We start from the raw sequence: 72,089 nt of genomic DNA, 5'->3' as shown, positions 1-72,089 counted from the left end.
AATTTTCTAACCTTCAGATACCAGAGACAAAACTAAGAACTTAAAACCTCAAGACCTTAAAAGATAAATAAAAAACCACTCTAAATTATTACTTTTATCTTCTCCCATGGGTCTGACTCATATTTGAAGACTGATACTACTGCGATGACTTGAAGGACAAAAAAAACAAAGACAATATCCAGTGTAGCTTTTGCAAGAAAAGAACTGTACAGTTCCACAATTCCACTGAGTAACTCCCAGCTACATCATGGCTCTAAAAGACTCAAATTCCTGTCTTATATGTAGAAAGAAAAATCTTGTGGGGGTTTTTAAATTATTTTTATAAGTAAAAACCAAACAAACCCACCCTCCGGTGGCAAAGCTTTGCAGGAGTCATATTTGATGAGCGTAACTGGCAAAACAAAAGCCTGAACGTCAGTTTTCGGGCTGGTGTGGGCCAGGGATGGACAGACATACATGAAGAGCTGAAATGGGTCTGAAGAAATACTCATTATAAAGCCCTATTAAAGATTCTTCTGGTTACAACTCATTGACCTTGAAGTAATTAGTATTAAATATCACTTAGGGATATTGCTAATCTGTGGTATCTGACACAGTGGAAGATTAAAAGAGGAGCTCACTCTGACTCATGTAGCTTTGAACTTTCCTCTCTAAATATCACACAGCTTTCCAATCTAGCAGCAAGTAACCCAAGAGGTGGCCTCTAGCCTGCAGGATAATGGGATGAGGAACTGGGCTCCTGCCTTCTTAGCAAATGGGCTTATAAAAAGCTGTCACTGTGCGTAATCATTTCTCTCATTCCAGTTTGGATGAATGGCACTGCTCTCATAGAATCATAGAATCATAGAATCATAGAATCATAGAATCGATTGGGTTGGAAAAGAACTCCGAGATCATCGAGTCCAACCCTTGGTCCAAATCCAGTCCATTTACTAGATCATGGCACTCAGTGCCACGTCCAATCTGCGTTTAAAAATCTCCAGGGATGGTGAATCCACCACCTTTCTGGGCAGCCCATTCCAATGCCTGATTACTCTCTCTGTAAAGAATTTTCTCCTGATATCCAACTTAAATCTCCTACCTGGAATTCTGAGCAATTTAAGTTGCGGCTTCCGAGAATTCAAAAGCCCAAGACCATGTGTTCCAAACTGGCAGGTGGAGCAGCAGTGGATGCTGAGAAAGCAGCCAGAAGAGGCTGGCTTTGAGAAACAGGCACTATCTCCATCACTGGGTGCATTACAACGTTCACGCCCCTCACCCCAATGATTTGTGACATGTTACATGGACTCCAGGACAGCACAGAAGACCTCACCTCACCCGTTAAAGTCAGCACCTCAGACGTGACAAATGGGCATCAGAAAGAAAGCTTGCAACCTTATATTTGTAAAAGTTATATAGTAAACACACGTATTTTGGCTGCAGAAGAAGAAGGTTGACTTTGAATGAGCCAACAATTACTGAAATTAGTTCCGGAGCGATTTTTCCCTGCAGGTTGGTTTGTTTTCATGGTAGCAGCACTAGTGCTGTACCACACTCACAAATGACAATTTGCTGGAGATGTAAGCTGTTGTGTTTGTTTCTAAAACACTAAAACCCCACTGTTGCCTCTGTGTAAGCATGGCAATACTTCTGCCTGGTGACACTTTTGTCAATATTGCATCACACAGGAAATTCCATTTTATCCTCGAATCACTGAAGTTAAAATCTACTAGAGTGCAATTCCTACATATTATCACAAATAGGTTTCAACAGACTGCTTTACAGCCTCAGCAACAACAGAAACCGAAACAAGCTTACTCTTTTTTTTTGAGCCACAGGGTCCAACAAAAAAAGCATCTGGTCTATAAAACAGACAATAACAGTAAAATAGACAGTTCTTTAGAATGTTAAAAAATTGATTTCTACCAGAAAAGGCTCACATGATTTACCACTACCTTGTGTGACTTTATACTCAGAGAACTTTTCAAAGCTTGTTTTGTTTTGTTTTGTTTTGTTTTGTTTTTTTTAATGTTTTCTTTTCAAGCCAGTTGCATTCCCACCCTTAGGGTGTCTCCTGTCTTGTTACTTTAGGTATTACTGACAAGCAAATGAACCTGTGCTTTACAACCCTACCTCTCCCTAACACCAACACCATTTACTGGGAGATGTTTTCCTTGCTGCTTGGCTGGAATCCATTCCTCAATTCGTGGCACTTTTTTTGAGCTCTGTATTAAAATTTTTTCTTGTTGAAAAAGTGTGAAAAGGAGAATATTTGTAGCTTTATTTGTATAAGGGTCTGCAATCAGGCTACTAAAATATATCTGTGGACATTACAACAATCTCTTGAAGGCAGAGCCTTATGGTGGCATTGTTGGGTGCATTTTTTTGAGATTTCTTACCTTTTTTTAGTGGTATCACTGTAATTCCAAAGTATCTCTTCACAAGTCAATGAAATCATCTAACGAAAAAACACATACACACATGGAATAAAAGGCTCTGAGTCACTGGGATACATCTATGGCTGTTTGACCAAGCTTCAACTAACAAGTGTGTAATGAAAATATTCTTTCGTGTGAAACTGGATCTGTTAGAGCTTTTCTTTCCCAAATCCCATATAACATGAATAGATAGCTTTTACCCTTCTGTGATACATTTTATTCTTGGCTCTGTTTGAATTTTTGGATGCTAGAACTCCTTTGTAAAGTCTGAGGACAATTCAGACACAGAACTAGTCAAAGATTTTTGTACTCTCAGTACAATAGATCTTTTGTTGTTACAGGAATGTTGGCTGGAGGTTTTCCTGAGATTACTTTTTGTGTGGGATACACTGATGTGTGTGTCTGTCTATATTCTAGTATTTGTAAGCTGCTCACCTCTATGATGATACTAAACAAAATTTGTTGTTTAATCACCTTCTTTTCATACATTGATTATTTTTTAGAAAAGTTTAGCTATTTTAGACTATTCTGCTACAATGTATCATAATCCACTGGTTAAAATAAAATAGTCAGGTGTAATGTATTTTTATTGGAAGACTGGGGTCAGAAAGGAGGTTGCTGAAATTCACTTTTTACACCTGTAGATGATGTTGCTTGGCTGTTTTGACATTTGCCATGTTGCAAATGCACCCCCTCCCTCAGCTGTGCTTGTCTTTTTATTTCTCATTTTTGCTCAGAAGATATGAATGCACACCAGAGAAATATCATCTTTATAATACCCCTGAAACCTCAAATGAGAGTTTCCAGACATATTTTGAAAGGAGAAGTTTGCCAAGTTGCCCAGTCTGGCTCTTTTGACCAAAAAAGCCGACCTTTTAAAATACCTAAATGTGATTCAACAAAGATCCAAAAATTACTCATTTTAGAAAAAGGAGTGCCTTTGCTTCATAGTCAGTTGAATGTGTGAATTTTCCCTATATTACTACCTTGCTTTCAAGTTTTCTTATGCATTTGTTTCATTGTCACATGGCTTTTGTTTCATTTTTACATGCCTTTTCCTATATTGTGTTTTCTGGAAGGAGAATTCAGTCTCTTTAATTTATCCCCACTGTGACTTAACGATGATCAGTTATCAGATTACAAAACAGGAATTCAAAATGGACAGTTCATTTGGGTTTGACAAACAACAGATGGAATACTTCATGTAATTTTCTAGAGAAAAAAAAACAAACAAAGAAAAGAAAAAACAAGCACTCCTGACTCTGAAGAAAGCTCTTCCCAACTCCCAGCTTTTGAAAATTTTACAGGTTAAATATTACCTAAGCATACCATATGAAAAATACTCTATTTGAATAAATTATATTTGGCATACTTCTGTGAATGCTCTAAAATATTGAAACCATCAAATTTCAGTTTAGAAAAAGAAATATTTTTGTTGTTGGTTTTGTGTTGTGGTTTTTGTTTTGGGTTTTTTTGTAGCTATATGAATCTTATTACAGTATGGGCTACACTTTGTTTTTCTCAAAAATATTGGCAAAATTTGTTTCTAACCTCATTATGAAAGTCAATTGAGTTTCTGGTTAGGCTGAACTCTTCATTGCAGAGTTTTGTCATGGCTGGGGGAAACCCAGAGTAATCTGACAAAGTTTTCTGGTTGGGTTTTGTTGTTTTTTCCTGATAAATAAAACGAAGTGTTATAGCTCTCCTCTGGTCTTGTGGAACTGTGGAAGCTCTTCAGCCTATTTTAAAAGGACTTTCCAGCACTAAATTTTTCTGCTCTGGAATTACCTAGTGTTCCATTTCTTGCTATTGTCAGAAAAAAACACATGCCCTTTCCATTCACATTTTTATGCTTATCTTCAGGCTACACACTACTTAGTCTTTTTTGGCCAGGCATAAAATTTACAGCCAGCCTTAATGAGACCTGTTTATATTCAAGAGAATCTGTCATGTTTCAGCCATACATCTTTTGAGTTCTGCAATTGGTTGACCCATAATTTGTCAACATGTAATTTGTCCTGGGCTTGAGTGATGTCATGGGAAAAATATGAGGACTGAAAAGTGTAATAGGTTGTGTCAAAATGTTGTTCTGCGCCCTCTTGCAGTGAAAATGCATTTCAGGTGCACAGCTCACCTGCTTTTGGCCACATGTTCACCTGTGCAGGTGCAGAAATAGAGGTGTAAATTCCTGGACCATCACAATGATGCCCTTCTGCTAATTCTGTATTTTTTGTCATTGTATTTATTAGGGTCTGGCTGATGGCGCATGAATGTGGGATTCCCAGCATCTGAAAGGATGTAAGATTTACTCAGTACCATTTTTATTTATGTCTTTTTGTTCTGTTTTATTAAAACAGCTATTTTATTATGCCATTTGTTGTCAGGCCTTTCTTACTGAGATGTAGGAAGAACCCTGCACCTTCTGTCAACCTCTCCTTCCCCATCTCTCAGTGCAGAACAGAAACCAAATTTAAGGGTAAGTTTTGAGGAAAGGAGTTGGCTTTTTTCCTCCTTTTCATTCTTTTCACCAGAGTAAGAAACCCACTGTTAGCTTTCAAATTGTTATGCTAAATGGTTTTACACTGAATGCAGCAAAACAGCTGCATGTGGACAATTGCTTTCATATCCTTCTGTCTTCATCCACTATTTCAAACCTTTGGGGGGCTTCACTTTGGGAGTTTCTGTGCAATACTTTCAAACTGACTTTTTACCAAATAATTCTCTCTGTTCTCAACGAAAAGTCTGGGATTATTGGCAGCACAGAGCTTCCTACACACCACAGCATTGTGCTAATTAAGCTTTACAGCCTGGTCACCTAATCGACTTGAAGTCTATGACACAGTTGTTGCCTAAGTGCTTCATTTAAGTCCTCAAAAGGCTTTACAAAAGTTAGGTGAGCGTTAAATGATCCACTTTCATAATATTTTTTCAAGTAATTTAGAAACTGATTTACATCACAACTATGGTATCTCAACAAAATTACAATGTTGCACGGCCTAAATGATATAATTTTTAATATTGGGGAAGATTTGTGATAATGGCATTCCAAAATGTCTTAAATCATTGGTTACTTTGAACATCTGAATCACTGGTTACTTTGAACATCTGTATTTAAATGATTTAATTAAGCCTAATATAAAAAGAGCCTGCAAAATTAATCTCTTTTTGGATGCCAAAATTGAATGTTTTAGCAATAATATTTTTAAATACAGATAATTATGCTTAAAACAAAGTAATCTCACAGTTCATTCATTGTAAAGACCTTTAAATCATTCCATTCTCGAATCTAATTTTAAACTTCCAAGCATTCCCTTCCAATTCAGAATATTCTTTGATTTTTAAAGTGACTTGAAGTGTTTAATGCAATACCTATGGGATGGTAATGTTTATAACTTCCCCTGGGCTAAGCTGAAAACAAATGGGGTTTTGCAATTTGTGCCCATAAGAACAGTACCTTCTCCTAATAACTGAGAATGAGATAAGCCTCAGAGGACTGTTTTTACTTTTGTTAAAGCATTTCTGAAACTCATGAGCTTCTAAACAAAATCAGTCTCACTCTGATACCACATTTCCCTATCAGTATTTATATGAAACACAGTGACATTCTTCCAATGATCTTAAGAACTTCAAAGGAAATGGCATAAGCCAAAGAAGAATCAGCTAGACCAGCCTTTGAGAGGTTGCCTATGCACATCCATGTTCTCAAGGTTCAGGAAAACCTTATCAAAAACTATTCCACAGCCATAATATCACAGTTTTTCAAGACGGTTGTTTTATTTTCAGCTGTTAATTAATCTTTAATCCCCGTGATTAAAAGGGATGAGTGTTTGATAACAAGAAAATCTTCAACCCTAAATCATCGCTAAGTTTAAGGCTGATAACCAACTACGCTAAGCTGTTGTTCATGTTTCTGTTTTGAGATATCTTGTTCAGTGATCATAATGTACAAATTTCACATGAATATATATTTTCACCCTCCAACCACTACTTAAAAGTATCTGTGATCACAGCTGTAAATGAAATAATAACTGTCTGATCCACTGAACAATACTTGTAACTATCTGATATTATTGACCATCACCCAGGTAGGATTTTCTAACAGAGACAAGCAAGCTCTTGCTGTCACTGTACCATGGCACCATCCTAAAACACCTGCTACAGCCCACACCTTGCTATAGGAAGGAAGATGCACAGCAGCCTGGGAAGCACCTGCGGCCACCCTTTCTTTTTACTCCACTCACTACATTCCTTGAGTAGATGTTTACTCATGCTATGGTTACAGAACAGGGATGCTTGCCAAATTATTCCTTGCTCCAAGCAAGAAAGCAGGGAAAAGAGGCAGGAATGAACTTGGACTAGGCAAGAAGAGATCTTACACTTGTCCTGTTCATCTCAAGCCAGGCACATAAATGGACATGGGGAGAGATAACAGGCTGCCTGAGCACTACCACCTGTCCCAGCCTCGTTGTTCTTTCCAGGAGACTGTGGGCCAGTGGAGGACACAGTTCTATGTCAAATCTCATTTTCTGTTCTACTTTTGTAGTCACCTGAATTACGCAAATACAGCAAAGAATACAATGACAATATATCTGTACCCCTTTTCAATAGGACCTGTCTTTGGTAGTTCTTTGCAAAATAAAAAAGCTCTCAAAATTCTCTCTCAGTCTGTCCCTGTATTGGAATGTCACCAATGTGAGAATGAGGGAGCAACCTCCAGATTTTTAGCCTTTTTAACATTGAAATGGAAAGAACTAGGTTAGTAAAAGAGCTTTAGACAAAACCTTCTAGTAGTGTTAACTTCCTTTCTTAATCTTTGTTATATACATCTGCATAAAGTATTTAGGCTTAATTTTACTTTTGAAATAGCACTATTTTATATAACTAAATTAACAAAATATGTTTCCCCTCCCTCCACCCCCATCCCCAAATCATTATAAAACACCTAGAATCTAAACATTTACCTGTAATCACAGACTGCACAGTGTTGTAAAATAAATTGCTTCTGATCTGGACCTAATATGTAACCTAGACCTATCTTCATTCTTGTCATATTTCCTGTGGACATGAATTACTCCTATTTCACTTGCAGCCTTCAATTTAATATAACAATAACATCTAGAAGCAATCTCTAGTACTTATCTTACTGTGGGTTGTAGATAATCTCCTGCAACTATATTAGAAGGTACAGTATTTTAATTTTTGAGAAAAACAATTTCTTCTTGTGGATGAAAATTATTTTCTAATCTCTCTTCTCTCCAGCAGCATGCCAGATTTGGCTGGGGTTTAAAACTGAACACTTCTATTATTGTTTTTCCTTTCATTACATCTTTCAAGAGGAATTTGAGTGAGGCCAAAGAATTATACAACTTCACTGGGAAAGTTATAGCTGAGGGGAAGCATTATGAAGCAAACCTGGTGGAGTGTAGTTTGCTGTTTAGTTTTGTGATTCCTACTGAGAAAAACCACTGCACTCCTGCTATAAGAGGATAAGATTCAGCCTCTGCTGCCTCATCACTTGCCAACAACAAAGGGAGCCCAGGAGAGGCAGAGCTTAAGCAGGAGTCACATTATAACTGTTTTAAGTGCTTGTGAGACCATTAGTATCAATGTTTTAGCTCTACTACCCATTTTGCTTTCAGAGTTGAGAACTCCGTGATGTCTGGGGTTGGAAAGTGTATAAAAATTCATGGTTTTCAGCTAAAACTAGGATTATGCTCGAGAACTTTCAGAGGACTAAGCCTCTGAGCACTGAGTCTACCTGATATGAATATTGTCTTGACAAAAGAATTATCTTCTGTCAAAGGCTCAAAGATTTATTTATTTTCCTCCCTCCTCTCCTCTCCCCCTCGTTTTTAGCTGTTCCTGGTCTTTGGAAGGTGCTCATTTGCTTCAACACTTCTTTTCTCTGGCCTGACCTCTATGTGACTGCCCATTGCTGGACTTCGATGCAGGATATTGTTGAGTGAAGGTTCAGCCACTCTCTGTTGGGATTTAGCCCTTCTGCAACAAAAACTGGAATCTAGGCAGAACACCCTCCCAGGATTCATCATCTCTTTTATACAGTTTGACCCTTAAACGTGCCTCTCAAGGTTTTCTTTAATATCAATAATGTAATGTATAAATGACCAAAATATTAAGCACAGCTAACTCGATAATCCAGATTTATTTATCATGACTGTTGTACTAACCTAGACAAATCTGCTTTCTCCTGCTGGGTTCTGTCTTGTTTTCACATTTCTTTACAGTTTCTTTTGGAAACATCACTCTTTACAAAGCTATCCAATGATGTTAGGCCACACTTTTGTACTAAGTTTTCTGAAATATTTATCATTAGAAAGTTATTACTTAGTAATGGGACCTAAAGAGTCTGTTAACTTGCAATTTGAAAATGTAAAAAGTTACTTTTTTTTTGTTACAGGCTTAAAATAACTGAATTACTTGTTAAGTTTTTCGCAGACTTTCAAATCAATTCATTGCTATTAATATATTACTAAAAGTGAATTGCTTCATTACAATGAAGTTAAAAAGAAATGTTTAGTCAAGTCCTCCCTAAGGGGATGTGGCTTCCTACTATGTAGATCTGTTACCCACATTAATTCTGCAGAATCTGCTGCAGCAAACCCCTCTTTCCTGGCCTTGTGTATGTCTTAAACTCTGCAGAGAATGTTAATAATCAGTTTAACACAGCTCATGGAACCACAAGCTTTTCACCACAGAAATTAAGAATTTGTGTTTTGGAAAGCTCTGTGCTCTTAAGAAAATCCACTCTCATGAACGCTGGTGGAAAAATGGCTTTCTGTAAGTTTGCTCTGAGTGAGCCACAGCCTATATAAAGCACTCTGGTTATAAATTATTAATGCAATAAACCAGAAGGCTTAAGAAGAAAAGCCCTGAGTTCCCCCTTCCAGGAGAAGGAAAGAGGCAGTGTGGAAAGGCTTCATTTACATAAATTATTATCCAACACCAGTGCATTTTTCACTCAGCATTTTGCTGTGGCAAGTCTGTATTCTGAGCCTCAGTAAGTCTGTACACTGAGGAGTGCTGAGTGATGCTTATGAAGATACAGAAGGAGGAAAAGACTGGGGAAGACACAGCCTGGGGAAAATGGTTGCCTTGAGCAAACCCTTAGGTGGGGAAATCAAAGGCAATCAGCAGATCATCTGATGGGCTCCTTCCAGAAGTCCTGTTTTGTTCAGAGATGTCAAACACTCCACAAAGCCGATGCTGCAGGACGAGATGTGCAGTGGCAGCTTTGAATGGAATCTGGTGGCAGAGATTTGTCTGAACATGAGCAGGGGCAACAAGCAAAACCAGCCTTGAGGGGATCTTGACTGCTTGAATTTGTGGAAGGGGATTTAAAAAAGTGGTGCTGAGAATCTCAGGAATGAGGAGCTGTGTTTCAGAAAGCCAAACAACTTGTAACTGGAGAAATGTAACATCAGCCATATCTCTGTCAAATTCTTTGAACTGTAGTTATCTTCATTCAAATAAAAATTAGACCTTTTTCCACTACCATGAAATCAGTTGCAACTACCCATTCAAAAGAATTACTGAGAGACTGCCAGTTGCTAGGGAGAGGTCAGGACAGAGGAATCAAAACCTAGATTCAAAAAATGTATTAACTTTCCAACTGGAAATGGAGCTGCAGTTGCATCTTTATCTCACACTATGTCTTCCTTACTCTGTTTTTGAAAGTATACTCACGTCAACATCTGGCAGCAGAAAGGATGCATGTTAACCTGCATTTATTCATGCAGTTCTAGACATATAATGAATGAGAAGACATTACTACAGTTCTAACCTAGTTTTCACTTGCTTTCAGTGTCCTGGAGTTTTTGGTGACATATGGTTGTCAATGATTTCTTCTTTGCTAAGCCATTCCTGGGTGCTCCCAAAATTTGCTGTGTGTTTATTCCATATTTTATCAGGGTCCGAAATGAGAGTTTCATCCTCTATATAAATCTGAGTCTTTCCTAATGCTCAAATGCAAGCATGGCATTGTCAGCTCTGTAGATTACATTACAGTTTTTTAGATTTTTTTTTAAGTCAACATTACTTTGCATGAAAAACAAGAGATTAATTTTAAAATTTTCCAGTTGTTTCTGTTTCCAGTATGTAAATCTGAGTATTTGTAGAATTCATTATACTTCCCTAAAGGTTCTGCAAATGTTAAACTAGCATTATTCAATTATGTAAAGCAGCAGGAAAGCTTTTCTTCTTTGTGTCTTGATATACATAATAACATAAGTCAATATTCATGCTAATATTAATTGGAAAATGAATACCATTTTATTATTGTTATCAGAAACAATAAATATAAAGCCCTGATTAAATAGATAGACAACACTCCAGTTTCTCCACAAGATCATTTTCAGTATTTGTTTAGACTGCAACTAGTCACGGGTCAAAACCAACTGTGCCAGGCCACCTGTATTTAAAGGCTGGGCTAACATTTGGTCTCCTCTTACCCCAAGATGAAAGTACAGTGGGTTCCTCTTCATGTGCAGAACTCCACTTGCATTTTAAAGAACCTCTCCTTCCCATGCCTCAGTGGCTTTTATGATAGACATCCTAACTGCCATTAAAATATATAGACTGTATCCAAGATATTTCCTGGAGGCTTTGTGCTTTCTTATAATTATATTTCAAATGAACACCCTTATATCACTCAGACTCTTGTCCAAATTAGATATAGTCAAAATGAATATAAATACAAGCATAAATCTGAGAACACCAAGGGAACATCACAGACAAAATTTAGGCTCTTGAAGTCTAAACTAACTAAGTTCTAACTCATTAAAATTAGTTTGAACTATGTAACTTTAGAGAAGTAGTAAATAATGAATAGACATATCCACAGCTCTCTCCATTCTGATTTTAAGCACAAGCATGTTCTGTTTAAGCCTCAAATTATAGCATGTAAGCTAGGGATAGCTGGCTCTCCACTAGGGAGCTGAGGGTCTGCCTTGCCATTACCCTGACAGAATTTCACTGACCTGCATGATGTTCCTGATTTTCATTATTAAAAGCAGAACTCAAGACCAAGGAATGAGATGAAAGTTACACCTTGGAAAAGAGTGTTAAATGGTGACATCTTGCTTCTTGATATGGATCTTCATTTTTAGCCTTCCTTTTTTTTTTTTTTTTAATAACAGAATTCATAAGGACTCTAAAAAAACATAAATGAGATAAAAGCAGATTTACTTCATATTGCTGCAATTCTGTGGTTACAACAAAGGATTATTCAGAAGGCAGTTCCCTCAAAACAAAACATCATGAAATACATCAGTGTGCATAAGCTCTTTTTCTCTTTCTTTCCTTTGATATTTGCTGCACATGTATAATGTTAATTTTGCCCAGTATCTTGGTAACTTCAAATTGCAGCATGACAGGTAGACCTTTAATATTTCTCATAAGAAGGTCCAAAATAGATGCAGGTGGAATATTTTACAGAAAATGCAGCTGGCTATCATAAAAAATTTTGTGCTAAATAATTTAGTAACTGGTCACATAAAAGTTGTGTGTGACAAGTAATACAGACCTAATAAAGAATGGTAACAAGAAATGGTAATACAGAATAGGAAATACAGATCCAATACAGACCTAATAAGGAATGCCCATCAGTAGGCATGGTGAGATTTGAGAAATTTTCCTTCTCTTAAGCTCCAGTACTGAGGTGCTGTGTGCTCTTGGAAAGCTCTTTTCAGTACTCATGGTTTTGCTTTGTTTCCCACTTTCTGATCATTCCTTCTGTATAAAACACATTCTCCTGTTGGACCACCCCTCTGCATGCAATGGCAGAGCACTCGATACTGATGTCCGATCTCTCAGAACCCTCAAATATTATTTTAGTATCAGGGGTTTGGATTTTTGTTTGAGAGAGATTTTTTGTTTCATTTTGTTTTTCTCCCTATTTATCGAACTGAAAATGACAAAAAACGTTCAGGGTACTAGAAATTGGTATCCATGATTCCCATGTGCTATTACTTCTCCTCTGAAGGTCACCCACAGGATAAGCAGGATTTTGTAAGACACAGCATGGTTAAGAAAGACATCTTTTATAAAGATTAAAATCCAGCAGGAGGCTCTGGCAGAAAAAAAATCCACTGAGAAGATGTCTGTCCAGACTTTGTAAAGGTCTGCAATAATGCACTTCTATATTATTGTAAAGCTCTGTGCTAAACAAATTAAGCATTATTCAAGACTCATCTTTGGATGCACTTGCCTAACTCCAGTTAAGCTCTAACAGCAAAGAATCACACAGGCCCTTTTAAATGAGATGCAAAGTTTACAATACATTTTAGTCCAAGGTAGCCAAGATTTTAATGCTTCACTACTGAGGTTGCAGAAGCTCCAGGAAGCTGTTATTTATTAACGAGTATAAGGAAAGTTACCCTCTGTAATTAACAAGCCTCATCCAAGACTGTTTTCTTCATCACCATGGATTGTGAGAGAACATTGCACAAAAGCAAATGTCAGCTCTTTGTGACTCAGAACCCATTAATATTTCCAAAGCCTTTAATAAATCACTGAGTTAAAACAGGAATCTTATCTTTCTTGTTGCTGCCTTAGAAGGAAAGTAAACTAAATAAGAAATCCACATGGCTTTATTAATTAATTAGTGAAAGAACTAAACCTTCTATCCCTGCCTGTATCCTTTCACTGCATCATAACATGTCAGGGCCTAAATCCATGCCTCAATGAAGTTAAGAAAAACAACCCCATGTAGATTTCCTTAATGTCAATTTGTAGTCATCATAAAGAGTGAAATATGCAATTTTTTTCTGGGAATAGTCAAGAGGCTGAATGAGCAGCACCATTTTTAATGGGACAGCAAAAGAAAACAAAATTCTAGATAGCGTTCTAATGCCAGCAAGAGCCCCACACACGGCCCCAGGTCCTGTTGTTAGGTATGCAATGCCTCTCCCACAAGACTATTTACAAAAAAAGAATTTCTCTGTAAGAGTCTGATACAACCTTCACTTTATTTCATTGAAAAGCCACAAACCAAAGTATTTTAAGTCCCAGAAAAGCTTGGGCTGCAGGAAGAACACAGCTGCATTCCACTGGGAATGACTAGCTTTGAGCAATATGAATAAAAGCCACTGCACTATCTGACCTGGAGATAGGAGAAGAGTGGGTAGGGATGAGATATAAAAGGGTTTTTTTAATAAACTTTTTGTTTTTATATAATTTTTTATATTTATTTTCTATATTTGTTTTTTATGTGCTATTACTTTTAAATATCTGCAGTTATTATTTATATAAACATACTCATTCTAGTGAGCAAATTTCTGGAGGAAGGTGTGCACTTTTTGGTTTGGAACTGCTCCTCACATGTCCCAGGGTAACAGGCACTTGCTCTGGAATATTCACTTCTAAATCAGGGACAACTTTCTGAAGTAAAACAATGCACTAAAAGAACCAAAAATTGTAAATAAGGGATGTGTCAGGGGGAAAACTAATCCCTCACACACTTTTTTATTCAAAGGTACAATGAAATCTAACAGAAGCTTATGGGCAAGTTTAATGGCCTGCAGTTTCCAGGAGGGATTAATAGAGTGTTAAGGAAGTATGTTCTGGTATGGAAAAGGGACCTTGGCTTCCCAGAAAAACAAGGTCATAAGCATTTCAAAGAAATGTTTTAAGCTTGGTGCCTGAACTTCCAGAAGCAGAAAAAAAACTGAAAACAGGTCAAAAGACAGCAAAAGGTGGAAGAACATAGCGAAGGTGGATAAACTTAGAAGTCAACATAGATAAGCAAGAAATTCTTCTGGGAAAAAAGATGAAGTAACTTTGGAAATGCACACTTTAAACTGGATTAGCCTCCCTCTAGACTTTATCTTGAGTCAATCACTTACTACTGTGTGAGTCAAACCCCTACATATCAGTTAAAAATTTGATTAAGTGAGAGTAAGCCTTCTTAATGCTCATGCCAAGGGAATTACAGGGAGAGGAGAAAAGCTACAGAGGTTTCTGTAAAAGTCTATTATAATACATAAATTAAATAGGTCAACCACCACTCTGACCTTCCTTCATTTCTTGCACATCTCATCCACTGGGTTAATATTTGTTTGCATTCATTTTCTCATGCCAAACTGAACACACTAGTGGGTGAGGGAGCCTGAGCCTGGGTACGTCGATCTCTGTTTTTCTCACACTGGCCTCAGGATTGCCAGAGACACTGAGAGACCTGCTGGAGTGAACAAAGCCCTTTCACATCAGAGAAGATGAAGTGAACTTCATTTTTGAAGAAGAGGGGTCAACTCAGTGGTTAGCAAGTTTAAAACCTATGGATTTCTCCTGCCTCGTACAAAGAGGCGTTTTGCATGTTTGCACTTTTGCATGTTTGCATTTTTTTGCTTTTTCAACAAGTTAAAAAAAGGTCAAGGAAGTGACACAGTTTATTGAAGGGCCTAATTGCAGGAATAGAGGGAACAAGAAGTCTCAAAAGTGTTTTAGTGAACAGGACTGAGGAGGGCCAAGAGGCCCGTGGAAAAAGGAAGTTCCATGGTAAGGGATTTATAAGAGGAAAGTTTGCATGTTTTTACAAGAGGAAGCTACTGGATTAAGAGGAAAACTGAACACAGATGTGTGGAAACTAATGTTGGATTCAAAAAGAAAGAGAAACCAATAGTTTATTCATAGATGTGCTTCCAAGGGCTGGGCAGACTTGAACAGTAATAAGAAAAAATGAGATAACTGACTGGAATTTATCAGAAACTTTGATAAGCCTGTCATTTTTTCTATTTTTATCTAATACCAGGCCTATACACAAGGCAGGAACTGTCAAAATGCAGCCCAGAAGATTAGTGAGACAACTCACTAAAGTGGGGTGGAGGGACAATAGGTTTAAACCAGAAATCTGGTTTCAGTTCTCGTCTCTACTGTGTGAAATCCAACAAAACTTTCTCCCAGGTTTTGTAAAACAGTACTTTTTCAGTGCTATTTTTGTGATCCTCTCTGTTGTCAGCCGAGAGCACTCTGTCCAAATAGATGGCCTATTGGCTAAACCAACACCATCTCGTTCAGGAAGAATTCAGAACAGATTTCCTACCAAAAATTCAGCTCAAAAACATCATCTGCATGTGCAGTTCAGCCTGAAAGCTGCTGGTAATGGTGAGAAAAGGAAGATGAGGAGAGGAGGCCATTACAGGGAATGGGTATGCAATAATGTTTTCCAGAAAAAAATCCAGCCCTCAACTCCACATACGAGGAAAAAAACCAGCCTTCAGGTGGCACCACCCTTTCCCTGTACAATCCAAAGCCTCATCTCGACCTGCTCCTCCTGTTTAACACAGCACTAGTTACTAACTGAGGCTGATTTTTCCTGTCATCATAACTGGATATTTGGGTAGACAAAGATGTCTGTCTGATGAGTGGAGAAGAAGGAAGATGAACTCAGGGGAAGGTTACACACCCTGGATCCAGGTGCTGTGTTACATTCAACTGTTTTCAGGCAACATTTTCAAGAGGTTTGCTCCAGAAAACCCAGTGTCTCTGGGTGGCACGGATGAATTGTGAATTATTACCTCATCTTCTGGAATTAACCAGACCAAACTTCTGCACTTTTTCAATATTCATCCATTATTGCTTCCACCAAGACACTTTGTAATGGACATGTTAAATGGCAGGAAGCTGCTTCTGATTTCAGTGCATGGAATAATGTGTTCTCACTTCCACACAGACAAGGAAATTAACAATCGGAAATGAGACTACTTATAATATGTATTTCTCATGAATCACTGACAAAATATTTTATGACCTCCTGTGAGATAAGAGGCAAGACAAAGGGGATATTAGTAGATTTGTTAAGAAGGGGGATAGCTTTGGCAGAATATAATTTTCCCTGTTTCAGAAGTACCTATGGAGAAAGAGTTTCCCTAGAAAAGAGATGGTGCAATTCAGGCAAGACTCTTATGCAGTGTAAGGTCATTAATATACTCATTTAAGGCCCATGAATATAAATATGCTCCTTAGAATGGTACTTCGGTATCAGATCTGGCCATTTTATTGTCCTATTAAGATAGATGCTAATTCTGAATTTCTCCAAATTATTTCCTTATGTTTATGTGTTTAGCTTTATGCTGCTTTGCACCAACAACAGCAGAATAGCAAACAGAAACAAAATGTTACTTTTATGTTGGAAACAGGATTTATCAGACTGGGGTGGGGGAGAGGGACAAAGAGGGGAGGTATTAGCCAGCACAGTGTATATTTTTACCTTTCCAGATAAAAATTAATTTCAGCAAAAGCAGATTATTTTAATGAATGCCATTGATCATTCCATTATTACAGAATTCTGAAACTGAAGAAATTTTGTTTCATTTTGATTTCTGAAAATGAGGAAAGTATTAAGTATCTTATTTTTCCCTCCCTCCTGAATTTTTCATGTTTGTAATTAGCTACAGAAAATACAGAAAGATTCTCCCTTCCCTTCCCTTCCCTTCCCTTCCCTTCCCTTCCCTTCCCTTCCCTTCCCTTCCCTTCCCTTCCCTTCCCTTCCCTTCCCTTCCCTTCCCTTCCCTTCCCTTCCCTTCCCTTCCCTTCCCTTCCCTTCCCTTCCCTTCCCTTCCCTTCCCTTCCCTTCCCTTCCCTTCCCTTCCCTTCCCTTCCCTTCCCTTCCCTTCCCTTCCCTTCCCTTCCCTTCCCTTCCCTTCCCTTCCCTGCCCTTCCCTGCCCTTCCCTGCCCTTCCCTGCCCTTCCCTGCCCTTCCCTGCCCTTCCCTTCCCTGCCCTTCCCTGCCCTGCCCTGCCCTTCCCTGCCCTTCCCTTCCCTTCCCTGCCCTTCCCTTCCCTGCCCTGCCCTTCCCTGCCCTTCCCTTCTTCCCTTCCCTGCCCTGCCCTGCCCTGCCCTGCCCAAACCTTCCCAAACCTTCCCTTCCAAAACCTTCCCAAACCTTCCCTTCCCAAACCTTCCAAAACCTTCCAAAACCTTCCCTTCCCAAACCCTCACATTAGAAAAATGAAAATGGAATTTTTGGGAACTGGATGAAATGGCATTGACCATGAATTGACATGGATTGAAAATGGCATTGGCTTGGTTATGATTGGCTTTTTGTGCATAGAGATAACCATCATTGATGATGATGGTGATGCTGATGAGAAGATAAAAACAAAGGTGACTTTTTAAAGCAAATTGATCCTCCGCTAAAAGAAAAGGGTTTCACTTTTCAAAATGTTCAAAATGGAGAAAAATAAATCTCTTTTTTTTAAAATCAGCTTTAAACTCTAAAAAGAAAAAGTATTATTGCAAGCATTGCATCTGGCACATGTGTTAGCTGCCTCACAGCATTTACAGTGGGAAAAAAATGGTTTGAGAATCCTGTTTAGATAACTTAATGTTTCTTTGTGCACTGAATATGTAACAAATTGTTAAAACCCTTAGTCTTTAAGAAAGAAACTTTTTTAGAAGTAGCAGCCAGAAAATACCCATGTGACACCTATTCTACAGCTACATCTTGTCTGAAACTGCAGAATTGTGCAGTGTCAAAAATTAAACCAAATGTGTAACCACAGGGCACTGCCCAGGCAAACACCTCAGCCGTCCCCATTTAATAATAGAGACTCAAAGCTGCACCAGGCATAAGTTTTCAAAATCTTCAAGAATTGGTTCTACATGAAATCTTACAGGTTTTGTAATAACCCACAAGGTACTCAAATATTTATCTCCCAGAAAAAATCTAGACTGATTCATTTCTGAGCTGTGCTGTGCACTAATCACAACATTCTTCTGCAAAAAACACATTCAAATTACAAGCAGAGAGTTCACAGTGTAGTTGAGCAATGTCTTCCTTCACAACCTGCTGGTGAATGGCCAGCTTTGACCCATTTCAATGGTCGGTGGAATCTCTTTGGCTGATGCACCTACATTTTCTAAAAAGCTTTTATCTATTATCCATCCTTTGTTCTGGTGTGACAGAACAGATAAATAAAATCCTCTGAAAAGACAGGAAAGGAGGACTGAAAGAAGGGGTCCTTCCTGTGGGGGATGAATGGACAAAAGCCATTTCCTGAGGTGAGAGTTGGGCTGCTGGGGGGTAGGAGAGAGTTCTAAAAGTTGTCATCATCCATAACTTCCCAAAATATCCTGTAATCTCAAAAAATTCACTAAGTTTAATCTTTCACACAGCCATAGCCTGATGCAGCTCTCACTGTTCTCTACCATCTTTTTCCCATTTGCCCTCATACTCACTATGACACCACCAAAACAGACTTTCACCTGTTCTGGTTTAACAGTTTTTGTTCAGTCCTCTGTTGAGCTGCCCTGTAGACAGCTCCCTGAAGTAACTGTCACCACACTTGGAGAAACTCAGCACAAAGCTGTACACAAAGCATTACACAAAGCTGTAGGGACATCTGACATGCCACCAGCGTCTGGCTAATGCAGCAACGTGGGTTTTGCCAGAAGGAAAGCCATCTGTGACTCAGCCTCTATGCCAGATTATGGGGTTCATTGATAATATTAGCTGCATTCAGACCAGGGGAAGCAGAGCACTTTCCCCTCACAGCCCTGGCTCTCACTGCTTCCTGGCTCCATCCTGGAGCATGAGTAATGACTCAGGAAGGAATCCTGGTCATGTGGTGTCATGAAGGACACGGCGATGGATACAAATCAGGCCCCTGGTGAACATCTCAAGGACAGCCACAGTGTGCTCCTATTTCTCAGTCACCCAGTTGCTGTAACAACCACACAAATTCAGGGGTGGCTCACTAACCCAGCTTTGAAAACAAACCTGCCCCTGGTTTCAACTGAGGAATACACCCCTAATAAAATATGTTTTTTGTGTTCTGTGCTGATCTGAGCGCACTCTATTGCTAATCATCTGCTGAGGTGGCCTCTGCCCAACTACTGTTTTATAAGTGAAGAGTCCCATATCTATCTGCTACCCTCTAACTATTTGGTAAGAGAAAACCAAAAAGAAGTCTGTTGGCATTTTTATTATAGGGGAGGCAGTCTAAGGAGAGAGAGATGGGCATAACAAAGGAGAAAAAGAGTTCTGACTGCCGTTGGGTGACTTTCCCTGGGGCTGAAGTAAGCTCACTCACATGGCTTTGCCTCCGGTTGCCAACACATCATAAGATCACCTCACATGTTCCACCAAACATCTAGTGGCTGCAGTTTCCCTCCATTATGTCATCACATCTATGACTGTGTTAAGTGTAGTATGGTTCTACCACTTTCAGACAACAAACCACAGCAATACCAAACATTTTAAAGGATCTCTTAAGGAGTTTTAACATATGAGCTGAAATTTACCTCCCTTTGCTGTTCTTTGATAGACACTTTTTAGGATACTGCAATGCTCCAGACAGCAAGGGAAATTTAGCTGTGTTATTAACTTCTTTTTCTGTCCAAACTCAATGGCACATCCATTTCCTCAAACACTTACCTTATCCTTAACAGATTTTCTGCTCTCCTTTTTAACTGAACTTATGTTGAAGGATAAAAACTTCCTTATAAGCATTTAGGAAAGTAGAGAAGGTTGTGATTATTGGGAAGTCTGCTGTGTGCATCTTTTGGTTTGCAGCACTACAAGATAAAACCAAGAACCAAGTAAAAGAGAGCTGAACCTTAACAAGTCCTGTTCCTATTAAAGAACAAAGCTCAAACTTTAACTCTGAACATTTTCTTTTCTGGAGAAAAACCAGGCCAAATTTTGTTCAGAAAAATAATATATCCAGAAATGCAACAGAAAAAGGGTTATTAAAACATGATTGTGCTTTCTAGAGTTACTTTGTAGGGAGAGTCAGACAGAGGATGTTAATGAACTCAGACTTGCTTGACTTACCATCCAGGCGTTTATACTAATTAAGACTTTTCAACCATATACTTTGTTTCTAGTATTAAAATGAACAAAACTTTAGTTTGAGGAGGAAGGTTGTCCAAACCCATGGCTACAGCTCTCAAAAAGAAAGCTGAAGATGCACTGGCTCAGCTACTCGGTACTGCACTGCAGCCCTTAGATATGTCTATTCCACTACCAAAAGTGCAACTGAAGTTCACGTACCCAGGTTAATTTTAAATCTAACTTTAAATTAGCCAGTGCAGTGCAAAGTTCAGCTGGGACACCTGCATATTCACAGAGCCCCTCAGAGAAAGACTGAGCAGCCTGCTCTGACCATTGAAAGCTTCCAGTTACAGTAGAATCACTAGCTCTTTTCTGACCCTAACTCAGATGTATGCAGGCTGTATTCAAAGGACAGAAGAGACATCCTCTGGAGAATAACACCTAAATGAAGTCTTAGACTGAGTAAAGGAAAAAGGAAAACATCAACCTACAGAAATAGAGGAAAAAGCAGAGGGTGTAGTCAGTCCTGTAGCTGTTTCAGACCCTTTTTGGCAGACACAAATATGAGAAAGGCTCTGCTTACCAAGTGAGTTCTCAGCCTCGCATACTTAAATACTGTGGACAAGAGTAGTATGAATTGTCTTTCTTTGATATCAGGAGATCAAAGTGTTCCTGCTTTGTCATATTGATATTAGGGGACAGCCAGCTTGTGCATGAAGCTGTGCATAATGAGACAATAAGCTTAAAGAGCTACCCCTGCATTTCTCTATTTGACCACATCCAGTTATTTGACTTTCCTGATGGTACAAAGCTGTGGCTGTCACAGGGGGCAGTTGGTTTGGGTATCTTGGCATTCTCATCCTTTCATCACATCATTACAATGGCATTGGGTGAAGCATGGCTCACAGGGGAAAAGTGTGGATAAAAGATTCCCTCTGTTCTGACTTCTTTCTTGCTGTATTATTGAGCCATCATCCTTTAAGCTGCTCACTATTTACGATGTGCACAAAATACATAATTAATTGTCCAATTCAACACTAGCACTGTGGCCTCTGACAGACTTTCATTTATCTAAATGTGTTTTTTTTCTTTCTCTGGATTTATGATGTTGCTTAAGAAAATTAATTTGGTTGAATTCCCCTGGAGGTTCAAGGGAGCAAACCACTCCTTCATTTCCACTGAAGTTATTGTTATTGGATTTGAAATTTTCCTTTTAACAAAGAATTAATTTGCATACATTAGAAGCCAGTCAGTTCTAAAAATCAAGACACTGGAAAAATACACTGAGGCATATTCCAATGTATTTCTACATTTCTCTGCTTTAAAAATGAGATACAGAGACCCATTCCCTACACTGTGATGGGATTCCCTCCCCTTTCCTGCAGCAATCCACAGAGGCTGGATGCTTTTGATTTATTAGAAGCAATATCCACGTGCAAAATGGAAGGAAGACTATCTAAGAGTTTGGGCTGTGATTTCAGCTTTCCCAAAGACAAACTATGCAGAATGTGCAGCTAATATATACGTATATACATATCTGGTGAAGGTATATTATGTGTAACACTCTGATAGCATAAATGCTGCTGTCAGTTAAGCAAATTGGCCTGACATGATCTAAAATACTTGCCAATTAGCTCAAAAAAACTGCCACTAGGAAGCAGGGTCTGACTGCAACTGCCATAAGGATGAAAATATACCAAAACCAAAAATAATTTTTATACTTTTGGAGACAAGACAGATAGATTTTGTTTTTAGATATCATTTCAAAGTGACAGCAGACAGTGTCACGGGTCGTGGCACCACAAATAACAGTAAATAGGTATAGCCAGATATTAGTTATGTCTGCAGTAATACCTTAATTCCTTGTGTGTATTCACTTTAGTTAAATAAAATAATGATTTCAGGCTTCTTTTTCCCTGACACTTCTATACTTTCTTTCCCTTGAGTAATTCAGTGATATGCACAAACGTACAACAAATTTTAATTTAAAAATTTCATACTGGTATTGCTCTCGTCAATTCCCTATGGTCTGCAAAGAATTCAAATGATCAACTGCAAAAACTAGATATTTAAAAAGTGGAAACATCTATAATCCACTGTGTGCAGCTACCAAACAAAATAAAAAATAATCTCAATAATTTGCATTTGATTATTTTTCTAACAAAGGCTGAAATGTAGCAGTTCCATTACAAATTGGCAGTAGTCAAAATTAACTTTACATTAAGCAAAGCCAAGTCTTGCCTTCTTAAATGTTGATAGAGTCTGCTGTTTAAAAAAGAAATTGTTCGTAAAAGTAGCAAAAAAATTAGCCAAAATAAAATCTTAACAGTTTAGGTAAACTTTTCCTGGAATAGTAACAACCAGAACTAAGACTTGCTCTTTATGAAGTCAATGACAAACCCAAGTGAATTAAATGGGGACACTGGAACGTATCCCTCAGTTTTCAGAGAGCTATTTGTACTGTCTGTTTATTAATTCATACCCTCAGGACTTACTCTCGGGCTACAGTTTGTGAGCAGCTTCAAACAACTGACATTTTATGGTGAAAAGTCAGCCTAGTAGAGGATATGATTTCTGTTATTCCCTCCAAAATCTGAGCCCAAGATTCTCTTGAACTTTTCACAAGTTAGAGCTCTTTTTTTGTGAAAAAAAATGTGATATACCGTGTCTATAAGTAGCACTTTCTGTGTTCTGTATGATTCTAGCCTGACTGAACTTTGCTTGAGATGTAGTTAAAATGCAGCTGTAAAATACAGTATTAGTGATCTGCAGTTACAACACAGGATCGTTCAGATCTGATCAGCTTCATTTTTCATCAAGAAAAGGTGGCACCCAGAAAGCAAGTTATGAAGATGGTTTCCTCAGTGTTTTCAATATATTGGCACTGCCAGTAAAAAAAAACAGCAGCAGGGTACCTATACAGGGATGTACAGTCCTTACAAGGTTTTATTTGCACCAGGACACTATAATAATGATGAATATAAGATGGCTACAATCCATTTATCATAGCCACTGTCTGGAGACTGGAGAAATGAGATAGGACTCAACCACTGCCCATATAAAACATTACTCTGAAACATAGGGCACTTTGTTCCCATAATGATAGTGCTTGTCAGAAAACATTGATGAAGCTTTAACATTATTGTGCCCTGAAGTGCATTTCATTGCAGCTACGAAGTTTGAGATGAACAAAGGTCTTGCCTTGCTTTTTAAAGGACCATGCTTGAAACACCAAACCTTTAGCAAATGATTGCTGTACCAAAGTTAGACTGGTCAGACTAGTAATTCTGTACCTTCAAAAATAGCAGCTCATGTTCTGCATTCTTTAGGCTCAGGCTTGCCTACTCCTACCCTTCTGTCTACCCTCTGCACTAGCTGAATTACATTGTTAGAAAAGGCAACAGATGAAGATGCAAACAGGACATCCTCCTTTATCTGTTCAGAGCAGAGCCAGAAATTTTACTAGTGCAACAGGAAATCATGATAGAATGTGTGAGAGGAATGATTCCATGGCATGTGATCTGTGGGAGACCAGGAGAAATGTACTGTGGAAGACTGTCTACGAACAATGGAAGGGAAATATAGAAATCTGCGAAGAAATTCTTGGAACACCAGAAGAATGCGCCTTTTCTACCTTTGGTTAATGAGTCGGATTGTTAAAATACTTTATACTCATCATTGATGTTAATGTTGAATGTTTGGAATGCTATTGCCTTATAATATCTCTTTGATTGTTAGTTTACCACATGTCCCTCAGTGTTTGGTACCTCAATTAGCGCCCTTGTTCGTGATTGGTTCAAAAATGCTGCATTGCAGTATCTAATCATTAGTAATCCCTTATTTGAATATCTCTGCCCTTATTCTCCCTCCATTGGTTTGTATTTGCATGCTCCTCCCAAATTCCTCCCCTTTTTCCAGTACCTTCCCTCATAGCCCTATTTAAGTCCAGTTCTCCCCTCAATAAAGGACCATTTTTTGCCTCTAGTCCGAAGTGGTCAAACAGTCTTTCCTAATGGGTCGCGTCAGGGATCTCTCCTGGGGTAGGGCAGGTTCAAATACTGGGCTTTTCAGGAGTACCCTCCTCCAAAGTTATGATAAATGCTATGACTTAGAGGAAAATTGAGGAGAAAAGCAAGTAAGCAAACAATCAAAACTTGTTTTTTTTTTATCTTCCTACTTCTGTAACACACTATACTTTAATGCCAGTTCAGTGCATTTTGTTTTCTTTCACTACACCACCACTGAAAACTTCAGGGTATTTAGGTGTTCTAATATCTCATAAAGGAACAAATACAAAGCTGACCACACAAATTTTAAAAATCCACTCCCAAACTCAGTATGTTTTGGATCAGACTCTGTGTAGGAAAAACTTTTTCTTCTCAACATTTAAACTAGCTACCCTTGAGCTTCCACCACATGTAGAATCATAAAGAAGTTCATTTTTCAATCACATCTGCAATACAGAAATAACTGCCTGAGAATAACTGCCCATCTTTGTTGGTGCAAATGCACTTAATCAGGGCTGACTCTCACGTCCAGCTTCTATGGAAATGGTCAAGTTTTTGCAGTTTTAAGCCTCATTTGCATTATTCAGGAGTTTCTTGATATATTCATACATCACATTTGAATAGACCACAGCTATTTATTGACATAAACAAACAAATATTTTCTTTAAAATACAGTAATTCTCTTGATTTATTGTATTCATGAAATGCTGTCTGCCTTACAGGGACAGCAGCAAAATCAACACACATCAGTAATATTTTTTAGGAGTGTGTGTTCGTGCACGTGTTGAATCTGACCACTGCTGATGAAGCTGAAGGTGAATAAGCTAATTCATGCTGATATATGATCTTATTTATGCTTTTGATGTTGTCTACCTGTCTAGATAGAAGAGGATGTTATATTAATTCATTTATTCTGACTAAAGTATAATATCTCACAAGGCTGCTCAAACTGCTTCACATAAAATAGGAGAGTAAAAATTTCTGTATTTTTTAACCTTGACTTGGCTGTATCTGATTAACTATACATGCAGTCTCAAAAACACACTGAAGCCTCTTCCAGGTAGAACTAGTGCTTAACTTAAAAAATATTAAAGAAACTCACTGACATATGGAGGTTACCCTACTTTTTTTTTACAGTAACTCATACTCAGTATTCTCAACCACTGTGGCTGTTTGTTGATTCTATCTGAGTCTTATGGTTAAAGGAGAATTCATTATAGCACAGAAGGTTTACATATTGATAAGAAATCAGAGAGTTTCTGTCCTCAGAAAACGTAAGTTTTGAAATCAAATTTAAGGTGAGTAATGAGAAATAGACCTTCACAAGTTACTGAATTTGTGCTGGCCTTGAACTGTTTTAAATGAGTGACAGATGATGAATCACTGTGATGAACTTCTTTCCTCATTATTTAGCACTTATACATCTACAGCTGGACACATTTTTGGAAAACAGAATATGGGTAAAATTCAGAATTTCATAGCATTTTCCATAAATTTTTAATTGTTACTTTTAGAAGCAAAACTTAGCTGCAAAGCAAATACACATCTAGACAGAAAACTTGAGAATCTCTCTGTTTTTCACATGAATGGTTGTTCAGTGAAGCTAAGGTGCAGACTTTTTGGCAGATCTGCTTTTGGCAGATTCTAGTCTGTTCAATGTCCACTAATTAATCCCAGTCTGCATTCCTGCTCCTCTCCTTTGCATGATAAATTGAGTTTCCTTTTTGCTGAAGGCACCTGGGTTTTGCTACTGCTCACATCCATGCTGCCTGTGTTTTATATGGCCATATGCTCGTGATGACAACAGAAACTCCTAGGATTGGCTTTACTGCTTTCTGTGGCACCTGCCCAAATCTAAGGAATGAACCTGAAGGAATTCAGAGCCACAGAACTCGTGAGACTCCCCAGGCTGGCTGCAGGTACCAGTAAAGCGCAGGGGAGAGCTCAGTGCCAACAAAAATGATGAGCAAAGGTCTTTGATGCGAAGAGAGGAGGCTTCAAGTTCAGAAAAGCTGCAGTCAAAATTCTAGCTAAATCAAATATATGCAGGAAAGAAACCTAAACACTAGGATATTATGGAAAAAAGGGCAAGTGAAAGGGAAAACCATATCCGAGCTGATTCTTGTCTTTATAGGAAAGAAAAATCCCTTAAGCTTGACATACAAATGGTCTATGCAGGGCAAAGTATAAATAAGACAGAATATTTCTTTGGAGTTTATTACATGCGCCTTTCACTTCTGAAGAAATTGTGTTAAAGCTTATTGGCATCTTTAATCTCATCAATACTCATTTCCATCTCTTCATATAGTAACTCCAGAAGATTTTACATAAAAAAAAAAAAGGCTCTTTGATAACAAAGTAAAACCCCAAAAGGACACTGGGGATTGAAAAAGGTAAAAGCCTATCTCTAATCGATTGTGAACTGATGACAAAGTGAAAACTGGAAGATTTGTTTGAACCAGATGTTTGTTCTAGGGCCGTTCAACCATCACAAAAAGAATGCCTCCCGAATATTTACCAAATGAGGATTGATGAAGGATCATTAAAGCTGTACCAAACCTTTTACCTCCTCTGCTAAATAAGAGTCCCAGAGCTTCCAGGACTGCCATAATTCATGTTTTGATCACAGGTGTGGGCGTACACATTGAGGAAGAGTAGTGTGTGATCTGGAAAAACCAGGCTTCACAGCTATCAGGGAATTCATGGTTTTCATAGGGCAAAGGTTTAGAAAGGAACTAAATTATAATTCAAGTAGTGGAACAAAAAATGTGCATCAGAAACACAATCCAAACAGTGATCTTCTAGGGCTGGCATTCAGGAAAGCATCAAATACCTCCAAACTCTTATGAATGATATGCTCCTTTTAAGTGACTAAAAGCACCTGTCATCTCTGCAGGGAAAAGCTGTGTTTCAGTTTCATGAAAGCAGAGGTTTAGAGGGGTGAAATGCTTTCATTCTGTGGTTATTGCAGAGAGACGTTTGGGGGATGTGTAAGATAGTCTTTGAAACAGAAAACAAAAACAAACTGGGACATAACTTTTAAGAAATCCCCTGATAGGCCTGATTCAAAAGCCAGTTGCAACAAATGGACTATTCAGCATCAAACTTAGAAGCAGTTGTATGAAAGCATAAGGTTGGAAGCACATGCTAGTAACTGAAATAAACAGAAAAGTTCAAAATATAGCATTTCTGAGCCTATAAATTATCAACTCTCCAATTTAATGCTGTTACGGGGTGCTGTTATGCATAACATAGTATGGTATGGCCAGTCTTCACGAACAAAGATTTGGGAAAGGTCATTCCCCTTGGAGCCTGCGCAGTGGATTGTTTAGGTGAGACACAGTGTGCGCTGAACTGAGCCCACCCTTTAACCCTGAGGCTCATCTGCCGGGGCCGAGCGAGCTCGGACGGTGGCAGCGAGGTCCTCAGGACGTGGGTTTGTTTAGAGTGACCTTCTCTGAGATGGATGGCCTTACAGGGCTGACGAGCTCCATCTGCCCGGGGGGGTTCCCTGACCGGGAATCGAACCTGGGCCGCGGCGGTGAGAGCGCCACATCCTAACCACCAGAGCACCAGGGGGCCCCTGCATAACATATCAGTAATAGAAATATGAAGGTTATAAAACTTTCATTTTAAAACCCTGTTAACTCAATTTACCCTAAATCTATGCTGTTGCACAGAAAAGTAAGGATACATTTCCTTTTTCAGAAAAATATCCCAATTGTATTAAAAGAAAAAAAAGAAAAGGAATCAAAAATTATAAAATTATGATTCTGGATTGAGACCCAGTTGGCAGGATGAGGGAACACCATCAGTGACCACAAAGACCTCACCCCTTGCCTTCACACTGTTCTCATAAGCTCTGCTGGAAGGATAGCACCACTACTTGATCCTGCACCATAATCTTTTCTGATAAATTCAGACAACTCAAAAATCCACAGACTGGATTTTTTTAGTCAGAGAGCCATAAAGAAATAATCTTAATAAATGTTTCATGATAGATGCTCAGTCTATTTATCTGCTGTTTTAATTATTAATGGCACAAGACAAACTGTGTCTTAGTGTCTAGTAATAGTTGGTGTTAAGCTTGAGAGAAAAAACAAACATTGCTGAGGAGGCCAAAAGTCTGGAAGTGTTATTACTTCCAATAAAAACCTAAACCAGTCTCTATGGTGAAATGATTTCCTGAAGATTGGCCAGGAATGGGTGACTACCGCTGAAATAAAACCCATTCTTCCAGCTCCTGGACAGAATCTATGCCCACTTTCCAGTAATTTAAAACAAGGACAGTCTTCCCAGTAATTGCAATTCTGAAGGAACTGCAGAAGTGCATCACTGGACAGCGATGAAAGGCGCAGTCCAGTCACTGCAGCAGTCAAGACAAGAGTCAAATTTCAGTGACTGTAGCCTTCCAAGTACACACAGATGTACATTACAATTCAGAACTTAGTCAGTGTAACCTAAATGGGTTTCGCTTTCAATGCAAATGCACTTTGGAATGTAATCTTAAAATGGTGTCTAGGGTATACATTTGAAAGTCAAACACAGTCTAAGCACATTACTCATTAGCAATCAAAAATTCTTTTGCTTCACTATCTTTTCTTTGTATTAAATTCTTTACCAAGTATAATGCATTACACTACAAACTTTAAATGGCAGTGGGATTCTCCTTCCTGAATTCTATATGTGACTGTTATTACCAGACACCATTTATTCATATAGCAGCTTCCAAAGTAATAATATAAAGAAGTAACCATAAGCATTTGACGTGCTGGTAAATGCAAGATGATAGAATTGAGTGTTATAAAGTCTGGGTGTATATTGAAAATATTTGTGATGCCAGACAGTATTTGTACATTTAGAATGAGGGGCTTATTTGCTACAGTGAACATACAGGGCATTATGCTTTACTGGCTAGGTCTAGGATTTTGTATTAATTTGTTCAGTAAAAGGTCACAATTCTGTAACACCTGCTGGTGCATTTTTTAAGTTATATTTCAAATTTACCTTATGATGAAGCATGCCAAGAGGTTCCTTGCTGAGGTTCCTTCCATTCAAGGTGAAGAGGGTGGCAACAGTCCACCTTGCCTCAGTTTCTCACAGTATTTGGAAACACAGCTTTTAAGTTAACTTGGTCCTTTCTCTGTTTAGACTGTGTCCAGCAAGCAGCAATTCACAGAAAAATGAACCAGACATCTCAGTTCTTTGCTGCTTGCCTGAATACAGTCAGGTTTCAGGTTTGTCCAAGCAGAGACCCACAGTGATTTGCTATCCCTGGAGGGGAACAAACTCATCAAAGCACAAGCTTCTGTTAGAAGACTTAGACCTGCAGAAAAATAAACAAGATTTATTTTGAGCACTCTGCAATGGAGGTAGCACTATAAGTAGCTACTGCAAATCCTTGGTCAGTGAAACAAGAAGATATGGAGGAATTTAGATACCAGTATAAAAACTGCAGAAGTAAGTATTCAAATGGTCTTAAAAATATCTTCAGTGTCTTGTATCTTGCCTGAAACTTTCCTATCTAAATATTTTAATTACCTGGATTATTTTCCCGATTAAACAGCATATTTTGCTTTAGTATTTTTGTACAGGAGTGGAAAGGATGGGTCAAGTAGACCAGTGGGTCTAGAAATAGACACAATCTCACTTTGTTTCCCCCATACTAAATACTTCCAGTCTTCTTTTCTTGCTGACTCTACCAAAACTCTGATGTATAAAAAAAGCAGTATAATTGAAGTTAAGGGCTTGTATAATCCTTTTCCTAAAGATGTAAGATATAGCTATGAACATGCTGCTTCCTTGTAATACCTGCTGTGATCTGCAGTGTAGCTGCAGCTTGTCAACAACATAAACACAAGATAGAGTTGTGTATCTATTTGTGCATGACAGCTGTGAAAAGGAGATTATAAAACCCCACTTGGCCACCAGCCTTATGGAATGGAAGCTTTAAATGATTCAGCAAAGATAACACTAAAAAGAGATTTTTGTCACAAGGAAATAGTCTGCATCAACATTTGTCTTATTTCTTGCAAGTAAGTATATTCCCCCAAAACTTTTCAAAGACTTGACATATTTATGGCTTCAGGTTCATTGGTCAGATCTAGTCTAATCTCTCCCCAGTATATATTTAGAGTGGTATTTGTGTCTTTGGCTGCATGAGTCCTAATGAAATTAGTGGGAGTCAGTTGGCCAAATCCTCACATGCTATTTTACAGTTTTTCTCCCTGTGTGTTTAAGCCTTCTAAACAAATGAACCTAAGCCTAATAGCTAAATAAACAAAATCCACTCTGCTATTTTGACTAATGAATTAGGCTTCCAATACCACCTGATAAGATTTACAAGACTTCTGAAACCAGATCAGTTAAAAAACCCCAAGCTTAATTTTATGACTGTAAGACTACAATGGTTCTGGAGGAATAATAAAGGAATTCCCCTGACCTACAAACTCATTGCAGACGGCTTGAAAATATGAAAGTTAGTTTTTCAGGAATGCTTTGTGTATTTTGTCTCAGTATATTTGGGCTGGGTTGTTTGTTTTAGTTTTTCTTTTGTTTGATTGTTTGTGTGTTGGGGGTTTTGTGTGTATGTGTGGTTTGGGATTTTTTGGTGGTGGTTTTTTTTTTCCTTGCTTAGAAATAGCCAGATTTTCTTAAACTTGCATATTGCTTTTCTAAGCATATTTCAATTCTGACCAAAAAATACAGTTAAATATTCAGAATGCCATTTCTATAGGAATGGGATGAATTTTGAAAGCCTCAATTCCCTCCTAAATACACAGCTGAAATGGCTTTTTGACTAGGTGAGAGACAAAATTTCTGATCTCCAATGTAAAAACAGGTGCTGCATTTGGGTTGGGGCAATCCTAGACATGATTCACACACTGAAAGATGAACTCATTGAGAGCAGCCCTGGGGAGAAGGACTTGGGGGTTCTCAGAAATGGTCTGGACGCTATTTTTAGGATTACAGAAAATCTTAAAATATCTTATAACAAGCCCTAAATGAGTTCACTCTGGAAATCAGGATTCTTTAATGAATGTAACTCTAAGAGATGGATTGACTTATCCTGTCACCTGAGTCATTTTGGTAACAGGGAACCAGCTGAAATTGTCTGCAGATCTGGAGTTGTGTATCATCAAAGTACATGCTTATATTGGGAGAGACAAGTCTACCTAAGGCAAGTTGAACACGCAACAGCTCTCTAGGGTTTTGACATTTATCTCTGAGTGAGGAGTGGAGGAACAGCTCACTGGAATATGTGAAAAATTACTGTCTTGGTTAATAGATTCAGTTTTGTCCACATTATGATAGTTTATTATAATTTCATGCATGCTATGTATTTCTCATTCTTCTTCTCAACATGATGCCCAGACCATTATGAATGATTTGTGTTGATTTGGTATTAATATATACTGTATGTGATCACTCTACTCCCTCAGGGAATAAAGGTGTAAAGTGCTGGTTATCATTCCTTCAAACATTTTTCATTGCTTCTTTACTGTGCATAATCTTTGCTGACCCCTACACTAATTTCATTTTAGAAACTGCCTGAAGGGAATAGCTAGAGGTGTGAAATAGCTGGAGGAGGATAATGTGACACCTTATTATGAAGTAGCAGTTTGAAAGTTGTCAGCTTGGTCCTTGGTTTAAAAAAGAGTACAGCACTATACATTAGCTGCATTTTGAACAGATGGACCTAGTCATATGTACAACATGAAAGCAAGAGGCAACCCCAGATAGATTTAATACATATGATCTCTCTCTAGACCTATGCATATTATTATTCTTACCACTGCCATTTTCATCCTGTTACCGTGGCAGACACAAATATTTGCAGCATAGAAAAGCAAATACCAGTCCCAAACATAAACTAGATCTTCATCACACAGAACTGACTACAAAACATTTGCAACCTATGAAAGAGAGGAGAAAATAACAAGAGACAGCTACAGACAGACAAGTACAAAGAAACACGAAGAGACTATTGATCAGTCTGACCAAACAGCTGGTGGTTGATGTACCCACAGCCTGAGTGTGTGCTCAATTCCCCCTGGACAGCTAATAGACTGTTGTTAATCAATTGTAGCACAAAACCACATTACAAAGCAATTCTCTTTAGTGGCTGAATACTTCTGAACTAATACCTTGAACTTCCACTGTCAGCACCCAGGGGCCTCCAGACCATCTAAATAAAGGATCTTTGCCATAGATATTTAGCATAGCCATGTTACTTTTTCATGTGAAGAAGCTGAATTCCACAAGTTACAGGTGAAAATTAGATGTCCCAAAATTTTTTCTTTAGTCAGCAAAGTGGACAGTTTGACTGAAAACCACCATTTCATCTCCTTCCTTTCCTTCCTCCTTCTATCTCTTACAAGTTGTCCACCCCTTTTTTTTCTCTCCTCCCACCCCCCCTTCATTCTCTGTTTTGTTATTGTTTCTCTGTGTAGCACACAAGCATTTTCAAGCTGTTTCCCTACTGAGCGCTGTCTACAGCCTTAAGTATGATCCACTCGAGGTTCACACTCTGAACTACAGAATCATGGAATCACTAAAGTAGGGAAAGACCTCTAAAATCATTGAGTTCAACCATTAACCCAGCACTGCCGAGTCCACCAAGAAGTTATGTCTCTAAGCACCACATCTACCATCTCAGCAGCCTCCTAATTTTCCTGTCCTAACCACTAATACTGTTTGAAAGAATTGTCTTTCACAACACAGCAGCTCAGAAATTTTATTCTTGCTTAACTTTACATTGATTTCCATAGTTAGAACAGGAACAAGATTAGCAAGGGATTAGCAAGGGAACGAGATGCACCTCTCACTCCACTCAGAGTATCATTCTGAGCTTTTCTTAACGCTGGCTCTGAAAAGTTACAACAGAATAACAACTTCTATTCCTCAAAAGTGAACCCAACCCTCACCTTTTACTCCACATTTTGGAGTAGAGATTCTGTTTTCCAATGGCTGAACTCATCACTGCTGCATCACAGTACATTTGACACAGCAATTTGTATTTCTTTTTCAGAGAAATAATATTTGAGAAATCCTGAAAATTAAAGAATTAAACCCTTAACTAGAAAATATTGTTGGAATCTTGGGGGAGGTAAAAAAATAAAACCAACCAAACAAAACCCATGTAACACAAGCACAAATATGGAACAGTAAAACGGCAATCTAGAGAGAGACTGATATATCTGATTAGGACTTCATGAAAACCAACACAGACAGTGAGCTGAATAATAAAGAATTCAGAAAGAAAGCGCTTAAGCAAATTATTTCTACTTAGGGAAGAAGGGACGTGCTATGAGATACAAAGTCAGAAAAATCCTGGCATATATAGAGAAAGCAATTAGATAGTAACAGATTTATTCTTGCCATTCTGAATACAATGGGTGAGTTACTTCTAAACCCAAGTCGTCTGTGTAGCCTCTACTCTTTTCTGAATGATAGATGATACATAAATCATGTTTTAAGCCACTCATCACTGTGGTATATGACTTCAATGGTAACAAATATCTCTCACTCTGAGGAAGAAAAAGCGAAGAATCAGTGAAATTTAACTAAACTCCTATAACTCTGGTGTGCAGCTGGTACAAAATAGATACCTATTGACTTCACTAGAGCTGCATCAGAAGATGTGACCCGTTCCTGCCTAGAAATTTAGAGTAAGTTGACAGCAAAGAAATTACCATTTAACATGATCTAAGCTTGAGCTTCCTCTCCAATACACAAAAAGCCTGAACAGTGGAAAAGCAGATAGTGTTCCTTCATGTCCCTCAGTTTGCACTGGCTTTCTTCAGATATCTCACTGTTCTCAAAAAAAAAACCCCAAACTTTCACATTACTTGAACTATAAAGTATTTATTTCAAACACTGGGACAAAAGGAATATTTGAAACCGATGACGCATACACGATTTAAAAACTCATCCTGTTGAGCAGAAAAAGCTATTCATGTTGAATTCATTCATGAAGACATTTATAGAACCGTGGCTGAACATAAATTCTACTTTTTAAATAAAACCCTCTCCTATTTCATAATTAAAATTATGTGCAGGGATGTTTCAGAGATTGATTCATACTAATAACTAACTGTGATAACAAGGTAATGCTGAGGTAGCCACATACTTCTGCTACCTGAAAGATCTATGACTGGGAGACTGTCCAGAATCCCAAGAGCTGAACCAAAACAACCAAAGCATGCAAGCAGTGCAGAGAGATTCTGATGCCTTGTACTGGTTCTAGTATTACCCCTCAGCTGGGGAACACGAGGTCTGCAGACTTCCCTAGAAGAAAACAGAAACACTTTGCACTGCCAATTCACAGCTGCTTTAAGGTGGGCTGAGCAAGTATAACTGCAGCATCTTTCAAAGCAAGCAACAAAAATACTTCTATTTTTACAAAAATAAGTCTCTAATGTTGAGAGATTAAAAAAAAATCAATTAAGACTTTCCAGTAACAGCAAAAGAGTCCTTTAACTATTGGAGGGACACGGGAATGATTTATGCTTGTCACTTGGGCTGCAGAGCCTGGGGATGCTGCCCAGGAACTGCCCTTCTACTGCTGCGTTCCCACATCTCATAGAAGGCAAGACTCTGTGGAAATTTCATGACAGGACAGCCTCATAAATAAGAGGTTAAAAATCTAGTGTACAGTTCTCTAGATGGCACTAACCCGTGTCAGGGTAAGAAAGGGTCTTCTCTGCACCTCATTTCAGCCAAAGTGAGAAGGTCAATGCCAATTTACCCATTGTTCACCTGCTTCATTTCTATAGAGTGCAAGCACCTTGGAGTCATGATTTCATTTTAATTAGCACAGCAGGCTCTGATCTGGGGAGTGTGAACTACTGGAATATCAATTAGCTTTTAATACTGCCATTCGGAAAGGCCTCTGTGCTGCAACTGAAGAGGCTCCAGGTGGGGCTGGTCTGGGAAACCAGTGCCTCCTGATAGATGCTTTCAGGGCCTTGATAATTTCTAACACTGACCTGTCTCTTCCCTGTGCTGTCTTCCTCCTGTTGCCATGCTGCCAGCATTTCAGTCCCATAGCAGGGAGTGCATTTCACTTATTAAGATCTCTAAGGAAACAATATGTGCAAACCGCTTCTTATAATTTAGCACATCCATCATCTGGTTGTATTTCAGCTCTTTCTTAACTTTACCTTGCAAACACAATCTAAACTACATACAGTAGTCAGGAAGGTGAAGACAGGAGGTCATGCAAAACAGTCGTCTGTGCTGCTTTAAGCACTACCATTTTCAAATGTTTTCAAAAAAGCAAACCCACCAGAATCACTAATTGGCTGAAAATCAAGAGGGATTTTTCTTGGTTGCTTTTTAAAGCAGTATCTCTGTTTCTTATTTCAATTTCTTTGCTTTCAGCTGTGCTGAGGAAGAAAGGAGCTTGGTCCATTTGGAGGTCTTTTCAAAACACTATGTCTGAGAGCAGAGATGATCCTATTAAAGCTGATGACTTGATATTAGGAAAATAAATAATATTAAAGAAATATTCAAAATCAATACAAATACAGCAAATGTTGTGCTATTAGAGAACAAATTATTTTGAAAGCATAGGATGTGGTACTGCTTAAAAACTACACCAAACTCATCCCTCCCAGATCCATAACACACTTGACTAAACAGGCAAGCAGCTTGAAGCAAGACTTTTTAGGTTTCTTTACTTTCTTCCAATTCACTATCTTAATTTAATCATGGCTGTTTTATATTAATTTTTTAAGTCGTGCTCACATTTTTCTTTCAAATTAAATAGCTTTTCTTAATTTTATTTACTTTTTTGGGGTAAAAAAGCTTTCATCCCCTCACTATGCCATGTTAAACAAGCTGGATTCGGGTGTTTTTAGAATGCAAACTTCCTCCTTCCTCTAATCTCTTGTCGTCTTCCTCTTTACCAGTAACAGCTTCTTGCATACAGTTTACCACAACGTTGGAGTAAATTCATACATGCAACTTATGAGCATCAGTAAAGTAATTCTGATTTCTGTCTGTACCCTACCTTCTATTAATTTCAGTGAACCCTTGGTCAGGTAGAAATCTTCTGGGTTTTAATTTTTTATAACTTATCCCAGTCTTCATTTATTTGCAAAAGAGAAAAATATTTTGGCACTACTAACACAACATTTTTACTAGAAGTATTGAATATTTCTGTGACTTAAACTTGATTAATGCCATTATTTGACAGCTGAAGGTAAGAAGGCTCCACAATACCCATCAGAAACAGAAAAACACCACAAATGATCTTTCAAACCAACCAAATTTTAGGCTACCAGTAAATTTGCCACTAATATTTAGAAGACTGAGGAATGAGAATTCTCCCCAGTTGCAGGCACAGACATTCCAGGACAAATACTCAGATCAATGATTATGGCAGAACTCATGGATGAGCAAGCCATTTTTTCTGTCTTTTTACCAAATAAAGTTGATTTTCTGCTATCTTGTGCCATTTTAATAACATGATAAGCCTTTAGAGACACTGATCTTCTGCCACTAGGGGTTATTGTAATACACAATATTAAGGAGCACGTAAAAGGACAGTCACTCTAAAAGGTCCAGTTGGACACTAAATATTTTCAGCAGGGAAAGATTTCACCAGTTATCAAAGCAGCATGGCACAGCTACAAACCTTCTGCGACAATTCTCTTAGCTCACTTTCTTCTTTTAAAGCAAACCCAAACAGACACATATATTTAAAAACTTCTAAAAGGGGTTTTACTGACATAAAAACAAATTCACTGTAGGCATGCCTTTGCATACTTGAAATCTAAAAAAGTAGTGGAAAGATGCAAGTAAGGTACCAAAATAATTTCTCTTTTTTTCTTCCACCCCCCTATTATAGTTACTCTTTTTTTACTTAATCACTTATATATTTGTAAATCCTGGCATTCCACATGCCTAGACATTGACATACTTTGAATCATCTATCATGAAACAGGTTCCCTTCAAGCACCTGTGTTTCATTTTTCTGAGGCTCCTAACAGAATAGACACTTTTTCAACTGTTGCCAACTTTATCAGCTACCTTGGTAATGATATCTCAGACATCAAAAAATCAATAACTATATGTTATTAGAAAAACTGGCACTGGTTTAAAACAGGATGGAAAACATCTAACCAGGAAGATGAAGTGATACTTGGCATAGGTGAGGAAAAAATATACTGAAAGCAGTGATGTATTAGAAAGAAAAATATACTGTGTTGGTTCTCTCCATCAGGTGCAATGTCTCATGTGATACTAATGCTGTAAATACCTTTGTCTTTATCTACACATAAAATGTGAGTGGCTCACTGTTTTTCCTCAAAGCTTTTCTGTTTTTTTATTTCAGCTTAAAGAAGAACAAAAGAAAAAAACCAATATAATCAAAATTAATCCTACTGTTAATATTAGTTACTCATTAAAATTTCATTTTTGGGCATCTTAAGAAGGTTCACTTGATCATCCAATTTGATCTCCCATTTCCAAAGAGCACGTAATTAAAGCATAATCAGTCTCTGACTAACGCATTTTCCAGAAAGGCACTCACCCCTGAAGAAATCCAGTGATGTTGCTTTTCAGTGCAAAGACATTTACTCCTTCCAGAAGACCCCTTTACAACTTTTCTCAGTACTATCTCCACTTGGCCAACAGACTTCTAAAAAGACACACAAATTTAATTTGTGCTTCCAAACAACATTTTGGCATAATCAAACTGAATGGTCCTGTTAATCCCTCAGGTCTGTACAGATGTCTCCTTATTAGCCCACTCTTGGATGAAGGGAGATTAATAAAGCCTTTCTATTCTCATGCACTTTAAGATCAGCCAACTGACAGTTCTCTAGAGATTGTTTTTATTCCCAATGTCAAATTTACGTAAAGTAACTGTAGGATGTTATTTTTCTTAGCCAGATGCACAATGTAACCAAGAATTAAAATTATGTTTATCTCACAAAGCCCATTTTCACAAAGCCACGTGAACTATCACGAGGTGGAAATGCGCTGAAAGGGAATATTGCCATTCACTGACAGTCAAATGGAGGCTGGAGAAGGAACTAAAATGCATTCAATAGTGACTGCCTACATACACAAATGCAAATGGATCAATGTGAAAAATAACTGCTACTGCACATGGTATTCACATCTGAAGTCAGAACATGAATACACAAAACCTGACAGTTAGAAGTGCATAATGGCTGAGATTAATTAAACTCAGGACTTAATGTGTATCCCCTGACATATTAGAAGCTTTGTTGCAGATACTTGAAGAATGTGTGAGGATTCTTGTAGAGATTTTATGGAATGGGTTTTACAGGGTCTTTGACACAATGGCTTGGTGAAGTAGACTGCATAGAGAATTAGCATAATCTTTTTCCATTTGAACAAAATCCCTTCCTCAGTGCAGAGTTGCATTTTCCGTGGGTTTTACAAAGAAGCATATGTATCGGGCTACTACATGATATTAACAATCACTTTTAAAACAACTTCAGAGGAGATAGTTCACTGAAAACATATCAATTAAAGCTTTTGAAGACATCCAGCACCACTTATTCTCCTCTGAGTCACTGAATTGCTATGCAATTTTCTTCGGTGGAGTTAGACTTCCAACACACCACAGAGAAAAGTCTGATGCTGCTGGTGTAGTTTGCTGGTGTGGAGTATGGTCACAGAATCACAGAAGAATCACAGAATCAGCTAGGTTGGAAAAGACCTCTGAGATCGAGTCTAACCTTTGACTTAACACTGCCTTGACACCCAGACCATGGCACGCTTCTCAAGTCTTTTCTTAAACACCTCCAGGGACGGTGACTCCACCACCTTCCTGGGCAGCCCATTCCAATGTCTGATCACTCTCTCTGTAAAGAACTTCTTCCTAATATTCAACCTAAACCTCCCCTGGAGAGCATAAGTCTGTGGCCTCTTGTCCTACTGTTGGTTGCCTGGGAGAAGAGACCGATGCCCACCTGGCTCCCCCCTCCTGCCAGAGAGTTGTAGAGAGTGAGGAGGTCTCCCCTGAGCCTCCTCTTCTCCAGGCTGAACAGCCCCAGCTCCCTCAGCCTCTCCTCATAGGACTTGTGCTCCAGTCCCTTCCCCAGCCTCGCTGCCCTTCTCTGCACCTGCTCCAGCCCCTCAATATCCTTCCTGAACTGAGGGGCCCAGAACTGGACACAGCACTCCAGGGGTGGCCTTGCCAGTGCTGAGTCCAGGGGCAGAATCACTTCCCTGGTCCTGCTGCCACACTGTTCCTGATCCAGGCCAGGATCCATTGGCCTTCTTGGCCACCTGGGCACACTCTGGCTCATGTTCAGCTTCCTGTCAATCCAAACTCCCAGGTCCCTTCCTGCCTGGCTGCTCTCCAGTCACTCTGTCCCCAGCCTGTAGCGCTGCAGGGGGTTGTTGTGGCCAAAGTGCAGGACTTTGCTGAACCTCATCCTGTTGGAATCAGCCCAACTCTCCAGCCTGTCCAGGTCCCTCTGCAGAGCCCTCCTGCCTTCCAGCTGATTGACACTCCTCCCCAACTAGATGTCATCTGCAAATTTGCTGATTGTGGACTCAGTGCCCTCATCCAGATCATCAATAAAGACATTAAACAGGACTGGGCCCAACACTGATCCCTGGGGGACACCACTGGTGACCGGATCCCAACTGGATGCAGCACAGTTCCCCACCACTCTCTGGGCCCGGCCATCAGCCAGTTCTTACTCCAACAGAGTGCACTTGTCCAAGCCATGGGCTGCAGCTTTTCCAGGAGTATGCTCTGGTCTTTTGTGTGTAATCTGAAAATTAAAACTGCTATGCTACTCCCCTACCATGGCCATTCCCAACTTGGATGACAGATTCTCATGTTGTCTATGCTAAATGCTAAATTTCAGTAGGTGGCCTCACAAGTGCATGAGTATTAACAGTAGTAAAGATAGGGACAGCAAGGCACAAAGAATCAGTTTTGAGAAGAATTGCACAAATTTTAAATTACCTGTCATTCAGAAAAACACCCAACTATGGAAATCTTCAAAGGGAAATCCCTCAGCTCTATTTGAACAATTGTCATCAAATTCTAGATCATCCCATTAAATGTTTAGATTTTGACAGATCGGAACATTTCAAGCCCAAAAAATACTTATTTGCATACATTTCTTTACCATTTAGGCATCTTTATAAGCTGCAATTTAGAAGCACTTTTTCTGTGCATTTTTTGAACAACTGGGCATCGAACAAAACTCTGAAAACAAGTAAGTGATGTGATTTTACATTGAGTGTAAGGTTTAAAAATTGCATAGCAGAAATATGCAGAGATTTGCCTTTCAAGCTTAAAATTATGCCTTCTACCATTAAGTGTTTTAACAGATATTAAAAAAGCAAAGCATGAAAATATATTTTTAAAACTTGAATTCTGAAAGTTCCATTATAAGCTATCTTTACTCAAGAATAACTTTAAACAACACTGAAAGCTACTATTGATTGTCAAGCCTTGAGGATGATTACCACATTTATCAGTACTTTGTAAGCTGCTTTTCACACTTCCTCAGAGCTGTGTTGGTTAACAGAAAATTCTTTCAAAGCATTCTGGACATAAGTTTAATATACGTATATATATGCAATGACATAATAAAAAATGCAGACTGTAGTCATTTACTGTTAATATGAATCCAGTCCAAATTTAGCAGGTACACATAATATTCTACTAAAATTATCAGAATGGAATTGTATCCTGGTTATTGAAAACAGGTATGTCTCTCCTCCTTATTTCCTTTGTGGTTCAAATTCTTGTATCTCAGTCTTTAATGGGAAGAAGTTATTTATATAATTTAGAGAACCCTTTCAATCTTGTCAATGAATACAGATAAATATTTGGCCTAGATAGAAAATAACATGCATTGGTATTAAGCTTACAACAGCATGGGGGTCAATTTTTACATTACACAAGTTTGCATATGCAAATATGCAAAATTCTAGTCCTGATTTAGGGTTGATTTAAGTGTTGATTTGGGGGAATTACAGCGAAAAGCATGCTCAGTCTTGCCCTGTTGAAATGAAGTGCAACACTATTTTCAGTGATCCTTCTGTGAATGAGAGAAACAAAGCAGGAACTGAGAAAGGACTGAGAAGGGGGCTTAGGATAAGGGAAAAAAACAATTTACCAGATTTGCAGTGTCAGCAACTACAATTGTAGACAAGTTTTAAACTTTTTCTATAAAAAGATACAGCATATTCTACTCATATGAATTTTGAGGTAATTTTATGAGGCATTATGTATCAGAGAGAGAGTATGAAATAAAACTCAACTTCTGACGGAAAATGGACTTTAAAGCTGGCTGGGAATCTGGCTGCCAGGCTCTCTTGCCCCTGTACCTAGTTATAAGCACCCTTTTCCATCTTGTACCAACAAAGGGAATTTGCATTGCAAGGTCAATTGGGCTTTGCTGCAATTGGGAAGAAATGATGCAGCAACTTGCTAAAGAAGATACCTCTTTTAGGTTATTTATGAGTCCTATACTTTCATAAGATTAAAAATAAAAATAAAAAAAATTATGTGATGGTACCAGTTATGCTCTAAATTGGAAATTTCTAAAGGGTGGAAGAAAAATCTCAAGGCGTGAAAGCAGTGGGGTAGAGAGGAAAAGGTTTGTGATATGAAGCAGATTTAAGCACTGCTTAATTGAGCGGTACTGTCTCATCCCTTTCTTCTGCTCCAGAAATGCATCAGAAACAGAGCATTTCAGTGCACCCAGACCTAAAAAACTGAAAAGGAGAGGGGGAAGGAAACTGCCATATAAATCTTAGATCACTGGAAATGTATACCAACATGTTTTAGTTTAAGATTACTGATGAAGGCTAAGTTTGAAATTGAAGGACACCAAAACATGAGAACCGACTATAGTTATACCAATAGTGATAATAAATAATTATTATTCAGTTACTATCAGGAAAAAGTAAGTCATTGGCTTCTGATGCTGGAAGGGCAAACAGTTTCCTGCTTGATTTTACAGTGTTCATTGGCAGCTGTACAAAGGCATCGAGGAGGTGACAAAGATGACAGTAGAGAACAAACCACAGAGGATACAGGTCAGGTTGGCAGACTCATGGCTTGCTGCCACCAAAAGAGGAGATCTTTCTCTCCCTCCACCCCATACAAGCCCTCTGCTTCCATGACCTCCAGCCAGGAAGTTCTGCAGCTGCTTTCCCCCCTCAGTACTTTCTTCAGGCACTTTGAGACGAGCATAAAGAGCCTCTGGAAGTGAGAAGCATAAGGTAATGATATTTATTGGTAGACCTGCAGAAGATACCTAGGACCTTAACAAGCATTAATTACCCATCCTGACAAAACATTGGGATAGTCATGGCTAGTGAGGCAGGCATCAGTCAGGAAGGGAAAGGCTGATGTGTGATGCTCACTGGGAAAAGCCTGTAAAACTGCTGAGCTGTCATCCCTCATCATCTCTGCACTGCCAACCACATTGACCACCTGGGCTTTCTTCCTGTAAGATTTTATACTTCTCCAGGTTGGAGATTTTGTTCCTGAATACCTGAATTCCTCAATAATCTTTTCTTTGTACAGCACAAGATTATGGAGAAAGTTACAAATGGCCCTTGTCTTTGTTCCACCTTTCTGAGGATGATTTAACTCACTGATATGATAAAATGGATGCAAGGCTGCCTTGCTTTCTTTTCTTTCTTCTTTCCTGCTCCCTCCCTGGGTTTCCTTTCACAGTAGTCTGTAGTCCCTGCATAAATACTGGAGTATATCATGCAAGTGATTCATAAGCACCTTGAAGAAAATAAGACTGGCAACAGCTAAAATCAGTTTGTCAAACCATATCAAATCACTTTAATTTCCTTCCCTGAAAGAGCTCATAGAGAACTACCAGATGTCTCTCATGTATCTTCTCTTTAGTAAGGTCTTCCTCACAGAGCGGTCTCACAATCTAAATGGCTGTTAGATAAAATCTACAGTAAGAGTGAAATCATGGTTAGAAATTGTCCTTCAATGCCAATATGAAAGAATGTGTTGTATAGTCATCTTCACCTAGTATTAGCCAGTACTTTTCTTAAGGGCTCACTGAGAGTACGCTTATTAAAGTCACACAAAACCCAACCAGTATAGACCATAAATGTGTTACATTCAGGAAGTGAGAAAATGGTCTTGAAAACCTGGGAAAAAAAGCTCTGCCAAATACCAAAATAAACATTAATTTCTACACTGGAGCAGAAAAAAATAAGCTGTATATATTCTTAGTGAGTAATCACTGACTAGGTAGCTGTCAGTCTTGCTGGAAAGATCTGAAGGTTTTGAAGGATTGTTAACTGGACATGAACACTGTTAGCTATTGTGAAAAAGTATAGCAGGAGGTATAAACATGGCCTACAAAATATGCAGCACAATACTTTCCACTGCATGAAAGATGTGGGCCAGCTGAACACCAGGGGAGAGCAAGAATAAGAGAAAATGTGATTTGACAGAGAGGTTTTGTCTGTCTTGAGAGGACAGTGCTACAGCTTTCGAGTGGTAGAAAGCTGCTGCAAAATTCTCCCTGTCCGTGGCAATCAGATAAACAGCTTAAGCTGCATTAAAAGAGATTCAGGTGAGACATGATGATAAATTTGCTAGTGATGGGATAATGAAGCCCACTGGAATAGATTGCCTAGGGATGCATGGGATCTCTGGTATTAGATGCATTTCTATCAGGACTTGGACAGATGTTGGGCAAGGGATGACATTAGATGTCCCCTTGATGTCCTTTTATCCCTGCTCATGGTTGCACTAACAAATCTCATAAGGACCACATTAGGAGCTAAGTATAGTTGTAAACACATTAGGCTACTATTGGTCTTAACTGTTCACTCCAAGACCACAATGCATTTTGATTTCTGATTAAGCAACCTTCAAATTTCTGAGATTCAATAGGAGGAAGGGAGATTAAAGCCTTTGTACAGTATTTCATCTGTCAGTGAGAGGTAAATTCATCACAATGCAAATGGGAATTAAAGCACTGAGATTCTTCTTTAGCTAAAACCTGTTCAAGACCTATCACTGCACCAAAGCAACTGTCCTATGTGTTTACTCAAAGGAATGAATGCTCAGAAAAGTGAATCATGTTTGGAGCAAGGAAAAGGAGCACAACCAGAGAAGTCATTAAAAGCTCTTTTGCTAAAAACGAGTCATTAATGATATTTGATCAGTGATTCATGATTTAGCCATTAATGTTGAAAAAAATAATCTACACTGAGAAATACTTACGTGTCATTAACTCAGAGGCTGACAATAGCAGTAAAAATAAATACTTTAAAATGTATTTTTTGCTTTGGGTATGAGAATCCTGTGACACCAAACCTGATGCTGTTACAATTTGTTCATTTTTGGACTAAAATAGATGCATTTCCCCTACACAAATGTGGGAGCTGTGTGTCCCAATTTAAGATGAAACCAAAGATTTGAATGTGTTGGGCAAATCAAAAGCTTTAGAGTGTTTTTCCAATAGAAAAGCACCACAGAAGCTAAGCTGTGTGGTTATTTGCCAATGGTTTTATTATTTAAACTTTACAGAGTTTGTCTAACTATGGTTCTACTTCTATAAAGGCACAGCACTGAATCTCTGACCACATACAACAAATTACATGTGAATACTCTAAGCAGGCACACACAGAAAATTACTAATGGGGAAGAAAGAGAAGTTAATGATTTTGAAATACATTTGCAACTGTTATTACCTATTTAATTTCTTTTTTTTTTAAGAATGTAATTATTTTAAAAGTATCACATGTTCATTATATTTCAGATACCAAAACCCAATCATGCTTAGTGTTCCACCAGTTATCACTGCAATTAAATATGGCATTTAGTGTCACTAGAGAAAGAACAATCTATCCTTGTAAACAAATGTGCTTCTGAATTTGACCTCTGACTATGTTTTGCAAAATGTTTCACTTCATGATCATCTGCAAACCATTTACTGAAGCTAAATATTTGAATTCACTGTTTGAACCATTTGACTGGTCACCTAATCCACCTGCTGTTTTTCTTGGCGAGTTTCTGTTCTGTAAAGATAAAATTTTTAAACAGAGCCCTCAATTTTCTCAGTAAGATTGAAGGATTGTTTCGGATGAAGCAGTCATAAATTTCATTGTGATATGAGAAATTACTTCATGGATTTGGGCATGTGTGTTGTTCCCAGACTTAAAATATTTTGGCTAACATGTCTGCAAGCATTAGATTGGCAATGTGTCCCTCTGCCATTTCCCAAAACACCACAGTGATTTTTCAGTGATTTTACTATCAGCTAGCTGGACTTGGTCTCTAAAACTCTATAAAACTTCCGGTCAATGTACCTGTTACCTGTTTAAGTAAATAAAAATGTCATATTCCAAGAGAAATACACACTTCTTTCAGCTTTCCTTTTGACTGATTCTCTCAAAACCATTCCACTCTCCTCAACCTCGTTGTGACTTTTTGTACCAGATTCAATAAAACATTTCATACTCAGTAAGGTGCTTTCTGAGTGTAGCTGAAAATTACTGTGAGAGGAGACTTTACTGGGCAGGAATAGCCTTCTGCTCTTTTGGGCAAAGAGCCCAAAATATAAAGGTGTTTTATTAATAGCTGTAAAATAAATGTTTCAATTACAATAATTTATCACTGAACTTCACTGATTTCCTCACGTTCCTTTTCTGCCTCATGTGGGTTGGACACATGATGATATAACAACTTCCAGAAAGCATCTGTGCCAGGGATTTCAGTGGTGTAACACCTTTGCCACTTGCCAGGTGAGACACACAGGAATAGTCTCATCTGCTTCCTGCCTTTGAGGCAGGGGAGATGAGAAACACATCTTTTAAAGGACACTCCCGCAGCATTTCCAAACAGAAGTATTTGGGATAATTAGCTTTTTTTTTTTTAATTAGTTATAAAGAAGGGGGAAGGGAGGGAGAGGAAGAGGGGAAAACAAGCAATCCAAACATTTTTTTCTGAAATATTTCAATTAAGGCCTTTTTTGCTGTCATGCAAATGTCGATGTATTGTGTAAATACAGCAGGGAAAATAATATCCATTAAGGTCATATTTGAAAAGAAAAGGCACTTGCAGGTCAGGAAATGTTGAGCACACACTGGTTCAGAGAGAAATCTCTGCAATTGTCCTACATGGCTTCGTAGCTTTTAACCCACTAACTTTGTGGTGAAACTTGCAAATTAAACCCTGGATATCTTGTAAGAATAAACATTCTATTAGTCCCTAATATGAACTCCCCTAGTTGAAGGACAAAATATTTGTTTCTATTCTTTTGGTACCTGGTTTTGCAGGTAGAGGCACAACACGTAGGCTAAGATTATTCAGAAATAACACATTGAACACTTAGTTCAGAACAAAGAAGAAGCAGACATGATTATCATCTTACATTTGCTTTGGTTCTAGAGGCTAAATTTTAGATTTTGGAGAATTTTTATTAGATGTGACCAAGACAAGTATTTTGCAAAATAATTCTCTAGCTGCTCTTACTCTTTCTCTTCCAGTTTGCACTAAAACTAACAAAGAAAGTTTTTGAATACCCACCTCCAAGTCTGGAAAAATGGGAAAAAACACAAACCAGATTAGAATGAGTGGGAAAGTAGAAACAGTCCGGGAAAAAATTAAAGAAAAAGAAAGATATGCTACAGCTACTTACACACTCTGCGTACTTTTTTAACATCTGAGAAACCTGAAAGTTCACTTGCTTGCTATGAGAAAACTAAGTTTACTTCAATTTGTGTCTTACTGCAAGATAATAGCCTCCAAAACAACTATCATCAATTTTTAAAACTTCAGGTCAACTAGTTCTGAACTTTGAAGCCAGTAAGTAGGTTTTAATGTGCCAATGAATTTGGATTATTAGTCTGGTAATGAAAAACCAAACCAACCAAACAAAGGAGACTCAATACCCTGCACATTTTAATGCCAAATGTAATACTGCAAATTTGAACTAGCCAAAACTACTGACTCAGTAGATTTTTTCTTGCATAAAGTGTCTAAGTTCAGTGTAATTTAAAAATCTGTATCTGTAGCTTTAAATACAAGCTGTGGTCTTGCAGCATAAGTTAATTGGATGAGGTACTTACGGTAGCTAATGCAGGAAGTCAGACTTAATAATCAGTGTGCTTCTGCCTGCCCTTAAAATCTATGAAATGCCAAATAAATACTTTAATAGGAGATCTACTCACAGGCAACATTCCCAGGAGAAGAATCTGGCCTTTGATTTTATGTGTCTATCAATACCTTAAAAAGAAAGGTTTTTAATATATGGTTCATGTCAAGCTAAAGCAAATCTCTGATGTATGGAATGTAAAGGTCAAATGACATAATAAAAATTTCAATACTGGAAAGTGAGGAAATTGGTTTATAACTGGCTCCCTCCTATCCAAAAGAATAGGTGGATTTTATGTGCTAAGTGTTTGCCTTAGGAGTTTGATATACCACAAACCCTCCCTTTTACTGGGCTAGACACTCCAGTAAGGAAAACTCATTAGACACAGAATGGTTTGTGTTCCACAATGAAAAAGATATTTATTTTCAATGTAGCCAACCCTTAAGATTAAGCACAATTAACCAAACTCTAACATTTAATCAAGGAAGATGATTTGGATGGATATGTAATATATATTTCAAGTGTAAGGGTACTGGAATAGCATCAGCTGTGTACTCTTTGACCTCTCCAAATTCATCTCTCTTTTTAATTCAGCACTCTGTCTTTCTCATGTTAAACAGCACAGCACAGGACCTTCTTCTACTCAGAGAAAATAGTAGTGGAGGTTTTATTAATATGAAAAAAAGAAAAAAAAGCAAATAAAGTTTTTTCTTTCTGAGTATAGTTTTGTGAGAATGGCACGGATGCAGTAAAAGAAGGCCCACAAATTGCCCACATATCCATCCATGCCCAAGTCCTAATATAAACCTGTTGATTGAGGACTAAACTAAAGAAAAACTTCCACCCACATTCTACTTTAGGTAAGACATTTAAAGAAAAAGGCCACAATATTATCCTTTGCCTCACAGAGAAAAGATCTTTTAAAGTCAGATCTTTGTACCCAGCAAGGCTTAAAAATCTTTGAATTTTAAGTTATTGCAGAATTCCAAAAAATAATAGCTGTCTCTTGAAAGGAAACACTACAAAATTGTTTTAAATAGTATTTAGAACTATTGTCACTGCTTATCTGCCTTGTACATTTTTCTTTCCTCCATTTATAAAAATATGGTTTGATAATCATTTGACTCAGGATTCCAAGCAGAGAAAATTAAATCTCAAGCACCAGAGAAGCTTAGTATATTTTTTTCTGGTTTCTGATGGTAACTTGAATCAGTGTTTCAGGTCCTGAACTCTTTAAACCTTAACTAAACCCCGATAGAAGGAAGGGTCAGAACAGTAACTTATACAAGAGGTAGAAAAGACAGCTGGAATATACTTCTCCTCTCTAAATGCAGTAAATCTCGACTGTGTAGGCACACAGTTGGCAGAACCTATTTACTTGAAAGATCAGTAACCAGAAAGAAAATGGAGCTTACAGGAATTCTCATCTTTTCATCCATGCAAGTTTCAAGGCAAGAGATATCCAGCATTGCAGCATATGCAGAATGAAGAGGTTTAGGGAAAAAAAAACACCCTGCTTTCCTTATAGAAGTTTGGTTTTGAATAATAGAAAAAAAATGCAACCCCTTTTTTTTCACCATGGTAATTAATTACCCTTCAAGTGGCTTTAGTCAATAGAGAAGCAGAAGAAAATAAGTGATAGATTTTCTGTGCTGCCGACACCAAAATATGACAACCATGGTATCTACTTAAAAAATGCCAGCACCAGCTTTCTTGCTGGTGGGCTGATGTCACACTCACACTGTTGCCTGCTTGGAGAATAACAGCATATAATCTGTGCTGATACATTTACACATATGCACCCACATCTTTGAAAAAATATAATCACATAATGGATTGCATGTTGAAAATGGTGAAGAGTGAATGTGATTATCAGAGTATCATTGCAGGCAATAACATTTTGTAAATTTTTGTTTGCAAGCATGAAAAGGTTACTCAAATGTTTCTGGAAAAATCTTAAAAGAAGAAAAGGAAGGAAAAAAATACTTTTCGAAGGCAAAATTCAAAAGAGCAAAAGGTGTGAGAGGGGAGCCAATTTAGAACTACTGCACATTTTGAAAACTCATTTTGAGATTAGGAACATCACCTGCAAGATAAAATAATCTTTAACACCTATAGATATGTGAACAGATGAAAGATAACATTTCTCAATTGAATTTTTATGTGAAAATGGACTACTGAGTACAAAAGAAAGTCTCTGTTTAAACAATGGAACATTTTACAGCTTTCCAGCCTTTTAGTGCTGCCTCCTTCTTTTCCCGTTCCTACCCCTTTACCTAAACGCAGGAGGTGGTTGCACTTCCTCAGGAACCCTCAGCAATGAACTCAGTGCAGTTCAGACAACCTGTTCTCTTCCAGCACTTGTACTCACTTGAGGTAAAGGAGCTGAACAGATTGAAGAAACTCAAGAGATATTTAATGAAATCCTGTCCACTCCTTCCTTTCAAACCAAAGTTTCTACCTTTTTGCTTGTTAGCAATTATATTACAAACATACTGAGGGAACACACTCATAACCCAAAATTCGACAAATGTTTAAGTACATCAGCCAGAAAAGCACCAGAGCACATTTGAAAATTCCAGTTTGGAGGCAGTTCCAGTAGTATTAGAGCAGCCAAATATAGTTTCCAGTAATTCTGATACCTAGAATAAACATTACAGCACACTAGTCCTGGAAGAGAACAACTTCCCATTTCTCATACAGGTCTATAACTCTCAGTATTTCTCTTCCTCTGCTTTGCTCCAAGGCAGTGAGAGAAGTAAGCAGGAGCCCATCAGCCTCCACTTGTGAAGGGACTGTTCAATTCTGTGCATTTTACACCTATTTCTATACAGGTTTCTACATTTTTATATATTTCTATATAAGCAAACAGCCAGAGCTGGTGACCTTTCTATCAGCACCCCTAAAATGAGCAACTAACAATACCCACAATTCAGGAAGTTTGCCATAATTTATGAAAGAGGAAGAAGCAGTTTGTTTCCAAATGTGACTCTGAGCTGGAAGAGCTGATTATTGGGAAGAAGGTGTTTTTACATTAATTTAATGTGGAATCAGGGATAGTAAATAACCACTCAACAGGAAGGTATTATTTTTCAGCATGACTTCACTGAAGTTTTGCAAGACTGAGCTTCCTTTCATCATATCAAGACTGAAGCAGGTGAGATACACCAGGCCCTTCACTACATAGAACAGAACAGAATAGATTGAATGTAGTAGCATATTGTCTACTTTCATCTAAGGGTTCTCAAAAAAGAAACGGATTTCATTGTGTGCAGCAGCGTCTTTCAAACTAGACAAAGGCTATTCAGCTTAGTTTTAAGAGCACGCAGTCCAATTGTGTGTCCTGACAGGATCGTTGCCCACACTGTGGCTGTATCTCCATAGGCTGCAGTATCAGGTTCTTGCTCACTGTCTCAGAAACTAATAAAATAGAGTATTATTCTCTTTAAATCTTACAGGAAGATTTCATTTACTGTGTGATAAAACACTGGCAAACTTTCATCATCACTGATATAACAATTTTACACGATCACCCTTTCTCTGGAAAATACATGTTAAGCTACACATGTGACTTGAATAATGCTACGCCTGCAAAACTTGAAATATCCTTTATGCCTAGAAAAAGAAGTTGTAAAATATGCACCCTGTTCTTTGATTAATTACAAAGATTATTTCACGTTCTTTCTGATGCAGTAAGTATTCTTACTTCATAAAGCCTTTGAGAATTTTCAAAAAGTGCTACCTTTGAATAAATAGGAAGAGCTGCCTTTCTATTTCCTTACACAGAAGAGGCCTGTGGCTCATGGGTAGTGTGGGTGCCACCACACCTGGAGCTGCATTTCTCCTTCTTTTGACCCAAATCAGCTCCACATTTGAACTAAGGGATCCCTGGGGAGCATGGCAAGTTTTCCAGGAACACTTTTCTCCCTGTGATGTACCATTTCTGTGCCATATGCAGCTCATGACCACATGAAGAATGGGATATAGCTTATAAAATCAGGAATATTTTCCCACTTTGGCATTGCAGAGCAAGGATGCAGCACTCCAACCCAGAAAGCAAGCATGCAATCAGATGTAATTAAGACCTCAGGAGGTTGTCTTTTTCCCAGAGGAACCCCACTAGCTCCCCTCAGTAGGTAGCACAATTAATACAGGCTATATTTAATGACACAATCAATGGTGAAATCTATTTTCTTGTGCCAGTGTGACAAATAATGTGAACTCATTCACAAGGACATGCATCTTTCATTGCCTTTTGTGCATAATATGGAGTTAATCATGGAATGGATTTACAGGGGATGAAATGACGTAAATTGGCACCATTATAATTACAAGGCAAGTTATACACTCTTCCTGATTCTTCCTCAACCCTCATTTATGAATGATAGATTGTTTCTCAGATTCCATTTAAACTCATTTTAAAAATGCAGTTATTTGTATAATGCATGCCATTGAAACTCGGATACCTTCTCCCGCAATATACTGACTGTGACAAAGTTGACCTGAGTCTAGAGATCAAAATAGAGAGTCATTATTTTTTCTTACATTTGGCTGATAAGAATATTCAAGTTGATTGAAGAAGAGTCTTTGATAAAGCCAGTTAAAATTTTCTCCTCAGATGTTTCAAAAAAATGCAATTTCCTTTTACAGTAGTAGTCTATTTAGTTCTTGATTAATCCAGCTTCACTGAGAATTTCATTGTGGCAAATCATCATTTCATGTTTCTAAATCAGTATATAAAGGTACTGACTTCAGGCATTCAAACAAGGAGACCATGATTACCAGGAATTGCTGAGACCAGCAAATTCCAAAGGGAGCCACTAACTCTCTGCAGCATTATGAGGCTGAGTTTGGTTTTATTTAGGACTTTAAATATTTATTTAATTGTTTAACTACCGGTGCCTAAATTGCAACCAATAAATAATTTTAAAATGCTGAACCTGGATGTGAAACAACAGACAATGAGTTCAATGTAGGTGTGTGCATTTTGAGGACAATCTGTAAAAATCCTAAACAAATAAGGACAAAACCAGCACTCTTTATATTCATATTTTAGTGCCTTAGGCAGCTAGTTTTTGTTTCAAAACAGTTTTACATACCTCAAATTCTACTTGCATGATATAGCATTGTAAAATCTAGAAATCTGGTTAATCCAGAAATCTGGTTAAATGTATAGGCATCAGTACAATTAACAACCAATTATTTTGCAGAGAGATTTAGCAATATTTAACAGATCTGTAAATAAAGCAGCATATAACTATTTAGAAACTGGTTTAGGATGTTAGTATAGGGTGCAAAAACACTGCACAGTCTTGCATTTTATTTCAATAGTGGCATAGACACTCAGGATAATAAATTTCTTAATTTTAACCATCAAACATTCATGCTACTGTACATTTAATGAATTAAAAAATGCTGTCTACTTTATTAGCAGCATTGTTATCTGGCCATGTCTGACACTTCAGAGCTATCTGTGCAGAAAGAATCAATTCAGGAAGAGAGACATTAGAGTAATAATAAAATATAACCAACATTAAGAATACAATAAACTGTGAAATGCAGCCTTGATTTAACTTACGTCCAGCCATCTTTATTCCTGTATTTTATGGCTTCATATTTGTTGTCTAGAAAATAAAAGCCACTGGGAGATAACCTGGTCATCACTGGGCTTTCCCTTTCATGGTCACAAGAAAAGCCAGCTCGGTGTTACCTGTGCTCTGACCAAAAGGGTTCATTGAGTCCTCAAATGGTACCCTACAGGCCAAAGTGTGCTGATATTAATAAATTATTAAAATACTGATAAAAATAAATTATCAAATATTAATAAAGTGTGGAGAATTCAGAGAGGAATGGAGGGGCAGACACAAGAGGCAGAGAAGTGACTGTACCACATGTTCAGCATGAAGTAGGACATGGCAAAAGTCATGAAATGAAAACCAGCCTAGGAAGCGCACTTAAACCAAGATGAACAAAACCTAAACAAATTCTTTATGTGCAGGAGTATCCCACTGCACACAGTTACATTCTCTCTTGCCAGGCATTTTAAAAAACAGTTCCCACTGGAAGTGGATGGTAAGACAAAGATAATGGCATATGGCCTTAATTACACAGCATATATTAGAGATAAATGGCACTTTTGTTTTCCAAAGAAAATAATCATAATCACTACAGAGCCTTCAGAATCTTTAATTGCCTTTGAGTAATTATCCATTTCTCCTTACACTATGTTCAATTTAATTTGTGCACCAATTAACAGAAATAAAATGCAAAAATAAAAATAGTCATGGTTTCTCTTTAATTATTTATTTAAGATTGGGAAGATAAATCATCCCAGATTTTAAAAGCTGTTTTCCTCATTCTAGTTATTATATTCCTGATATTTATTTGCATTTACTGTTGTTAGTACAGAATCACCTTGTGAGTTCACATATTAAGAAAGACAGCTATAACCATTTTATTGCTTTTATAAATTAGTAAGGTAATAAACACAAAATAAAAATATTCTGCCTCAGTGTGTTCTTCATTAATTTTTATGCTGCTGACACCAGTTTAGTTTTTAATTATGATACTATTTTGTGATGCACTGGTACCATCACTGGAAAATATAATAACGAAGTCTTCATAACATGAGATTTTGCCATGGTGCTGGACAACAAAACACTCTCTGAGAAGCAAGACAGAAACTGTGTGTGACGGTGAAAAACTGTTTGTTTTAATGTAACGTGGATTAGCCGCATTTTGGTGCGCAGTTTTTGTTTTTTAAGAAATGGAGTACATTCAGCAGAGTACTAGAGTACTCTACACAAAATCATCTTGAGCTTTGTGTCTCCATTTCTTTCTCCATAAACAAAACCTATTGTAGATTTGGTTTTGTGGAAAGTCAGTTTTATGAACATGGTTTTGTACTGTCATAAAGTGGAAACTGTATTCAGCAGCAGGGGCAGAAACCTTTCAACAGTGTATTACAAAGACTTTTAAAGAGAATCATGTTTGGGCTTTTTTTCCCAGTTCTGGGGGTTCAAACAAGATTGAAATCCTTTCCAGTTACACCTCTTGTTCATTTTGCATGTTTTCTCAAGTTTTCATTGTCTCTTATCAATATTCTTTAGGCTCTGTGTGGCGATAGGTGTTTTAAATCAGGCAGCTGCTGGTGCAGATCTCAGCCAACACAAGACTGTGACATTCTTGCTCACAAAAGTAGAGCAGAAGGAAGTCATGACAGCAAGCTGCACCCCCATCCCTGGACCACCAACAGATATTTTGTGAGGATAGAAGAGGCCCTTCTGAATATATTCACCTACTGGTATCTTGGTTTTTTTAACTGTTCTTTGAAAGCATCCAATACCAGAATGGAACTCCAAAACAAAATCCAAAAAGGTAGAAATGATATTTGTAATAGATCATCTAATTATCTTCTAAATAGCACAGTGTATGGAACATAAAATGCCTATATAACAAAAAAAAAAGAAAGTCAAGATCCTCTTTCTATGGAGGAAAGAAACAACCTCTCATCCCTTCACATTATTCCATAAACTCATGCAAAATTTCTAGGTATTAATGACAACCCAGTGAAATGCTGAACTTTTTAATTAATACCAAGTGAAATACATCCTAATGATACATCCTGTTAAAATGATTATTTAAGGAAGGTCACACACTGCACATTTACCATGTCTTACACGAAGAAGGGCCATGACAGTGGCTCCTGGGAGGAACAGCAGTGGCAGGTGGAGCAGAGGTGGATGCCAACAAGAGGATGTATGCTGGTTTTTGATGCAGTGTGAGCTTTCATCTGACATGCTAAAGCAACTTCTCATAACCAAATGTAGAAAAAATGTAGCAATTTTTAGTCTGATTCACAAGCTAATGTAGAAGACTATATCTATCCCTCTTTGATTCTTTAGTAAAATCACATCATATAGCTGTAAAATTAATGTAGGTACCACTACTATCAATTAGTAAAAACTGTCAGAAACCCTTATAGAAAGTGGTACAAATAAATATGAAAGTCAAGGAATCAAATTCTGAATTCTTATCTATCTTATCAAGCAAGAAGTCACAGATGGCCCATTGAGGAATCAATTATGGATGCAAGATTCATGATCCAAAAGCTCTGTGCCAGTGAGATGAATCTTAAAGGTGTGATAAATGATGATAATGTTAGGAGGGAGATGTAGCACAGGAGAAAAGATAAAATGAAAATGGCCTATAGGATGGAGCCTCACCCATTTCTCACAGCTGCTACAGAAGACAAAAAATTCCCTCCTTATCCCCCTCCCCATCCCACCTCCCAGCCCCAGTCAGGTCCAGCTTCTACTATATTCTTAAACTCTGCCTCAAGTAGCTGTAATTTGAATATGCTGTTGGATAACATCCATCATGTACTTTCCAGGGAAATTCAGTCAGGCCCAAGCCTGGAACTAAATAAATGCTCTCTGACACAAAATTTCCCTGCATTTTAAAATAACCAGAATTGCAAAACTGTTTTTTTTTTAAGTTATTGACAGCTTAAATTCTCTGTTTGACATGTGTTCTCTGCCACCTGAGCCTCTGTTTGAGTCACAAGTTAAATGCAGAAGGTCATGCAGACTACAGAGAGTACTGAGAGTATAGAGCTATTACCAGCAAAATTCTAACTTCCCATAGGTGGGACACAAATTTATTATTTACTTTATTATTTATTTAATTTTTTTTTGTACTTTATTATTTACTTTATTATGCCGGCAGTAATGCAGTATTACCCATCCAGTGAGTAACCAAATGCTTGCTGTAGGGACAACTGTGTCCCATCTTTGAGTGCGAAATTTTTTCCTGTAAAGTTTATGGGTTCCTGTAACACAGACCATTATCCAAATATCATCAGAGAATGATGGCAACTTATGTAACAGTAACACTTATATGGCAGCAAAGCCACAATTTTCTTTTTCCGTGATACAATTTTAAAATGCCAATATTAGTAAAATACATTTGGAAGTAAGTACAGTCAACAAGGATGCATTAGACGTCTGTCTTCTACAAAATGGAGAAGAGGGACTGTTAAGAATGTTATTGTATTCTGATTCACCATGTTTCCTTTGTGTATTCGTAAACTTCTATCTAAATATAGTTACAAATTATCTTTTGAATCAACTTCACCTTTTTCCTTTACAAAACACTCATTCATGACAATCATGTATTTCCATGGACTGGAACAACAATTTCAGCTCTGCAATTTGAACTTTATTAAAAGGCCTCATTCCAAGCCTTTATTGCATTTAGTTTTAAACAGTAGGATAAATAACAGAGGGTTGACTTTTATGACTAGAATGTGTCCTGGAACATTAACACTGCCTTTGACATAATGGATGTTTTTTTCCCTATTCAGTAATATCAGTTACCTGATAGTTTCTCCTACTTCAGAGAAAACATTTTGGAGTCTTTTGGTACAACCCCCCCCCCCACCAAACAGTATTCACACAAACACTGAGGGCATAGTCCAGGGTCACAGAGAAGACTTTCATTCAAATACCCCTTTCCAAGCCTATCACAAGGTTATGAGGGCTCAATACACACCTACCCAGTCTATGCAGAAAGGAAAAGCATCATCATGAATGAGGACAACTCTTAAAAGTTCTAACATGAACAGAAAGTAAAAAATGAGAAGCAAGACAATTCCAACACATAGTAATTTCTGTTTCCCTGTTCATTAATTTATATAAACCCAAAGTATAATTTCTGTTTCTTTGTTCATTAATTTATATAAACCCAAAGTAAGATTTCAGAAATGCTGATTGCATTGCTTATGCAGGATTCCAGCCAATTTCAGCATTTGCCAATTTTTTCAGGCCTTTTTTACACTGTAGAATGCTTAATTTTCATTCCACCTGAAATTTTAAGTAAATTTACTTTTTAGTAAATTTAGCCTGAGCTGATTGTCAATTCTGGCAATTCTGAAATAGCATTTTTCAATAAATAAATTATTTGTTGATTTTTATTTTATTTCCACTGCCCAGTACAAGGCACATAGCTCTACTGGTGATGGCTGTGACTGGGAAATAGTGTGGGAGCAGACAGGACCGGAAAATAACAGAAAATAGAATCTTTTTTATGGGAAGCATACTTTCTTATACAATGAAATCTGAGCAGGATTTTCTTCTGGAGAAATTGCCTGAATATCATATTGTTCGTTTTTATCCTCTCTGACAAAGGTAAGTGTGGATGTTTACGCCTCATGAATAGCAACAGCCCAACAGAAAATATTTCAAAGTCTGTGCGACTAATTTCCCTTCAACTAAGAACATGATGTACTGTAAAGCCCCAACATCAGCTGCCATTCAGCACAGGGCAGCAATACATTATTTCTGCTGCCTTGCAACTTGTTTCTTCTACCGCAGAAATCCCACCTGTTCTGCAAAATTCTGAAAGTACTAAAATCTGAGAATACACAGGCAGCACTGAACAGGGACCTTCTGTCACTTCTACAAGTCAGAAAACCTTTTATTGAAAAAGTTTAGGAAGCCTCAGGTTGGCAGAACAGGAAATAAGCCCCTGGAGCTTGTAGGCTGATGGTTGCATTCAGCCACGGTTCCACCTCCTCTTTTGTGCAAAAATTAAAGTGAATGTCTCAGGTTCAGCAAGAGGGCTGCTGGAATTCAGCTGGTGCTGAGATATTCAATATAAATAGGAATTAAAAACACTCTGTGGAAAAGCACTGAGAGAGGTTTAGTCTGCCCACAGCACCTATGCAGAGAGGGTGTAGAAAGGAAGATGGAAATCACAGGCTGCAAGGGAGCAGGCAATACATTCTTCATTTAAAATATCGTGTTAACTCACAGCTGCCTTTGAAGCACTAGTTCAGAGGACAAAATCGGAACAACTCACTGTAACATGTATTACAAGTAATGTGGAGATAGGAGCTCTTATACATAAGTTTCTGTCTGAAGTACACATGTTTTTGTCCCCAGGCACCCTATGAGGAAGAAAAAAAATCCCCAAATCATAGGACTCCGCTAAACATCTTAAATTCAATTTATGGGAACATAGTATGAGGCAAGCCCACAGAACTGTGGATGTCACATTTTAACCTAAATGTAAATAAACTTACAAACAATCTAGACAGTTTCCAGTGTAAGAGTTTAACAATTTAATACAAAAAGTTTTACTCTAGGACTCTGAATGTTAAAATTAAAATATTCAATGAATATTTGTATAGGATATAATAAGTGGTAGGGTGTTTCTTGCATTGAGTAACACCAGCTGTATTAGAAAAAAAGTTAAAAACCGACAACCCCAAGATACATTTGTGTTTTGATTTAGTTTTAGTTTCATAAGATGTCTGATTTCATATTATTATGAAAAATGCCAAAAAAAAAGATATATGGGCCAATTTTTTTAGTTGTTTTATTTTTGTGCGATTATTTCTATTCCTTTGATATGTGTTTTATTGTAAACTTCACTAAAAGGAGTCTGCTATCTCTGGTTTTACTCTTCTTTACTCTCCACACCCCAGCTTCATTGAACATGGCTTTGTTCTTCTCAAGTTCTATCATTGCCTGGGAAAAAAAAGAAAAGCAAAAACATATGCTTCCAATCCTGGAGAGTAATAAGCCCAAAAATACTTAGGCTATCCTTGATACTAATTCTGACTCAGAGGGACAAGACACATCAGGCCAAAAGAAATCTCAAGCATAAAATTACATAAGTGAAGTGTAAGCAAGCAGAGAACCAGGAATAAACCGGGGACTGATGTTATTGATAATACAGATGCAGTCTTAAATCTATCATCTTCTCAATTCTGAATATATTCCTGTGACTCTCCTTAATATTTATAAATAACAGAGTACCTGACTTTTTAAGAGTGTTGTGATATTTGCCCCCTCTCAGCAATGGGGAGCTGAGCATTTTAGAGAGGATCTCTTCCTTCCTTACTCATTTCTAGAAAATTCCATTCAACGTCGTTGTCTCCTACAACGTCTCTCTCAGCCTTTCCAGTATTTTCTGAGTCTCATCTTAAAGGTGCCTCAGTCAGCGATTCTGCCTGAGCATCACTACCCAAAAAGCAGCAGTAGCTGTTTCTCATAACCTATCATATAGTACGGGCAAGATATATTTTGTGCCTGGAAATTAAAGTCTTACAAATGTACTTGTTTCTTTAGTTTTTGTACCAGCCATATGGCCCTCTATGTTCAGTAATATTCTTTTAGAGTCATCTCATATTGTTACATCACCCTTGTGGCCTGATTTATCCTTCCTAGGTGCTTTACACATGCCACACTCTTTAATAGGTAAGTGTAGCCAGACTGGTGGCCATAAATCTTCATAAGTAAGACTTGTAGCCTATACTGAAAATTATGACACAGACCAAGTAGGGGAATGGCTCCATGAAGTAGCTGCATGAGCTATCAGGAAGCAAGCAAGGCTGTAATTTTGCAGCATGTCAGCTGCTCTGCAAAAAACAGTCTCTGTGTGTGTTCTTTCTCTGTGGTGTAGGAGGGTTTGCCCACCCTAATTTCATTGAACTACTTTGCATTTACCCTGGGATAAAAGCACATACACAGACTACTGCCAAGTATCTACATCTGTTTCTATATTATCTCAAATATATATAGAGAGTGAATCCCTGTTCTAACTGAGCAAGTGTGCTGATCTCTGAACCAGCACTACCATTAAGTTGTTTGGAAGTGACTGAGAGAATATCCAAATTCCAAGAAATGGTGTATAAGGTGAGAATAAATGTATTCTATATGTACAGTGATAAGGGGACCATAAGTGCTATGTATGTTCCTCTAGACAAAACAACACTGTACCAATAGTGTTGAGAAGCAGACAACCAGGTCACATTTAACTTCAGAGGGCAGGACAAATATACATGCCAGATATATTTGCTACCGTGACCTCTCTTCTGTAATGGTAAAATCAAGGTCTGTCTTTCTTGATATAGTTTTACCTTTTGAAGAACCAACCGAATCCAAGCATTTAATTAATATTTTTTTTCCTTCAGCACTTTTACCACCTTAGTAAGATCGAAATGTTCTTCCATTATTTAAGAGGCATTAAACCAACAACCTAAACTATTTTGTTATCCATCTTCCAAAGTACTTCCAGGAAAACCTCCATGAGCAATTGGGTAAGAACAACAGGAGTATTCATTCAGTAGGTTTTCATAAAGCAAAGTGGCACCAAACACTCTGATAAAATTATTTGAATTCCATGCAAAGTGCACTGCAAAGAGTGAAGAGCAGGAACTCTGAGTGGCTGAGAACTCACCTGCCAGCACCCAAGCACCCAGCACTTCTGCTGGTGTGAAGGCAGCACAGCCTGGGGCTGAACAAGGTACTTCAGGAGCCTGGCTTACCTGCAGGGCTGCTACATGATTATCATATGCTGCAGATAAGCTTTCTTATCAATGTCAGTGCAGCACCCAACAAAACCAGAAAATAATCTCCCAGTAAACTCCCTCCAGACAAACTATTCCATTTCAGAGCACACCTGTACAGATGCATTTCAAGTGAGATCAGGCCAGAGGACTGCTTGGCCTTCTGTGCCTGAAAGAGAGCTGAAGATAGAAACTATTACAAATTCTGCTTCAGAATTGAGAATAGAAACATTTCTCACTGAATACTGCTGGCACGGTATCCTATTACTTTTTTATATATATATAATATCATCTGCAAGGGCAGTTTGGAGTTACAATGCACAAAACAGAATAGGCTGCCCCAATATTTTAAAGACTACATAAATCATACAGACAAGAGATGGAACTGCCATGCAAAGGAATGCAGTGTCTTGACTGTGGCAGTCCAGAGTGACCATTATGTCATACCCTGGGGGAAACTGCATTGCCAGATATATTTCAATTACAGGTTAAAATACACTGGTTGTTTTTTTAAACCATACTGAAGGAGTGAGATATCTAAAATTACCCAAGTGATTTTCATGGATTTATTTTTACCCATGGAAAATCAGCAACGTTTGTGTTCCTAATCACTTGTGGTTTTATAACGAACAACAAAGAAAATTCTTTATCCTTCTGCTCACTGTCAGTCCCACTGCCCAAATGGCGTACGGACGAAGATTCCTCCCAGATAAAAAGGGCCAAGACAGAAAGCTCTTGCTGCCATGGAGTACCCAGGCTGGTCCACCAAATCCACCCGAGAGCGAAAGGTTGCAGGCTTGCTTGGCTGGGGAGAAGGGCTCTTGGCTTTGTACAGCTCCAGCTGCCAGTCCCACTGCCCAAATGGCGTATGGACGAAGATTCCTCCCAGAGCAAAGGGGCCAAGACAGAAAGCTCTTGCTGCCTATAGAGTACCCAGGCTGGCCCACAAAATCAAACTAAGAGTCAAAGGTTGCAGGCTTGCTTGGCTGGGGAGAAGGGCTCTTGGTTTTATACAGCTCCAGCTGCCAGTGCCACTGCCCAAACGGCGTATGGACGAAGATTCCTCCCAGAGCAAAGGGGCCAGGACAGAAAGCTCTTGCCACCAGTGGAGTGCAAAGGCTGGCCCACCAAATCCACCTGAGAACCAAAGGTTGAAGGCTTGCTTGGCTGGGGAGAAGGACTCTTGGCTTTATACAGCTCCACCTGCCAGTGCCACTGCCCAAATGGCATACGGATGAAGATTCCTCCCAGAGCAAAGGGGCCAGGACAGAAAACTCTTGCTGCCTGTGGAGTGCCCAGGCTGGCCCACCAAATGCACCTGAGAGCCAAAGGTTGCAGGCTTGCTTGGCTGGGCAGAAGGCCTCTTGGCTTTTGTCACCTCCAGCTGCCAGAGTGACTGCCCAAATGGCGTATGGATGAAGATTCCTCTCCGAGCAAAGGGGCCAGGACAGAAAGCTCTTGCTGCCCGTGGAGTTCCAAGGCTGGCCCACCAAATCCACCTGAGAGCCAAAGGTACCAGGCTTGCTTGCCTGGGTGAAGGGCTCTTGGCTTTGTACAGCTCCAGCTGCCATTGCCACTGCCCAAATGGCGTCCGGACGAAGATTCCTCCCCGAGTAAAGGGGCCAGGACAGAAAGCTCTTGCTGCCCGTGGAGTGCAAAGGTTGGTCCACCAAATCCACCAGAGAGCCAAAGGTTGCAGGCTTGCTTGGCTGGGGAGAAGGGCTCTTGGCTTTATACAGCTCCAGCTGCTAGGTTGATCTTTTACCAGCCAACGAATGCCCTTCGAACTAGGAAAGAAAGCCCTGACCCACTGCCTATCACGTGCAGTTGGGGTGTCACTCTGGGCAGAAATACACAGCAAGGGTTTTCTGGCTGGACACCTTTGGTCTGGGAGGAATCTTTGTCCGTATTGAATTTTGGTATTCGGATGGCCCGTTTCAGGGTGGCTCTCCTGCCAATTAACAACTCGTTTAGGTTTCTTTACAAAGACTTTTTCATCGAATTTCCATCCTGGCAGAAATTTTAATAAACCGTATGTTAGAAAACAAACTAGAGTGTGCTTCACGAATGCTAAGGTTGCTTGTAGGCAGTAACAAATTGTTTCAGAATTATCTCACTTGTAGAGAAACAAAATCCTTAATCTTTTGAACTCTGTGACATGATTTCTAGCAGCAGTAAACTGACCTGTTGCCGTTTTGGTGAGCAGTATTACACCTGCTTATATTAGTTAAGGATCTACCCTAGAGGGCCATGCAAGTAACCACCTTTGTTTTAGTTTTCATTCATACTGCTTCAATCTGTTCACCACTGTAATGAACAGCAAGAAAACTTTGATTAATATATTTTTATATCCTAGTAATGGCGTTTGAATTTTTTGTGGGGGTGGTTGTGACTCAGTGGTGTTTTTCAAAAAACTGTTACTGACAGCTTGCAAACCTTTCTAGCTTAGCCTAAGTTGCACTGTGTTATTAGTTTGATGGTTTGCAGATCCTCTTCTATCTTCAAGTTTTCTCTCTCTGACAATATAAAGATTAGCAAAATAAATGGTTAGCCTGAAATAAACAGCCTTTAATAAGCAATATGGATTATTCCTAGTTATATTGTATCAGCCTTTTTTGAAATGAGGCCTGAAAATCCAACTTTAACTCACCAGGTAGTTCAGAGTACTTGATCGTTACAGAATAAAATACTAGATTTACAGAATAAAATATATTTTTTAGTACCTTGTTTCTAGTGAAATGTGAGGTTATCATTAAAAAAAAATCCTAGTGAAAATTTTACCTTTTTAACTTTGTCTGGTATTATACCTTTAGAAACATCATTGCCTGATCATCCAGTAGACCTGAGAAGCAGATTCACAGAGATCTAAAATGCAGAGAATGAAAAGTTCAGACACAATAAACTACTAATGGATAAAAGTAAAAAAAGAAGATTTAACCCTTGCTGGTAAACCCATTAGTGCATACTAAAGACTTTCCTAATTTGAATATAAGGGATCTAGTTTTGAGACTATTATCAAATTCCAGCAGATTTTGATCTTTCATTTACTGTAGTATCTATAAACCAATATAAATAGTATTTTATTCTTAGTTTTAAAGAGTTTATTTATGCACTATTTCCTTCGGGCCGTTGTGGATCTTGGAGTCCTCGTGGCCATGAGCCCTTCACACGCTTATTTTCTTCCCTTACAACACCTCACTGTTGCTGTGGCCTGTACACCACGATATTCCCACCAGAAATCCCCTTGATGTGGTTTTCCTCTAAGTAGTGACTCTGTCATTGGAAGTCTTCCCTCAGGACTGGGATTCTCCCAAATGACACTTTCTGTGACTGAGTGCCCTCCACCCTCCCATTCCCCCACCCTTGGGTGAGTGACTGTTTTTCTACTGGGCACCCTGGAATGATCCTTCAATGATCCTTAGGGTGAAGCAAACTCGTCTTCTGGGTCCCTCGAGTGAGAGGCCTCCCATGTGTGTATGTGTACACACTTTGCATCATCATTCTTGTCTGTGTAGGAGCAATACTGGCAACACTGAACAGCTACAACGTATAAAATATCATTGGAACGTTGCCATGGTTAACCCGTTTTATTGTTTATAATAATTGTTTGTTAGTTTTGGCCTTTGGTTTTGGATGCGAATTACAGTTTGAGTTTTTTTGTCTGAATGAGGTTGTTTTTGTGTATCTCCATGATAGATAGCACTGAGTGGTGGAACCAAAGAGCAGCCTGTGAAATACAGTCCCAGGGTAGCAAGGATCACGGCTTGAGTTACATGGATTTCTTCTGCGTCTGTCCCTGAACTGCCAGGCCACAGTGCTCTTGAGGGATGATTCATTCTTATATTTCTTTCTGGTGTGCTTTGTCTCTTGTAGTCATATGCATGGAAACCTAGATGTTAGGTGAAAAGTTCAGCCTTCTACTGTGGGAATTTTAAGGGATATTAAAAGCTACTGAAATTTCTTTTTTTAAAGCTTAGTCTCTTGCCTTGGGTTTTTTTTTTTTGGTAGGATTTGATTTGACTTTCTTATTCAAACTATGCAGTATTTTTAAGTAATGCTCTGAGTAACTTGCAGACAGGCACACAGAAACAACTTTTACCCAGCAGTTTTAATTGGTGAGAAGTAGTGGTACAGTTAAGACTAAATATGTGAAAAATACGTATTTTCCATTTGTATGCTAGGTAGAAAAACACTTTTGTTTGTTTGATAATGAATTTACTAGATCAAAGTTAAATGCACTTCTTCTCTAAGCACTTCCAGCTCTGAAGACTAGAAAAACTGCTGGCAGCCTTGACAAAGTGGAAACGTGAAGTAGAAACATCACTTGCCCATTGTCCATCTGAGGTGACCAATTAAAGAATTCTATCCATGTATTTAACATACCAAATTAAATCAAGCTATTTAATTAGTTAATGTTGCTTTTAATTATGTAGCAAGCATTGATAGTGTATGATAGTATGCTATATAAAGATGAAGGAAAGGCGAAGGAAAGACACTATTCCTTTCTTAAGAGCCCACAGTCTGAGTCACAGAGGCTCCACCAGTACATGTGGGCAGCCCCAGAGGAAGGTCCACCTCAACAACAGCCTGGGAAAATCATTTGTTTTATTTCTGTAGTGGGTATTCTAGTGACACACAATTTGCAAGTGTACATGGGATGATTGATCATGCTGAAACCTGTAAGGTTTTACAAGGTTGGATGAGATGTGCTAGAGCTGATATGTAAAGGTGTCTGAAGGGAAGAAAAAAGCAAAGACGAATTTTGTCTCTATTAGACAGAATCCATTAGAAATTCACATCTTCCAGATTAAGCTCTGACCTGTATTGCTTGTTTTTATGTGACAACTTTTGCATAAGGGGGCTAGGAGTACTCTCCTTTCTGTAGGAGAGAACAGAAGTATTTGCAGCTTCTAAGTGATTTTACTTGAGTGTATTACAGCACAAAAACTGCAGTTGTTTCCTGTGATTGTCAGAGAGCTACTTCATGGATACTTTCAGTAGTGTGTGTCACAAATTAGAGTTTAGATGGTGATATTTCTTTAACTGGTCTTCCTTGAAATTTCCCGTAAATGCTGGTGTGTAAGTATATTTGCAGAGAAGAGGTTTCAACAACATGTGTACCCAAACTAAAACAAAACAAAACAACCCCCCAAAAAACAGACCAAAAACAAACAAGAAAAATTAAGTCTTTTGAATTTCACTAAAGAATCATCTGAATTTATAAGCACAGATTCTTAGTTCCAATAAACCATATGTCCACAGTACGGGAATGATTATTATTCACACTGGTAGAAGTTCTGGCTTTTGTAATAGAAAAGCCTATATTCAAGTAAAAGGTCTGAAAAAATAGAATGCTATAGATTAAAATAGGTGTATTTTATAATTTTTTTTTAGCTTGAGTGTTGTGGCAACAGAACATTTTATTTTTAATTGTATTGATCCTTTTGTATTCTCTTCAGGAAAATGTATCAGCATGTAAGCAAAGTATACTTAGTGGTAGTATTTGAGGTTTGTGTTAAAAAAGATTACAGTATGGGAAAAGTGAGAAATGGCCACTAAATAAAATGGGACTTGAGAAAATGGTAAATTCAAGATAACAATCCAGACTTTGGTACAAGGCAAACCTGTCTGTAATATTTTATTAGCTTTTGCATTTGCTGCAGAGACAGCAGACCAGTAGTTGAAAGAAGCTGCAGGACATAGAGATTAAAAGAAGCAACATTCTTAAACACTGACGAAGAAATAAGGGCCTGAAACGCTGCTTGATTTTAACTGGTCTGTTTAAATCAGTGAGCACATGGACTCAAGTAAAGTAATCCATTGTATTAATTTACTTCTGAGCTATACTGTTGGTGGTTTGCCTTTATAACACCACAAGGTGTGGTCTCAGTGAGGTTTGATGCATGGTGGAGAGTGCTACAGGCTTTATGACTGTTACCAGGTGAACAGCATAGGTGAATAATATACCTTTTATTTACTGGAATTATGTCTGTGATTCTTACTTCTAAGAATAAAGTTGAGATCTGGACAAAAGAGTTTTCAATGGATTTAAAAAGGTGATTACACTGCAGAGAATATGGGAGATTTCTTAAAAGTCTTTGAAGTCATTTGAGACTTTCTGGTTCATAAAGGAAAATTGGTGAGATACTGCCACAGGGAAGGAATTTGGAGAAGCAGATTAGCTCTTTTTTCTACTATTTTCATTTCTCAGTAGTGAAGTCTAGAAAGGAAATCTCTCTTTTGTGATGAAAAGTCAAGATATGTCTTCTCAAAGATGCTGTTTTCCTCTTCTCACAGAGTTTACTATGTGAAAGTCATCAGTCTCATTTTATAAGTTCAGTAACCAGAGGATGTGGGACCACTGATTTCTGTACACACAGGAGGGCAGAGGGGTCAGTGACATTTTCCTTGAATAAGCTTTTGAGCATCTGACTGTAACCGTAAAGGCTTGATGCTGGGTCAGCACTCCTCCAGTTGGACTAACAAGGAGCAGGGGTACACCAAATAAAAACCCCCTTGATAATTTAAGCAAGATAAGATGCACAGGAACCATTAAAAATTAATCAGAAACCTTCAGTTAAGAAATACTGTTCCATGCCATGCTTGAGGCAGCCACCTCAGGCCAGTCACCAGTCCTCTGGGACTGAGCATGCTGGGCAGGACTGCATTCTGAGCACTTACCTCTGGGTCCAGAGAGCCAAATATTGTGTAATTCTTTCCTAGGAATTTCCAGGGAGACATATTAAATTGCCTCAGGAATAGGAACTGGTCCTTAGACCATCTCTTTAGCCAGTGGTTAAAGTAAATTGTAAATGAAGGGTGTGTTCTGTGGAAATACAACAAGCAACTGTAAATATGAAATTAAAGCCTAATAATGCGTGTACATAAGGAGAGTGAATTGAAGCTATACTGGTATCTCGTAATTTTGACTCCTTAACTGTAACATGCAGTTTTGCTGGTCCCACTGTGTTAGATTTATTGAATAAGTATCTTTATCTTCTTTTATACTTTTTTTTTTTGGTTAATGTTTAGATACATTTCTCTATGTCTGGCAAATGCTTAGAGAAAAAAAGCAAATCATAACAATCTCATTATTGTACATTTTTTCTGCCGTACATCAGAGCAGAGCTATGTTACAGCAGAATACTATGTAAACAAATATTTAAACTGGAAACAAAATCAAATTACAAAATTTTTTGAAAGATATTTGGTGTTTTAGATGTAATTCTTTTAAGACCAATTCCTTCTTTTCCTAACACAGAAAACTCTTCTCTGTGGAGAAAAGAAAGGAAGACCAAATCAAACACTTGAATCTTTTTACTCTCAACAGCATGCTGTACTTCATTCAGAAGGATCCACTTGAAATTCAGAATAGCACTTCCTACTTAATCACCTTTCACAGTGCACAGGATGTGCTAACATTTGTGCTTATGTAAGGAGCAGTTACATGGGTGGGAATGAAGAAGTATTTGACGTTTATTAATACACTCGTGTGAGTCACACGAGGCTACAGCCAAATAAAAAGCTTCCAGCATTTTAGGGTTATGTTCTGCCTACAGGGACACCAAATTTCTCCTAATGCATGAGCGTTTCTGAAGGCAGAACGTGGTTCTATATTTCACAGAACTTCTACTGACTGGCAACATATCAAAATGTGGACATGTTGAACTGTGTGCAGCCAGCCTGATGTATTTAAGACAGTCTTAATAGACATGAGTGAGAGGAAAATTAGTGCGTAAACACAATGAAGACATAGAGCCATTGCTTAAGTTTACCAATTTAGTCATCATATTGGATCAAATAGGATCAAATAACTGAAAGGGTCAAAGTCCATCTTCAAAGGGAAGTCCTAATGGATACTATGAATTCCCTGGATGAAAATTAATTTGGACCAGCTTTATGAAGTATTGCCTGAACGTATCAAGGGATAGGCTCTGACATCTTTATTTGGTACATTTTTGAAAAAAAAAAAAAAGTTGTTAAATTCATAACAATTATCCATGTATTTTTGTGCATATTAGATTCTATAAAAAGGAACACTTTAATAGATTTCTCTGCCAGTGAAAAATCGATTTATATGCAATACTTAATAGCATTTAATCCAATCTAGATGAGAACTCCAAGTGATGAAATAGATAATTCTGCGTCTTCAAATATCTGGGCATTGTCCAAAATGTCTAGCAGGACTTAGGTAAGTTCCTTTCAATGTCTAGTTTTCAGTAATTCAACAAATTAATTGCATTTTCTCATGTGCTCACTAAAAGGTTGGAGGGAAAGTATCCCTTTTATACTGTGTCTTCTTGAAAGGCAAATATTACCTTGGTCTTCTTACAGAAATCATATCTGTAGTCTTTGGGATTATTGTTAACTCATTACAGATAAGAATATTTTTAATACAGTAGCATCTCCATTTTATATTTTTAATAGAAAATGTAAATGTTCATTCCTTATCAAGTGTCATTCATAACATTTATATTTCATTTTTATGCCAATTATTCCTATTCTTCTGAAAGATTTAATATATGCAGTAATAATTTTCAGTCTTGATGAAATCTTTCCAAGTATAAAGAAAAAAAGACATTTAGCTAGGTTTTTTTCATACATCTGTACATCTCTTTCTCCCTCTGTGTGCATGTTGCAGGTCCTGGGTGGACTCAAGGTGATAAGCCCTTGGGAGAACCATAATGTGATTATTTTGCAGAGGGGTGGTAGAATAAATAAGATTATCCATAACAAGTTTAGCAACTGATGAGTTCAAGCTGAGCTGATACACAAAGTCCTGACATGATTCTAAGGTAATGACAGAAGAAGTGCACGTTTGCAAAGGAGAGAATACTGCTTGAACTGTGAAACCTTCCATGATTAATGCAAATTCACCTGCAGCCTTTTACATAGAAGCTTTACTACATTTTTACACTTCTTTCATAGGCTATTCCAGGGTGAGCATTAAGTCTCCTCATGCATATAAAAATTGGTATTATTTAAAGTGTGAAAATTTTTAACTAGATGTTTTTCTTTTTTTTTTTTTTTTTTTTTTTTGCTTGAAGAGTGTTGCAACATTTCTTTGAGTTTGGAGTTACTCCTGATCTGTCCTGATCCTTCATTTGCAAATGAATGAGTTGGATAAATTCTGTTTATATAATCATGTAGGGCATAAAAATAGACCAGAGTATGTACACTGTCCCCCTAGACCATGAAGACACCTACTAAATGTCATTCACCCTTGTGTTACATCAGGGATAGATGAAATACTGTTTAATTTGTTTACATTTTTTAGGTAACATCCATTTGGATGTTTCTTGCATAATCTCTTTGACTCCCAACAGTTCACACACCTATTGCTCTTCTTTTCTCTTATTGACTCCAACTCCACAGAAATGAATGGAAGAATTATTGTTGTGAACACTAATCTAATCTGCAGTACTTAATTTAGCCTTTTGGATAAAAGGGAACACATGTAACTTTTTTCTCCCTTATACCAAGAAGTTTTATTATGGTTAGTTTTCTAACAGTGCTGATGTGAAAAAAAACCCCCAGCATATACAGAAATTAAAAGGTTTCTTAAGTACAAAAATAGAGTGTACAATTTCAAAAACAAACAAAAAAGAAGTAGTGCGTTACAGGTTTTATCTCCTAGAGCTTCTTCCTATTAAAACTAGCAGAAGAAATGTCTAAACTTTACAGGGAGTTCATCACAGCTTGTTAGATGTTGCAAAGCTGTGCTTAAGATCACAGCTAGAATTTTGTCATTGATGATGTATAATTTAAATAAGAATAATTTTAATTTCAGGCATCTGGAAGCCAGAACTCTTAGGCAGGCTTAATAACAAGGTGTAACAACAGTAGTAAAAACAAGGAGTTTTTTTTATAGATTAGATTTCTTTTTCTGTAGTGTAGGCTTTTATTAGCAAGTCTTTAATCTGCACATATTAAAAAGTACTGATCTTACAGAGCTGTACGTTTTTGTATAACTATGGAATTCACAATGCTATGTTTCTTTCTTAAAGCTAAATGGTTTGGTTTCGGTTTTTTGTGGGTGTGTTTTGTTGGAATTTTTTTCTCAATAAAGAACAACATATGAATTCCTCTAGTAATTAACAGACATATAGGGCAAATCTCTGCTTTTTCCTGGCCATTTGAAACTCTCTCTTCCAATCACATGAGAAACTGACTTTTCTGAACAATATTTTTTTAATACAAAATTATTACAGAAGGGAAGGAAGTGTAGAGGAATGTTCCTTTTTTGCTGTATAGCTGTGTGAACCAGAAACTGGTACAATTTTTTTTGTTTATAAATTGAGAAGTAAAAGTAAAAGCCTTTAATCAGCTCACAGTAAAAAACAAAACATATTTGCACATGTATACATTCTTTTTTGTTGTTTAAAAAGGTACAATGGAAGCTGCACAATGCAGTGACACCTTTGCAGTTAATTTTAGTGCGAGTGAGGTCAGAGCCAGACTCCTCCTACTCAAAGAAACCAGCAAGTTGCTGTTAGTACACCACTACAGAGGCTTTGGACATGTCTGTTCATTAGTGTCTGCTGAGAAATATGTGGCCATATAGACAATCAGCATCCATGGTGAGGTTACATAGCTGCCACCTGGTACTCTAATGGGATGGAAGGCAATTAAAAATAATTACCACTGCAAACTCATTAAAATTCTGTGGGTTTGTTCCACTCTCACCCCTCATAGTTGCTGCAGAACATTTTACTTTGTCTCAAAAGTTACAGCGAAACTCGGTGATACTTTAAATCAGGAATTGAGAGGGAGTGTGAATCTCAATGGTTTTAAGGCAGGTATTTAATAGCTACAAAACACTATGGTATGATATTGAGGAAGTTAGCATTTCAGTAGTACTGGAGTGTCAGGGGTTCCACCAAAGATCTTTCTGTGTATTGTTCTGAGCTTAAAAATTTGGACTTGTATGTACACACACACACACACACACACACACACACACACACACACATTTTTGGCCTGAGAGATTTGAAAAGTAAAACTATCAGGAAGTTTTTAAGTTTTCAAGGTAACATTTCAGATAATACAATGCAAATGTTAAAAAAAAAAAATAAAAGGAAGAAACAGTGTACAAGTAGCCATGAAATGGTTTCTGCAATTATTCACTGGAGGTATCACAAGAGAATTCACAAATCTCTGTGGCACCTGTAGGAGGCCCCTGATTTCAGTGACAATATTCTTTCCAGGCAGGACCCTGTTTCTAAGCAGCTAAGCAGTAAGTGAAGCCACTTATAGGGCAGGAGCTCTTGGAGATCAGTACACCTCCTTTGGGGGATTGGTTTGAGGCCCTCATGCAAATAAGGCATTGGAAAATTCATGAGGCTGTGACTGATAGGACTCTTTAACAGGGACTTTCACCCTAAAACATAAAGACACTACAGAGTTCCACTTTTGGCA

The 72,089-nt window shown here is 38.0% G+C and overlaps 1 long non-coding RNA gene across 1 annotated transcript; it reads right to left on the bottom strand.

Annotated features, from left to right (window-relative positions):
• Positions 1 to 57,651: 57,651 nt before the first annotated feature.
• Positions 57,652 to 61,632, bottom strand: LOC127467473 (uncharacterized). The gene is made up of 3 exons (XR_007903142.1): positions 61,438 to 61,632; positions 60,785 to 60,851; positions 57,652 to 58,848 (listed from the first exon to the last, which is right to left on the bottom strand). It is a non-coding gene; the product is annotated as an uncharacterized LOC127467473 (long non-coding RNA).
• Between the last annotated feature and the right edge of the window lie 10,457 nt (positions 61,633 to 72,089).

Source organism: Manacus candei, unplaced genomic scaffold (genome assembly GCF_025592945.1).
Source record: "Manacus candei isolate 608988 ecotype Guabito, Panama unplaced genomic scaffold, ASM2559294v1 h1tg000014l, whole genome shotgun sequence".
In the NCBI taxonomy this organism is placed as follows: domain Eukaryota; kingdom Metazoa; phylum Chordata; class Aves; order Passeriformes; family Pipridae; genus Manacus; species Manacus candei.
The sequence above is the reverse complement of the archived record's forward strand: the minus strand, read 5'-3'. Positions and strand labels throughout refer to the sequence as shown.